This window comes from Aulonocara sp. 'chitande type north' Nkhata Bay, linkage group LG6 (assembly GCF_057382095.1).
Source record: "Aulonocara sp. 'chitande type north' Nkhata Bay isolate Kocher_YH1m ecotype deep benthic linkage group LG6, A_spYH_male_GT1.1, whole genome shotgun sequence".
Taxonomy (NCBI): Eukaryota; Metazoa; Chordata; class Actinopteri; order Cichliformes; family Cichlidae; genus Aulonocara; species Aulonocara sp. 'chitande type north' Nkhata Bay.
In genome coordinates this window covers 24,006,280-24,069,588 of record NC_141349.1, presented here as the reverse complement: position 1 = coordinate 24,069,588, position 63,309 = coordinate 24,006,280, and the positions used below count along the sequence as shown (strand labels likewise).

Sequence of the window (63,309 nt, the reverse complement as noted above, 5' to 3'; positions counted from 1 at the left end):
TTTTGTTGCAGGATAGAAAAAAGCCTGGATAGATTTTCTTCTTATTATTGGTGTTTCTGGTTTGGAATTATCGAAAAATTGTCATTCTGTGCATTGATCCAAATCAGTCGCTTTTCACTTGATCTAAGAAGATAGGTTTTACTGATACGATGATATGATGACTGATATGATTTACACACATTATTTTTTGTGTTTTTCACTTATACTCACCATGAATAAAAAGGTGCTTACTGTAAAGAAACTGCAGTGCTCCCAGTATTGACTGCAGTATTGAATGCAAGAAATAATTACTTGCCTCTTGATCTTGATTCAAAACCTAAAGTGAATGGTTTATAATCATTAAGGGCAAGGCAAGGCAAGGCAAGTTTATTTGTATAGCACAATTCAACAACAAGGTGATTCAAAGTGCTTTACAGAGACATTAGAAACAAGAACAAATAAAAAGCATGATTTAAAATTGAATAAAACAAGCAAATAAACTAACTAACTAATTAACAAACAAACAAACAACAGTATATAAAATCAAAACAGATAAAATCAGAACAGTAGATAAAATCAGTAGTTAAATGTAAGTTTTGACATTTAAGCTTAAAGTGTGGATTTGGTGCTTTATTCAAATGCAGCTGAGAACAGGTGAGTCTTCAACCTGGATTTAAATAAACTGAGTGTTTCAGCTGATCTGAGGCTTTCTGGGAGTTTGTTCCAGATATAAGGAGCATAAAAGCTGAATGCAGCTTCTCCGTGTCTGGTTCTGACTCTGGGAACTGATAAAAGACCGGATCCAGATGACCTGAGGGATCTGGATGGTTCATACTGGGTCAGGAGGTCATTGATGTATTTTGGTCCTAAACCATTCAGAGCTTTATAGGCCAGCATCAGAACTTTAAAGTCTATCCTCTGACGGACAGGCAGCCAGTGTAAGGACCTCAGAGCTGGACTGATGTGGTCCACTTTTTTGGTCTTAGTGAGGACTCGAGCAGCAGAGTTCTGAATGAGCTGTAGTTGTCTGACTGATTTTTTAGGTAGACCTGTAAAGATGCTGTTACAGTAATCAAGCCTACTAAAGATGAATGCATGGACTAGTTTTTCCAGGTCCTGTTGAGACATCAGATCTTTTATCCTTGATATATTCTTGAGGTGATAGTAAGCTGACTTTGTTATTGTCTTAATGTGTTTTTCTAAGTTTAGGTCTGCATCCATCACTACACCCAAATTTCTCGCCTGGTTTGTGGTTTTTAGATGTATAGATTGAAGTTCTCTGGTGACCTGTAATCGTTTTTCTTTGGCGCCAAAGACTATTACCTCAGTTTTGTTTTTGTTTAGCTGGAGAAAATTGTGGCACAACCAGTCATTGATTTCCTCAATGCATTTACCAAGAGCCTGTACAGGGCCTCGGTCTCCTGGTGACATTGTGATATATATTTGTGTGTCATCTGCATAGCTGTGATAGTTTATTTTGTTGTTGTTTATAATCTGTGCCAGTGGGAGCATGTAGATGTTAAACAGAAGGGGTCCCAAGATGGAACCTTGGGGAACTCCACATGTGATACTTGTCTGCTCAGATGTGAAGTTACCTATTGATACAAAGTATTTCCTGTTTTCTACGTATGTTTTGAACCAGTTTAGTACAGTTCCTGAAAGACCTGTCCAGTTCTCCAGTCGTTTGAGTAATATGTTGTGGTCAACTGTATCAAATGCTGCACTGAGATCCAGTAAAACTAGGACTGACATTTTTCCACTGTCTGTATTCAGACATATGTCATTAAACACTTTGGTCAGAGCGGTTTCAGTGCTGTGGTTCTGTCTAAAACCTGACTGGAAGGCATCGTAGCAATTATTCTGTTTTAAGAAGTAACTGAGCTGTTGGGAAACTGCTTTTTCAATGATCTTACTTAAAAACGGGAGATTTGAGATCGGCCTGTAGTTGTTCATTTGTGTCTTGTCAAGATAAGATTAAACTTGTATTGCTCCTCTCTGATGTGGACACTGACTCAGGCACAGTATATACGTGTGTGTGTGTGTGTCTTCCAGAGTATGTGATGAACAACAGTGATTTAACCATTAAGCTGAGCTATACTGCCTCCTCAGCAGCTTGCCCTGAAAGCTCAACTCAGGTATTTCCAGTTGATCCCATTTCGTATGCAAACAAAGAAGAGTACCCTACAATACCACTGTAGAAATGAACACAGAGTAGGACTATTAAAAAACATACAGAGAGCAAAAGATCATAACCATCATTGACATATCACACTTAACTACCTTATTATTTATTTGAACTTATTCATATATGTAGTTTTATGCAGGAGCTTTACATAATTGCTATGAACCAAAAGCCCTGCTTTCAGACTGCTCTCTCAGTTTCAGAGCATTTTTTCCACTCTTGGCTATGTGTGATGTCAGTGAGAGGCAATGCCTTATATGGTTGCCTAAAATAAACACTTCAAAAATAAACCTTACAAGGTAAGGCTGCGAATCATGCAATATGGAGATGAGCACAATGTCCCCTTCAAAATTAATCCCATTTGAGTTTCCAACTTGGAAAAAGATGTAACTTTAGATCCTGGAGGTGTGATTTCATTCAAGCCACTGAAAGACTGTAAAATAAAGCAAACCCTGCAAATCATTCATTTACAGTAATAAAGAGAAGTCCTTCCTTAGTCTAAGAAATTTACAGGATTTTGCAACTTGCTCAACTGATAGGTTAAAAGACCTCCACATAACCTAAAATGGTTATAAAATTGAGATATAACCAATATAACCCTGGTGGGTGATTATAATTTGCACAATAACAATAGCTCATCACAAAAAAAATGTTACAGAGTATTACTTATCCAAGAAACCTGATTTCCAAACATCAAAAGTGCTTCCTGCAATTTGAGGCTTTTCCCGTCAGCTCTCAGTCATCCTGTCTCCCCACACACAGGCAGTCCACTTTTTATTGTTGGACCTTCTCCAACCGCAGACTCTAGTGTAAGGAAGTGGACCACAGAGATGGTATCTCGCCGCATTTCTATGGTCAGCACATAAAAGCACGGAGAGTGTGTGAAAATGAACATTTGATATTTACCCAGTGACTTTCCTGTCTGGAGCTGCTGACAGGCCCTGTGCCAACACATACACACACACACGCACACTATTACCCATCGTAAGTTACTCCGGCCTGTGTACACTGAGCTGCATTGAATAAAATATGGACAATTATTCTCAGAGCACAACCAGTGAAACTAACTTTTACAGATCAATAGTTTCAAATTTCAGCTCCATTTATTCTACACACTCCTCTCTACATGTTTATTTGTTTTATGTTCTGCATGTATGCATGTGTGCATAATGTGGGTGTGATGTGACTCATGAAACATTCACCTGTTTCTCTCCTACATAATGCAGTACTGCATTGTGTGTGTCACTCTTGACAGCTGTTGGCTCTCTCTCATGTCCTGGATAAACACTTTATGGCACATGTTGTGTCCTTTTATTGTTTATGACATTATCCAAAAGTAGCTGTGCTGCTTAAAATGTGGAGAAATAATGAACTGGTGAATGAATGAATGCGGTGTGTTTTTTACCACACTTACAAGGGAGGATTAAAGCTACTGGGGGGACAAAAAACAATTTGGTTCAGGCTTTTTTTTTTTTTTTCATAACTCTGAGAAAAGTCGTAGCTCGCCGTGGTCGTAGCTTACCGAGAAAAAATAATTCTGCAGCACAATTCTGAATTTAATGTCAGAATTCTGAGAAAAAAAAACAAATTCTCAAAAAATCCTCGAGCATAATCTCCCCTTTAAAAACATGAACCCTCTCGATCGATCGATCGATAGATAACCATTTCCATGAAAGGGTGAACATAGTCTGCATCAATACTTAGGTAGGCGGTACGTGTCAAAGTAAAGGACCAAAGGTTCCCTTGCAGACCATTGCCCAAGGCATCACACTGCCTCTGCTGACTAGCCTTCTTCCCATAGTGCATCCTGGTACCAAGTGTTCCCCAGGTAAATTATGTTACGATGAACGTCATTCATCAGACCAGGTCACCTTCCATTGATCCGTGGTCCAGTTTTGATACTGACAAGCCCATTGTTGGTGCTTTTAGTGGTAGACACGAGTCAGCATGGGCACCCTGATCAATGTACATATATGTGTGTGTGTGTGTGTGTGTGTGTGTGTGTGTGTGTGTGTGTGTATTTTGTAATAAATGGGTAATGAATCTCTTTTTTTTTTTGCTTTTTAATTTAGTTTTCTTTCTAGATCCTTACAACCTTGACTAAATTAACAGGAAGACCAACTCCAGTGTGTTGCGTGTTCCCTAGTGTCCATGTACTGAGCTGAAGTCATACAGTAATTTAAAAGGAGTTTTGCTCTGAATAATGATGAGGAAAAATGCAGAACAGGACATATTTTGCAGAAAAGATTGCTCAACAACTGGGTGTTTCACTTGACTTGCGCTAACGTCACACAATCTTCAGCAACACATTTCTTTTCCTAAATTTAAGAACAGAAATGGGGAAGATATGGTATGTTCTTTCAGTTTGAAACTGCCCTTGTCCAGTTTTTTCAGAATTTTTTAAAACTTTTTTTTGGTTTTGTGTTTTTTTAATCTAAGGAAAAGGTCAAAAAACCTGATGCATGATGGGGAGTCACACCAAAGTAATTTCGATATAGAGCCATTTCTTTGTCGCAGGACAGAAAATATATTCAGACTTTTATTTCATATATTTGAGGTTGATTCAATATATTCCAGGTTTATTCAATATATTCGGGCTTTTCCCGAACCTTATCCTATGGTCTGTTTTCCAGAATTCTGTGAGTGTGCTAGAAAAGCTAAGATGATGTCAGAACTGTAAAAACAAATATGCAAACAAACAAAACAAAACCCCACCACAACTTCTTTAGTCCTGACAATGTTTCTGTTCTCTGTTTCAGTTCTTATGCTACCCTTTTGTTTTTAGTGGCCCCAATCCTCCTGCACACATACAAGCCTCAGCAGTATCGTTCTTTTCCCAAATATGAGAACAGAAATAGAGAACAGAAACGCTCTCAAAAAGAAACAAGAGCTTTTCTGCGCAGATTCTTGTCCTGCAACACTTGTGATGATGACAAAATTGGTCAATATAGTTTTTATTTCAGCAAATCATACATAGACTGTAAAAAAATGCATCTGTATCATAACCTTTAAACACTATCAGAGCTGTGATGACAGTGTGTGATTGGTTGAGAGTGTCTACAGTGTCTGAGGTCATCAAAATGATTTGCACGTTGTTACACTCATGAAACGGCACACTTTAAGACCGAAATGCTTTCCAGGTTCATAAAGTGAATTGAAATTCCATGTTAGAGCGAATGAGGAGAGCAAAAAACAAAAGTTAGAGATGGAGAAAAAAAAAAACAGTTACATGGCACTTTTAATGTGTTAACATGGAATTTCAACAGATATTTGATCCAAAATGAAGCCAAATGGCAGACTAATCAATAAAAATTAACATAGGAGCTTAGGTGATCCCGGGTCTGCATAGACAGTCACGTGACTTATCGACAATACACATCTGGGATCAGATTCAGTTTTCAACCCTGACACACAATAAGTAGTTTAGAGCAGATCAGATACAAATTAAGCTTTTGAAACAAAGTAAAAGCAAACACTGTAAGATGAACATTGTCTTCTCATATAAAGCTGTCTAAACCAAAGCTTCCTCTAGCCAGTGTATAATATATAAAACATTTTCAAAACCAGCAGAATCTAAGTGTTTTTACGCCTTAACTGCTAAGCATCTCTGTGCTTATCTACATTCTAGCTATCCTATGTAACAAATCAGAAAATCTGAAGTATGGCCTAAGTAACACCATCATAAGAGAGACCCAAAACACATGCCAGACCAAAGTCCAAGTAGTATACAGGCTTAACAGTGAAGCCGCTCTTATGCAGTGTAACGGTGCGTTTAAGTCAGTCCAGAAAGCATGCTTCCCCGACTTCGACCACCACTACAAGGCACACCTTTCCCCTTTAACCTTCGCCCAACATATCATGTCATCAGACCTGCATGGATCTACGTTGTTACTGCTGTGCAGGAGACTTGTTCTGTTACTCTGTGTGCTAACACGTTAAGTCAGAGACTCGTATCTGAAAATGCAAAAACATCAACTGCACGCTGTCTTTTAAAGAATTTTTCAGCAGTTTTCTTTGTGCTCATCAACCCATTAAAGGTCAATAAACATGTTTTAATTACATGGATTTGTGGCTGAACCACTTTACAACTTTTTTTGAATTCCTCAAAGGTTTGGCCTCGGGTTCAATAAAAACAACATCACGCAGTATTGGACATGCTAAGACAAATCTGCTTCATCTTCTGTATTCATCCTAAAGTGGATCAGAAACCAGATAACAGTAATACCCCACCAACACCACCACCGGCCACATAGTAATTTGTCTTTCCTTGTTGCTGAGCATTTGATTTGTGTCTCATTGAAAACAGCTAGCACGTCGCTTCTGATTGTTATCCAACTGGCATTTTTTGTTGGTTTTATTTTTTGCCTTAATTCTCCTAATGAAGCATGTCTAACTCTTATCTTGTTTTTCCACACAGTTACAGTCACAGTTACAAATCAAGATCAAAAGAAACCTAAAGAGTGCAATATTCTCCTATCTACATCATCAACATCCCACCTATACAACAGGAACATTTGATAAGGATTAAAGAGGTGGGTGCAGGGGAGAAGATGGAGGAATGAAGAATGGGGGGGGGGGGGGGGGGGGGGGAATCTCTTTAACATTGTGCCTTTGGCATCAACACACTCGGGCATCGGAGTGGTGCACAAAGACAGGACACAGACTGGAGGACACGGACTGTCCAATGAAGGGAAAGGTCTTTGCACATGTGACCAAATCCAACGCAGTGGATTGGTTATCGATTAGTCCTTATAATATTCTCTGGTTGGCTGACACACAAGTGAACAAGTGCCATGAACCACTCATATTTTATACTTAAACAGGAACAGAAATCATAAACTTTTTTCCAGGAATACTGATTTTTTTTCTAACTTATGAACAAACAATACACAGAGAATAGTCCATAGGCTGTTATTACGATTAAGTATCTGCCCGGGGAGTCACCTAGAAACGTGCAGTTTGACCAAACAAACAGTTTTCTCTTTTTTTTTTTCTTTTTTTTCTTGTTTTTTAAATTTATGACAGGTATTCGTCGTCGTCATCATCATCCTCATCTTCAATGTCCTCATCATCCATACCGGTCTGGTCATTGAGGACAAACGAGTCTTCATCGTCATCAGTGAACAGCGAGTCTCCACTGCCAAGGTCTCCGGAAGATTCCAAAATCACACCTGGAAACAGGAAGGAAACCCAGTTTTGTATCTAATAAAGTCTGATACTTTTATAGGAAAAATGTAATCTATACAGTCATGAAAATGAAAGCTTTCCTAGGACTCTACGCACCCCTGAGAAAAACAAAGTACATCCAGTGATTCAGCAGCTTGTAGAACTACCTTTAGCAACAGTAACTTAAAGTAAATGCTTTCTGTATGACTTTGTCTCTCACATCTTTGTGGAAGAATTTTATACCACTATTCTTTGCAATGCTGCATCAGTTCTTAAGCATTTTTTGAGTGAACATCTGCCTATGTTTACTTCCAAGAAACTACGCCTCTTTAAGATCCTCTTTTTATACCCAATTGTGTGACTGACATGTTCACAATTAATCTGATTAGCTGCAGACAGAGCTGCCCTGTGCTCGAGTTGTCTGGCTTCAAAAAGCTATTACTGTGAGAGCAAAAACACTCATTAACCAATGTGTGACCTCACTATGGCTACTTCTGTTTGTTATTTACAGTCACATAGTGAATGTATTCCACTGACTCTGATAGAAATTTGGTTCAGTGGACTATCTTTGCCTGCACCATAATATTATGGACCAGAACCTCTCTCCCTGTGTGATGCAGCCACACATTTGGAGTCAAAGCCAAAGATATCACCATGACTGCCCAAAACAGATTTCATTTGGCCTTACACTTAAAGCAATAATAATAATAATAATAATAATAATAATAATAATAATAATAATAGTGTGGAGATAAGCTTAGGTGAGAAAAATCGAGCTGCGGGACAAACAGCATGAGGATTTTGTTGCCTTTGAAAGAGCTGCACTCGCTAGGTTTCCCCTCTTTTCAGTTGCTGTGCTAAGCTAAACTACCTAGCTGGTGGATGTAGCTAAATACTATGGCAGTGGCAACGATCTTCTTATCCAGCCTCCAGCAAATTGATGAACAGAAACAGATGACAGGCTTCATGAGCTTACATTGATATCTGTGATTTATTTCCTCTCCCTTAATTTTTCCCATCATGCTGTGTGTCTCTCATTTTCTTAAACACACACACTTGACACGCTTGGATGTCTTGCCTACCGCAGTCTGCAGGGCCATGAGTGCGTGAGCCAGCCACCTCGTTGCCATAGCGATCCACACACCAGCACTGGCCGCTGCTGCTGTGACACTGGTGGGTCCGATAGTAACCTTCCTCATCACAAGATGGCAAATACTGACCTACAGGAGCGAGCCAAAACACACACCATGAGTTCAGGCCGCACAGCGTTTGTGCGCGTATTTGTGATTCTGCGTGCGTCTCACCGAGTAACTTCTTGCCTGCTTGCTTTTTGTTGATAATGGACAGCTCTGCTTTGCATGGGGAATCTGAAAGAGACCGACAAGGGACACACTGTTGACAGACTGCAGAAGTCTGCTTTTCTGGGAATGCGTAAATCTTCCTTCCTTTGTCTGCTTTTGTGCTTTCATATCGATGCTTGTTTGTGTACCTCCTGTGACTCGTGGGTAAATAGTCTCCCTTTATTACCCCAAAACAAGTTTTCATCCCTGGTTTCATACAAATGTGTTTTTCATGCATTTTTTTTGTATGACACTGTTTTGCATTTTATTGTGCTGTACAGACTACAATAATATCCAGTGCTGAGAAAAAAAGGCTGCTGCGACTGAATACAAGGTCTCTCTTATTATTATATCTGTAGAAGTTTGAGACTGAAAACTTAGATCTTGTTTTCAAACCTTTGCACAATTTCAGTTGATTATGGCTTGCTAAAGTGACAGAAGAGACTGAATAGCAAAGTAAAACTGCTACATTAAAGCGATAAAGACGCAGCAGGACAGACATCACAAATCAGTCCATCAGGCAGGTTCATAAGCAAACGGCTAGGTTAAATAATATAAACCACTTTATTTAGGTGGTAAAATTTAAAATGCATTTCAAAGGTTGCTAATAATTTGTCTCTGTAAAGAAAAAGTGAGCATGAACACCAAATTGAATCTTTACCATGTTTGCAATAGCGGACAGCTGAGGTCATCATTTTACTAATTTAATGTAAATGTCTTTTCCAAATAAAGCTCGGCAAACTAATATGACTGGGTCCTTGTGTTTCTTCCACTAAGATCTCAGCACATTATTCAGTGCAAACAGTGTTACAGTAAAGAAAACAGGTGTGTCCTTACCTGTGTACCTCTGGAAGCCTGTGCACCACTCAGAGCTGGTTATAAATTTGTCTGCGTTTATATCGCAAGATTTGAAGAAAGCATCTGAGCAGGGCTCATTCCTGTCCAGATAGAGGCTCCTGATCTCTGATTGGTCCAGCTGTAGGTCAAAGTTAGTGTCCAGCCGGGAGAACATCCAACCCAGGGGGTCCTTACAAATAGCTGATGTCCCAACTTCAAACTCTGTGGGTGGGGGGAGATCAAAAAGAGTGGGTGGCTATATTAAGAGTTTTTGTTTATGACTGAGTGTGTCACTAAAGCCAGCCTACTCACTGTTCTTCTCTGGCTTCTGGATCTTGACCCTCTTGTGGTTGCCATTCTCATGCAGCACTCTGAACCAGTCTCTCAGGCGGCTCACCACCTCCTTCAGCTCCGACTCGCTGCACACTGCAGAATAGTGACACTAAAGATTAATGACAGGAAAGTGACACTTTAATGTCCTCCTGCCTCCTCATGGACACCAGGAGTTAAGAGTCAGCTATGGCACAGAAACTCTAAGCAATTTGCTATCGCAACGACCCTTCACCAGGGCAGGAGTTTTATAATAAAGATGGGGCTGAACACCGTGGCAAACCCCACCCAGGCTTGCAGCGTGTGCATTCAAGTGTGCAAAACTGTGTACCTTTCTTCTCTGCGGAGCTCTGTTCAAGCTGAGAGGGACAAGGACACATGCCAGGGCACTTCACAGTAATCTTCTTTCCCGTGATGCATGCTTGGTAGTCTAACTTACACTGATTGAGAGCAACAGAGACAGAAGGGACGAGGCAGAAGAGGAAGCAGAATCAGGATGCATGTCTCATCAGGGGGAAATGAAAAAAGTGCGACTTATGGGTGAGAGGTGATTAGATTATGTGTTTGTGTGTGCAGGCACCTTGGTGGAGTAGGTGTGGCCATCACTTCCACATACGGGCGAGGGGTGAACCACGGGGCACGGTGTGCACTTTGACCCTGGACTCTGGTACAGATTGGCATCTTTAAAGCTGGAGAGAAGATTGAAAAGACTTGTTGTTTTTCACAATCACTGAATATCTGAGTGTTAAAACATGTCAAATGAAGTCCCATTTAACAATGATGCCTTCATCACAGTGCCTCGTCGGGCCCACCCTCCCAGTTTCCTTTAAATCTAAATCTTTTCTAAGCATTTTGGATCTGTGCTGGATTGTCTTGTTCAAAAAAATGAGACGAGGATTTAGGATTTGTGTGTGATTATTTTCTGATTTGCTTGCACACTGTAGTGGGAATTGTGTTGTTGCTAAGAATGGGAAATGGGGTCAGTATGATGTTACTGTCCTCTGCCCAGTCTGCAGTGTCCTAGACAGAAAAACACACACACGTACAAAGCCCATTCATATCACTTGGCAGGACTTTGGGTCCATTGTAAGAAAGCACCAGTGCTGCGGGTAATTGGACCAAACTGTAATGTCACACAACAGTCGCAAGAGAGACTGGAAAACCAGTAAACCAGCTGGAAGAGAAGGAGAACAGCAGCCCCTCTGGTGCTGCTACTTATTATGCCCCATACATTAAAAGAACAAAAAAAAAATGCAAAACACAAAACTCTGCTTTTATTTTTTTCCAAAATTCTCTCTCATTCATGTTCCACTTCATAACAGAAACATCTGAAAAGAAAAATAAGGGGCAGCTGGACACACAGGCTTGTTAAAATATCAAGCGTGTGTGTGTGTGTGCACTCTTACCTAACTCGCCTCTGGCTGACACAAGTGGCAGTCTTAAAATCCTCAGCCACACACACCTTGTGGCGACTGCATTTGATTTTCAGACAAGGGTCTTTGGCTGGATCAAGGCCTAAAAATACAGAAGAGACATACACAAACATGCTTTTTAACATGTGTATGCAACATTTATAGCCTCTCTATTTACAGTTTCCAATAATTCGTAATACTACGAGCAACGGTTAGCTTTTCCTTTTTGTTGTTTCAAAATCTAGATCAATGGTTCATAGTTAAACGAAGTGCTTCTTTTCACTTTCACATCTCAGTGACGTGAAAAGTTGTTTAAAGCTGAAGTGCATTTGCGTGTGTTTATTTGAGTCGGTATTTATTCACAGAGTACACTGGCCACGTGTCTCCCACACTAAACTCAGAGCCATAATGCCGTTAAGTATCCTTGCAGCTAAAAACAGATGGAAATGGTTTTAGAAGCTACTTCTGATCTTACATCAGCATCCGTTGAGTGTCATTTATATGTGTGCTCTTGTGGAGATCCTCAAACTGATTTACTGTCAGATCACACAGGCAGAGAGGCATATGGCACTAAAGGTGGGGGCTGATTTTGGATCTGAATCTGAAGCAGACGGTATGATCCCTGCCAGTAAAGACAAGCTAGCTGCTTCTGACCCTGTGTCAGCTTTCAGCGAGTCACCTATGAGCAAAACCTAAGGCCCTTAGCTGTTCCCAGAACAGTCTGTGAATGACCTTTGCTCTAAAGAACCTTACTGTAATCCCTGAGCAGCTTTGGAAGATTATCCTGCCTCCACCCACCAACACACTATCTAATGCTATTGTTTGCCTGACATGTCTGTGTGTGTGGATGCGTTTGAGGATACAGCGATAAGTGAGAGTTCATGTCCTGACGTGCCTCGATGTGTGTAAGAGCTTAGCACTGTCAGTAATACAATGGGACATTAGAAGATAAAAGAACAGGAAATCATCCTGTTTTTTTCAGCTGGGTGCTGAGGTTAAAATAATTGGGGATGGCTTACAAGTAAAACCTTCAAAATCTCGTTTTATAAGAAAGAGCCACCATGATGATATTTATACACTGGATATGAGCATGGCTTGTATCAACCTGCACAACAAGCTGGTGGATGCCAAACAGAGTGACAACTTCTATAAGAACAGGAAACTGTTGAAAGTGTATTAATCTTTTTTTTTTCCTGCTTTGACCAGTTCATATTACACTACGTCTGCAGATCGATGCATACATCAAGGGTCCGACTTACTAATGCACTTTAAAAAGAAGGTGCAGTGACACGATCGTGTGTGTTAGACGTGCGAACTTTTTGCGACTGTCTGTGTTGCATATGTATTTCTAGAAGTTCTTTTCTCAAGGTGCAAAAATATAGGAAGATATTTTAAATCAAGTACAAAACCTGATTTACTAACTTTTGTGACACACAATTTACTGCTAATTGCATCAACATTTAATGTGGAATGTTTTTATTCTTATGTTATTTTTTGCACTTCATATCGAAGTGAACTGAATGTGCCTGTGTTTAGGAAACAGCACAACTTTTGTATTTGGGATTGCACTCACGTGTTATTTTGATCACATTTAGCAAATCTGACCATATGTCTGCAGACTGACGAAGATGCTAAATGTTCATCAAATGAGTCTCTACAAGCTTAACCTGCCTGACATTACCTCCTATATTTCTTAATCACAAAGAACACATGGGCCAAGTTGTAAATATATAGCTATGACTATTCCGTGCTCTTATTTTGATTATTTTAGGACTAACACAGCCACTTCAGTTCTGACTCTTTCTCAATCACACCCACCTTGATCAAGGGGCTTGGATGGAGTCCATGTTCCAGGCTCCTGAAACATATCATGAAAATACTGCTCAGATCACATATTAAGCAAATATTTCACTACACATGATCACCGTACACAGACTACAGATTAAAGAGTCATACAAACCTCAACTTCCTTTATGAGAAAGCATTACGGAAACAGAGAGGCAGGAATTAATTCTGATTAGGTTTAGCACTTGGAGACACACACACACAAGCATACAGTGTCATCCGGTATCATTGAGCATGCTTTGATTTTGTCACGATAATATCGATGTTATGAAAGTAGCTCTCCGTGGATAAAAGATGTCCTTGTCTCACTGTGTGTCAGTGCATGTGCTTTATACTTCTTCATATCACTGAAAAGAGAAATTTGTTTCATGCAACACATGCTTCTACACGACAGTGCAATAGTGGTGCAGCTGGTGAAGCTTTGCACCATTTAAGTTGTGTAAAATTGCTGTTAGTAACTGGATATGATTGAAATAAAAAGGATGATTAACAAATAAGCTAAATTGTGGTATCATAAGAGCACCTCTATAAAAATTTGCAAACTAAGAGATCTTTTTTATGTTCTCTGCATAAGGAGAAGCCTTACAGAGATAAAAATATATAACCCGAAAATATACGTTTTTTGTGATTCATTTTTATATTTAACATCCTACAAAATGCTCTGCTCTATTAAAATCTTCCTCGGTGTAGTTGAATGAGTCGGTTCATTGCCTGTGAAAATGTTCCCACAGTCTAAAAAAGGAATTCGCAGAGGTGAGCAATTTGCCAGCTTTTAATAGAAGGCCAAGATGGAGACACACCCAGCGGGCGCTGGCTTATGATGCAAGTGTAAAAGGAGCTTAAGAACTTGTGAGCTCTGTGTTGTTTTGCTGAGGTCAAAGATCTCACTGTCTGGTCTCTCCCTCTGTCTCTGGGCATCCATTCAAACCCAACACCGCACCGCGGTCTCTCGGATTCTGTCACAATGGTAACCCGTTGTTGTCGTCTCACCTGCCTGCTTTCTGTTGTGTTTATCGTCCACGTTCAGTCACACTCACACACATTACTGGAGATTACATCCGTTACAAGGAATAAACCAAAAATCCAAAAGATTAATGTTTTTTCTCATATGTGTGTACTAGCATTGAACCTTTTAGTCATACATGATGTTTGCATACAGTAATCAAAAAACACAACTCATTTATAAAACTGTCATATTTAGAGTTTCCAGTGCAATCATTACAAACTACAAACTTTCCAGAAAGAACAAAAGCAACAAATGAAACTAAATTTACTGTTAGCAGTTAGAGCTAATTTCAGAGTTTTAATGACAAAATACAATTATGACAAGGGATTTGTGTTTTAAACATAATGGCAATGCAGCTGAAAACACAGAGACAATTTCAAATCCAATTATTCACCCAAGTCCTTTTTTCGAATGACTCTAAAGTCTAAAAAGCAACCACTGACCTCCATGCCACAGATCAGAAAGATAGTTTAAAGATCTTATAAGAACGACTCATTTCAGCACAACTACAATGCACAAAGACCAAAAACTCTCCTTGTGAATTTAGTGATAAATTGTAGTTGGAAATTCATAAATCATGCACTGATGGTTCAGTTCTGTGGAGTTCCTTAGGCTCTTCTTCTTCTCTAAATATGGGATGAGGAATGATTAGGAAGTCGTTCATGTTCTATTTATGACTGGAGTCATTTAAAGCAGAACCACAACACAAGAATGACAAAACCACCTGTGAATACATCAGAAACTGTCCCAGGACCTATGAGAGCGCCTCATACATCAATGGGCTCAACTTGACTTCCAAAGTAGGAAAAACCTCTGCCCCCCAAAACCCCCCATAATGTCAAATTTTTAACTTGGAAAACAGAAGTTGCTTCTGGAAAAAACCCTGACCCTGTGCTGTTGTGGCCACAGCTGGACAAACAGAAAAAACCCATCCCACAGATTTCAAAAGCTGAAGTCTAAAAGCACAAAGTGAAAAACTCCCACAGTACTGATGGAGATGCCTTCCTTAATGATGACCTTCCTCTGCGTACTCAAATGCAAAACAGTGAAGCCGTGCTTGCTTTGTGCAGTACTCTTCAGCATGTGACTGTGATTGGAGGCCACTTTTCTGAAATGGGTTTGCTAAGTGTCTCTCTAGAAGAAGTTACAGCATGACGTTTGCAGTATTAGACATTATGAATGTGAACTAGCTCGCGCATCAGTCTGCTGCACATTAATACATGAATGAAAACGAAAATAACAAGCCATGTGTCTTTACTTCTATTACTCATAATTTCACTTAGAATACATAAATAAGTTTAGGTATGAGTGTATGGCTTCAAAGAAACATTTTTTTTAGTGGCCTCTGATTTCTATGGACACAGTTTCCTCTCGTTCTCCCTTGTACAGAGCAGATTAATTGTGCTGCTGTGATATATTTTGGCCATACATCACTTTGTACATGGAGAAATGCGATGTGGTGCAGTGGTTTGGACGGGCGAGAGATGAATTGTGAAAAAGCAATGACAGCGGAAGGCCAGAGTAACTACAGTTATGAAGCAGTTATTGCTTGGGCCACAGTGAGAAACTACACAACAGCAAAGACAAATGTGCTCCACCAAACACACGTTAAAAACTTAAATGAAGATGAAAGGAAGTTTAAAAAGAAGAAGAAGAAGAAGACAGCCAAGTTGAGCTTTACAGCTCTGGCATGGCAGGACGTTTGGGAATATGAGTGTACTTTTACAAATATGAAGTACTGCAGTGTGCTATTCCAAATTATCTACTTTGGATGTGCTTGACAAGTTTGCACTGTTTTTCTAACATCTTACTCCAGTTCACTTGTATAGATTCACTTAAGATTATCTTAAGTTTTGTTTAAGATTTTTAGCAATCATAGCACACAGTACTGCAGACGGCTTGTATCTGTTGTTACAAACCTGGGTTTTAAGATGGACAGTGATTTTAAATTAGATAGTCAAATTAGGGGTACTGTCAAGTCCAGTTTTTATCATCTAAGGCGCTTGGCAAAGATAAGACCTATTTTATCCAGGCCGCATCTTGAAACGGTAATCCATGCTTTTATTTCATGTCGTTTAAATTACTGTAATGCACTATATTGTGGAGTTAGTCAGCATCTTCTCTCTCGTCTGCAGCTGGTCCAAAATTCTGCTGCACGACTTTTAACCAGAACTCGTAAAAGAGAGCACATAACTCCCGTCCTGGCTTCACTCCATTGGCTGCCTGTATATCTTAGAGTTCATTTTAAAATTCTCATGTTTGTGTTTAAATGTTTAAATGGTCTTGCCCCAACTTACCTCTCTGAGCTTCTGCATCCTTACTCACCCCCCAGGTCTCTCAGGTCAGCTGACAAGCTGCTCCTGGAGGTACCCAGGTCCAAGAGAAAGCTCAGAGGGGACAGGGCCTTCTCTATTGCTGCTCCTAATCTGTGGAACAATCTTTCCCAGCACATTAGAGAGGCCCCTTCACTGTCCACTTTTAAAACACGTCTTAAAACTCATTTTTACCCTTTGGCTTATGACACAGTCTGACCCTGATTTTATTGTTTTAATCTAATGTGCTGATTTTATTGTTTTAAATGTGTGTGTTTTTTTATATATATATGTTTTACTTATCTTATATTATTATTACTATTTTTCTCATTTTTTTAACATGCTCAATGTATCATGTTTGGCATGTCAAGTGTACAGCACTTTGTGTTCAGCTGGTGGCTGATCTGAAAGCGCTATATAAATAAATTGCTTGCTTGCTTGCTTGTATTTGGACCAATGAAAGAACTGCTCACAGCGACAGAGTTGCTGACCTGCAGTATATGACTAAATGTTGTATCTTGACTTAAACCAATTATACTAAATGTATGAAGGCAAAGCAAATGCTTCTATTTTACTTTTTTTTGTAGTCTATAAGTGACAATGATGTAGAATTATTTACACTGTTGAACTGAAGCTGTTTACCCCAACATCCCCATTATGAAAAAACACGACTTCAACTGTCAAGAGTGTCTCCCTGTGTCTCGCTTCCTTGCCTGCTGTGTGGAGGAATAGGGTCAACTCTTGCTCTTTCTTAGCTCTAATTAATTTCTCCATCTTGTCCTTTATTGTTAATCCTTCTGACCTTCACTACAGACTCTTTGGTACTCTTCACATCGTGTGTCTCTAGCTTCAAATAATAATAAAAAACGCTGTGGTAAAGGTGAGCATCTGCTTCTCTTGCTTAGAGTTACACACACAATCTGAGGTCTTCCTTAGCATTAGGAAAACACACAGAGCAGAGATGAAGCCATATAGTGAGGTATTTGTTTCTGTTCAGGATGTGCCCCTTCCAGCAGTGCAAACTGTGGAGACTGAATAATGAGAACATTGCATTATAGGGCCAGGCCCTCTGGACCAGTCAAGACAACAAAAGTGCTTGCGGTCTGATTCCTTAATGGAATCAACAGACACACGCACACAAGCACGGACTCACACACACGCACACATGAGCGCACGTCCATGCACAGACAGCTCTGCAAACAAACATACTTATCACCACAGCCCTGACTGCAGTGTCAGAATCTGTCAGCACTACAAAACATCAAATAACTGGAAGAATGCACTTCAGTGCACATGCAACCCGCCACCCACTTTCCTAAAAAACACAGAAAACCTAAAATTCAACAATAGACCTAAAGGTCTCCTGAGTGTGCTCGAAAATGGCAACTTTTCAATTTATCTCTCCATTTGTTTCCACCTCTATTCTTTGCTCTCCCTCATGGTTCTAACAGCCTTTTTTTCCTCATGTGCACCAAATCATGCAAACACAACAGTGTGTGGCTAATACCCTAATTTGCTGCTGTGGGTATCGATTTGATGCGGTTTTATCCGGATGCCTGTAGAAACATTTCCTAGTGACTATCTTGCTTCCGACAACCGCTTTTCTCACCTTTACTTCACATTTTCCCAGATCTGATTTCGGTGCTTCTAATTGCATCCTAATGACCTCCTTTCCTGTCCTTGTTACCTTCCTTCTGATGTCTAACAGGAGAAATATGTACATCTTTTTCACTGTGCCAGCTCTGCTCGTCTTGCTCAAGCTTGTCGCATGCATGCACTCGCAAACACATACAAATCTACACTGAGGTGCTTTGAAGCGGAAAACGCCTGAAGCTCTGTACCTTTCCTACATCATTCACACTCCACAACACAAACAGTGTAGGACTCTCTCTCTCACACACACACACACACACACACACACACACACACACACACACACACACACACACACACAGAGAGAGAAAACACAGAGACAGGAGCGACTACAAAAAGGTATAATCTGCTCTTATGAGAGTGGCCTACACAGGATGTTATTTTCCTCCTATAATATACCGCACAATAAATTGGCGTGAATGTCATCACGCATCACTCATCGTGTTTTTCCTCCAATTGTTAACAGTCTCTTCGCTCTGTGCCAGTGCTGCAAGCAGGCCAAGGTCCAGCAAGAGAAGCAGAATATCTAAAAACTGAGATGGCACCAGTGCTGAATAAGACAGCCCCAGGCCTCCACAGCTACCCTAACAGGACTTAACAGTTAACCAGTGGCCAAAATCCCATATAGTGCACTTAGCATGAAACCCACTTATGGCTCTTGCTGAAAGATGTAAAAACAATAAAAAAAATTTAAAAAAAATACAGGCCTGACATATAAAATGAAAATCACAGGAAAAAAAAGTTGTGCACAGAATCCCAGTGCACTGGTGGAAGAACTGTGTATGTTTCACTATTTAAAAAAAATCCTTTTTAGCTTTTAATTTGTTTTAAACTATTTTCAACTTTGTTCCATTTGTTTTTATTGCTATTAACTTCAGCCACCTCTTATCACCTTTCATTTTTATGGAAATTGGTGCAGAGATTTACTGAAATAGGTAAACTTACAAGTGAAAAGGAAAAATAATTTGTACAATTCTAACGTGCTTGAAAGTCATTGTGTGGTATGACCAGCTTTATTTTTCAAGATGATCCCACACAGATGGATCAACTGCAGGGCCAGATGTATCTCTCATAACTTTTAGATACTGTTCATCTGCTGTAGATTCTTTTTAAGGCTTGCCACGTCTTCATTTGTCTTCCACAGTTTCCTCAAATTTATTTAAGTACACACTGCACACCTGTTGTGACACACCAAGTTGTCGGCTAGTGTCTCTTTGGAATTCACCTTGTTGGTGCAAAAATACAATTTTATATCTGTCAAATTAAGTTATCTTTGGCATTTTTCATAAATTCAACTAAAGAAACAGGAGCAAATTCTCTGTTTTTACGACAGGCTGCTACTAACAAAGTGCTTAAACATACAATTGAAAATCGGTTCTTTGCTAAGTCGTTTGCTTTGTAGATACAACTGGCTCAAACCTCGAGTTAGGTGCTTTTTTGTATAATTGATTGACTCATAGGTCAGTGTTAACAAACAAACTAACAAATAAAATATAAACATTTTACAGTTACAGGGACTAGGTTGAAAATGAGTGAAAAAGCAGCCAATGTCCAATGAAAAACTTTGAAAGACCAGAAAGACTGAAGAACTATTAGTCAAGACCATTAAAAAAACCAAAACCAAGAAAGCCTGGATCCTTGGTAGCACAATGTAAAGAAACGCGGGGTGGCTTTTGCGTAACTGCAGATGCACACAAGGATTTGTAACACTCACAACATTTAAAGTTAGAGAAAATGTTTAAGATAACCTAGCCTGCTATTTGGTCATTTGACAAAGTCTTATGGGAATATTTTTTCATTTGTGGTCCTTTGTGAATCTTTGACAGCTATGGAACAGTTAAAAGACAACTTCATGCATTGCAATCACATGACTTTAATTAAATAGTCTTTGAATCCCTGCAGGGGAAACCCCAACTTTAAAAAAAGCTGATGTAACCACTTCCTGTATAGAAACATTATGTAGGCCATGTCTCCAAAACAAAGTTCATATGTATTCACAAGTTGTGCTCGATGTCTTGTGACAGTCGGTTGCAGCTTTCCTGTGCTGCTTGCTGGCCCCTCGAGCTCTAACCTCTGTACAGCGAGTGCACACAGTATGTGACAGCAGCGTGACGCTGCTGAAGTGATTGTGTTCCTTAATGCATGACTATATCAGTCAAATTGCCATCACCTCTAACTATAGTGCATCATCATTAGCACAGAAACAGAATCGGAAATTAGACTCCAGAAGCACTGCACAGGTGTTAATGATCTACAAACACAGCAAGGCTAACAACACATGTGTTTCATCTAGTTCCAGATAGGTGCACTGAATATGATTTTATTTCTTTTTTTAAAAACTTCGATTTTAATGGACCTATATTTGGATTGTTGGATTTCAACCACAGTGTTGAAATGCATACAAAATATCCGAAAGGAAAGATGAATAGATTGAACATAGCTGCTTTATAAAATGCACAGATACATTACTGCGTGCAACAGTGCAAAAAAGAAAAAAAACAAACAACAAAACCACACAGACAGACAATTTGGGACACAACCTTAAAACGGGAAATGAAAGGCACACATGTATATACAGAGCATTCAGTACTTTTGCACTCCACCTCTAACTCTAATGCCTGCTGAGCCTCAAGGTTAAATCACACAGATGTGAATGCACACGAAGCTTTCAGCTCACCGACAATCATTCTACATGCTTTCATGTTTCCTTTCCACTCTCATTACTCTGCCGCTTCTTCTCACCTGTCTATCTGTCCATCTATCTATCAATTCTTATGCATTAACACAGTAACAAAGCTCTGCTAACTTTCTTTTTACCGCCTTCTTGTAGCTCAGGATGTCAGATCATCCTAAATAGCACACGGTGCGCAGTTAATCACATTTCCTCTCTTCTTGGTTCTGACACTCTATTTGGATAATCCAAATCCTGTTCAATAGTTGGACCTGAATGTATCACATGGCTCCACCTGAGCTGATGGGATCTCACACAAGTGTGACTGGCAGAGAAAGTGAGACAAATAAGTACAAGTTACATAGAAAGCCGTGTATAAAAAACAGCACTTTCTCTTAGCTTTAAAAAATAAATAAATAAATACATTTCACTTGCGCTTTTGTTGCTCTGCCTCTCTGTCGGATATCAAACACGTCAAGGACCTTCAGGTAACAATTCCCAGTGCATTTGTTCAGCAGTGTGGTAAAACCACTCAGAGCTGGAGTACATTTTTTCTATCATGTTAAATCTGTTTGTTTTTCAGTCACTGAGGTACAGTACATAAAGACTGTTATGTGCAGACATGCTTATTTTCATATATCCCATCTTGTGAGTGAGAACAAGTTCAAGCCTGCACAAATCAGTCCTGGTGTGGAGCCATTTAATCTGTGCCTAGAGGGAAGACGTGTTTTTTTTTAGCAAATACACATCACCTAAACTCTATTGGACTATTTCCAGTTTTTTATCTGTATAATACAGATGTTATGCCTTTAATTACAAGCTAAAAAATCTTTAAGTATTGCTCAAGGTAAAAAAAAAAAGTATTTCCATTACTGTAAAGAATGACAGTTGTTTATGGGACATATGCATGCAGCCTGGCAGCAGCACATGGTCAGAGGCTACTGGTATGTGCCATGACAATCAGTGGCGGCATTAACTTCACTAAGTAGCCCTAAATACCCACGTCAGGTTAATCGTGGCTGACAGCACCTTCTTGAAGTCAGCTAGTTAAGAAGCTGTTAAAAGAGGAGACCAAAAGGCGCACAACACATCGCGTTATATTCCTTTAATATTCCCACAGGGACCCACGGTGTGTGGGTTTAAAGTGGACTCGCTCTACATTGTTCATCTAGGCCTTGCTGCTGCTGACTCTCTCCTCATACCTGCTTATTATAATTAGGCCCCTTTTTGGGGGGACTCTGTGGTGCCTCACAGACTGCTCTGCGCCTTTGTGATTCGCACAGGCCTCGGCTATCTCTGCTAAGCAGGGACTGCTATCGCGGAAACACACTCACAGGCAAGGATCATCCCAGCATCGCTATTAGTGTATTTACTGTCTCAGCGGAGCGGCTGATGAACGTGTGACAAACGGCACAACGGGCCCCGTGACGCGGCGCTTGGACACAACGACAAAACGAGGAGCGCGTGATCACAAACCAATGAGGGTGGCTAGAGGGAGAGAAAAGAGGGGGGCTGGAGCGGGGCGTAAATGAGATAATGTGGAGTTGGGGTGGTGGGGGCGATAATAATATAAGCCTGAAATGTTACTTACATCTCTGAATTTATCCCATTTCCCCGTGAGCCACTTATCATCCAGAAAATTGCCGCTCTCGGAGCGAGCGGAGACGTGTCCAAAGGCGACGGCGCACACACACAGCAAGGCGACGCTCAGCATCTGCGGACACACAACAGCACACACAGATAGAGAGAGGACATTGGGTCCGGCTGTAGGACACCGCAATCGCGCTGAAACAAAAGCAGTTCAATCTGCGTCGCATCTGCGACGAACGCTGAGCGTCAGCTCGGTAAATATCAACACGGAGCTTTCTGGTGGTTTTTTCCTACCTTGTCGCATCAGCTGCTCTCCAGACTGTATGTGCTCGCTGCCGTTCCTGCCTCTCCTCCCTCACCGTCTCTCCGCACCGGCTGTCTGTGCGCAGCAGAAAACGGGAACGCGCTCGGATGCGTGCACGAGCTCTGTGTCTTTTTCTGTTTTTTTGTATCCGCGCGTAGCAGACGCTCCTGATTGTTGGATGTGGTGCTGCTATCAGCTAAAGCGATTTCCAGTGATTACCGCTTACGAAAACTGTAGCGCTGGTCTTCAGTATTTACAGTTTTGTGCAAGAATCTATTGTAATTCGCACTCCAACAATAAATTACTGTCAGTATCTATGATGTACATTTTCTTGTATACTTTTTCAATTAAATACACAAAAGGAGGTAAAAACAAACACATTTAAAAAAAGATCTCTTGGGAAGAGCAGTTCATGTGCAGTTCTGATTTGGACTGTTCCAGCAGTCAAATAAGGCCTACCGCAAACTTCGCTTTGCATGTTTTTAAAGGGTAATGATGGCTTTTAAAAATGTAGATTATAATATTCATATTCAGTTGTTCCCACAAAGAGTTTTAAAAATGAAATCCCAAACATGTCTTTAAAAAACCCTAATTTAATAAAGTAAAACTGTATTTTTCAGAAAATGTCATGTATGAGCGTAAACTCTATCTGGTGCTGTATATTAATGGGATTAATATTAGGCTAATAGCACGAGATAAAAGGAGAATTTAACAACAATCTTTTTTCTTCTTTTTTTTTAAAGTAATATATGTGAAATTTTAGTAAAATTGTGACTGTGTTTTTTTGGTTGTAAAAAGAAATAAATTTTCTTTTAAAAAAATATGCAAAAATCATGTTTATTAGGCACAATTTTTTCATGTTATTTTACATTAGACAAGTTAACTCACAGACTAATTTAGGTAATTATATTGATATTCCATGTATTTAAAATAATGGGAACATTCTGTAAATTTTTTAAAATTAAAATCCTGTTAAAATACAGATTTCATTTACAGTGTGCGTTAAGTAATCTAATCATAAAGGAAGGTTGCAGAGACATTTTATATTTTGTAAAAAGGATAATAAAAGTAATTATTCGAATTAAAATATGATCAAAAATGAATTCAAAGAAAAAGAGAAAAGTGTTTTCTCCCAAATAAATCAGTCTCATCAGTGCTGTTTGCCCAGGAGTGATGTGTGAGAGAGTTTCACTCCAAGGTCAGCTGAAAGGTCAGAAATTCCCCCAAATGAACCACTCTGCATAATCTGTGGGTATGGGTGGAGCCACTCTCTGTTAGGTTAACCCCAATTTTGAACATGCAAAGTCCAAGATCTTCCTCACAGTGGCTCTCTGTGTGGGGCAGTACTTTTGGTTTTCAAAGAACATCTCAGGACCACATTGTGGCTTTATTGTTATGGTTTACAGCTATATGATGGCTCATACCTTGCCTCCATAGTGTAGTGGTTAACACATTAGCTTGACAAGAGAAAGGTTGCTGGTTCACTTCCAGGGATTGTGTGAGGAGGGGCATCCTGCTGTGGTGAACCTTTGTGACACGGGAGCAGCTGAAAGTAGCCTGATGGGTGGCACATTTAAAGGGACAAAAGGAACCAGCAACAAACTATACAGTTGTTGAGTTAACTATCCTCTGCAGGATGGCTCTTTGAGAAATGCTCCATGTGACTGAAATGACTGAAGCAATATTGTTTATAATAATATATACATTATTTAACTGACAGTTATTCCAGTGTTACCTTTGGCTCATCGCCAGTCCATCATAATGGCATCACAGAGAGACGGGCAACCAAACACTCATATATCTACAAAAGTAGCCAATTTAGAAAACCCAATCAACCTATTTATCTAAACCACAGGACACACACACACACACACACTCAAACGTCACGCTGAGAGGCTTCAGCTGACCAGCAGCTTCAAACCCTTCTTGAGGTGAGAAAACCCCGTTAACCACTCCAACACCATGCCCTCCCACATTCTGGAAGATGAAACACAGTTTTTCAAAAGTGATATTCTTAATTTTTCAAAAATTAAGAATATCACTTCATTTTCTTCCTCCATATACCGTCCAGTGACACAGTGAGGATGTGTTTATCCAGATATTACCTTTAATTTGTCAACCTGACGCAAAAGATGATGATTTAAAAAGAAAAAGAGCAAAAGCCTTGTAACCACTTATGGATGACCAAGTTAAAGCCGATTATTACCAGTCTGAGAGGAGAGAGTCCTGGTGGTCAGGTGGGTCATGGCATTATAATGCACAGTTGCTGTAGAAACCAACCTTGACCTCAGCTTCACATCTACAGGAGAGTGTGTGTGGGCATGTGAAAAGGATGACAGAGTACCGACATCTGAAAGTCAAATTAGAACTATGAGGCATGCATGACTGCATCGGGAAGACACACAAGAGTGCACCATGCGGCCGTGCACAACTTGGAAGATAAATGGTCAACCGCATAAGTACAACTAGATGTAGACAACCCAAAGAAAATGTTTGAAGTGCACTCTGTGTTTGTTCCAACAGGAAGTTTGCAACATGTAAACAGGAAGCCGATAGTAGAAAAAACCATGGTGGTTGTAGGAGCAGGAAGTGTTGGTCTACTCTGAACTGTTGATCAACAAAAAGTGATTTAATCTTGGTTATGACATTTTATTTTATTTTATTTGTATTTTTCATGGCTTGCCATTCCTTTGTGCTTTATGAAATTTGTGCAATAGGAAGCTGCAAAAGAGGTGTGTGTGTGTGTGTGTTTCAAAGGCCAGGAGGTTCATACATTATTCAGTCTCAGACATTAAAGATGTAGATGTGGTCAGAGACATATGCAGGAGAGACACAGGGAACACTCGCACACAGACAAGCATAGCAATGCACGCAAATATGTTGCTGCCTAATTGAAACTCTGCAAACATTTTTCACTGCTCTGCAGTTTGATTCCTCTTTTTATCCACAGAGTAAAATTAATAAAGATCTCACATTGTTGCCTCAGTCTTTGCGCAGGCAGTGAGAGAAACACGCGAGAGGAGAGACGGAGAAAAGGATGGGCTGGAAAATAGGACAAAAACAACATAATGTGTGAGTGTGCGGGGCTCTGTGTGCATTTGGATGGGAGGGGCATGAAATGTGTCTCAAGGAGCAGAGATTTCACAGCTCAGTGACTCTGTCACTGTGCACCTGCTCGCTGAGGCGGTGGGAGGGAGAAAATGAGAAGGAAAAAAAGTGGCAAGGTGAGGAGGTTTGAGGTAAAAGAGAGTTGAATTTTATTGAGAGAGCCAGGCTAAGCACATCATGGAGTTTAGTGTATACGGTATTATTATTATTTTTTTTAAAAGTGCACAGAGGCATGCTCTGAAGTACCATGATACTGGTCTTTTATTGAAGAACACCTACATACCCACTCCCCCCCCAAAAATATATTATTAATACTGTATTTTATATATATATATATAATTTATTTGAAAGACTGGGAACAAAGGGCATTACTATAGCCTCGACTCTCTTGAATATTGTGGAAAACCTTCCCAAATCTACCTGGAGGGATTTTCCCACTTTCAGCCACCAGAGGGTTGAACCATGAAGCCTAGCTCTGAGGTAGAATCCCAAGTCATCCTCAAACCACTGACAGCGCTCTAAATGCTCCACTTTTTTCTGGTATTTTGCAAGCTTCCTACTGTCACACTGTGTTGTATATAAAAAGCAATTGTAACCATTTCTAATAAAATAATGCTCACATTTAATTTATTAGTAACAATATCAGTAGATCATTAGTTCTCTTAACTGGTCAAAGTCATGGAAAACATCCCCAAACTAGAAATGCACAGAGGTTAATCTGTGTGTGCAGTTGCACACATAAGTAGCATCTTTTGCGTGCTACACCAATGCAACTTTATATACTCTATTTTTATATGTGTCACACAATACTTTTAGTAAAGCTGTATATTACAATGATTTACGAGTCCTTTATGCCAAATAGCGCATTAGGAAAAGTAAAAGGACTCTGCACAGTGGTACAGTGGTTAGCCCTATTGCCTCACAGCAAGAGGGTCATGAATTGAAATCCACCAGCCAACTAGGGCCTTTCTGTGTGGAGTTTGCCTGTTCTCTCCACGCTTGTGTGGGTTCTTTCCCACTCCCCTTTGACTTATGTGTCAGTGTGAGTCCGGAGAGATGTCTGTGACAGACTGAATACTTGTCCAGGGTGCACCCTGCCTCTCATCCTATGGCAGCTGGTACAGGATCCAGTTGAAGTGACTTAAATTTGGAGCCAGCAAAATAAAAAATAAAGTCTAGGCAAGAATGTAACATATAACTGTGTTATGAGGTATCTAATGAGATGACATGTTAGTGAACCTTAGATACCAAATGCAAAGTTTTTTTTGCTTATTACTGGGTTTCACCTTCTCAGTTTCGGTCCTCCATTGTTACATTATTTGCTCCATAAAATCAATTTGTTTACAATGATTGACAGGACTGGATGCTGCAGACAGACCAGTACTAAAATAGAATATATTGAGAATGGCAGCATGCTCGTATACATTGTTCATCATTAATGATGCATGTGCACTAACGCACACCAATTCTGAATTTTGAACTCTGTGGTCACAACAATCCAGTAGTTCCCTTTATTTTTAATGCTAAAGTTCATGATTTTAAAATGCATGGTAAGATACAGTGGTAAGTGCTTCTGAGCCCAAGAATTGACACTACAGCACAAAACTGCTTTAGCTTTATTATTGCAGTGTGGGTTAAAGTCATTAATAACAGCATTATTGCACTATTACAAACAAAGATTTCTCTGGATTCTCTGAATCTTTAACATTTGATGTTTTTGCACAAGTTTAACTTAAAAATACAACATAAATATTTAAAACAATAATGTTGTTATTTACATTTTACGCAGCATCTCATCTTTTTTGAATGACGATTGAAAAGAATGAAAGCATTATGATTGAAATAATACAATGATATAAAAATAACACTCTCCCTCGGTCTTCTTCCACCATGACAGGACAGGAAAATAAAAAGGTCGTGAGTGAGACTCAGGTGTGCTGAAATCTTTAATTGGATTCCACACAATCTCCTTTCTTGCTTCAGTGTAATAAAACAAATGGGTTTTTAGTTCTGCGACACTCTTATGCCATTTATTCAGAAAGGAAACAGTGATGTCGTGTTTATGAGCAGAGTTTAGAACTGGATCCAAATGAATGTGCATAACTTTGTCTTCGCAAGTATATACAGTGAATTTAAACTGGAACTGTATATGTACGTGTCTCTGTGTGTGTGTGTCTCTGTGTGTGTGTGTGTGTGTGTGTGTGTGTGTGTGTGTGTGTGTGTGTGTGTGTGTGTGTGTGTGTGTGTGTGTGTTCATGTATTGAGAGAGAAAGATATAGGGACAACTCTCAGATGTGGGGTGAGGAAAAAGCTATCTTGGAAACCATGTTTTGAGCATAGCAGTGACTTTAAGGTCAATGTTTTAGCCCCAGGATAACAAACTAATAGCATAATAATGACAGAGAGGGAACTGCAAACAGGAGATAAGGTGGACGAAAACAAAATGCTGATCGCTGAGAAGGCTGATTGCAGAGCTACTGTGCTAGCATTAGAAAGAGGAAGAGAGAAAACTGAGGAGGAGACAGAAAGAACAACGTTAGGGATATTAACCCTCCTGCCTTCTTGGGACCTTTTTGTGCCACTGCTATGTGTTAAATGGCTGCCATTTCCACTGTGTTCAGTGGAATATAACCAAACTTGCCACAGGATAGTTTTTACCTGTCAATGTTAATATTCCAGTGTGAATTCCTTAAATCAGCCTAAAATGGCTGAGCAGCAGAAATCCCCACACCCATCACCCTGGGGACCATTTTCTGCCCATTGACTTCCATTATAAACGCTATTTTTCAACCCCAAATTATCATCATATGATTTTATTTTTTCTTCTTTTCTTGGATGTCAATGAAGACTCAGGGCCTTGAAGTTTTAATTTTTAAATTGCAAAAAAAATGCAAAAAAAATAATGGCAGGTCAAAATGTATGTTGGTGCCAATCTTTGGTCCATCTAAAGGCCTACTTATAATGACAATCACATATTACTTCAACTGGTTTTTTGTGGAAATATTTAGTTTCGTTTTTTGGTTTTTGGGGCTTATAACACAGGGCGCTCATGTAATAACACTGGGATTTGAAGGGTTAAAACAACGAAAATATAATTAAAACTTTACATGAATATTTCAGGGAGAAGTAGTTTTACAAGGTTGGCTAATTTAAAGTGGAATAAAATATGGATATATGGTCTTTTTATGGCGTGGCTGAGAATGGTCCCTAGGGTGATGGGTGTGAGTTTTTTAAAGGATGGCAGGAGGGTTAAAAAAAATTATGGGTGCTTGTCTGCTTTATTTCTGTGACTCACATTAAAATGATTGAATGACTATCTGACAAGGTAATCGTTTAACATCCATGACTTACAAAGGACAAAATTCAGCATCTATCACTTTGTCGCTTATATTCAGTCGTATGGGACATGAATGACATAATGAAACACACTTTTTTGACTATCCAAATGAATCAAGTGAATCCACCTGCAGTGTTTCCATATACTATTGCATCCCTGTCCCACTATCGGTCCACTCAGTTTTCAAGTTGGGAGATTTGACAGGAGATCGCTGATCTAAAAATGACATAAGTCACAGTAAACTTGGATGTATAAAAAAATTGCATTTTTTATAAATACAAAGACCTGTGCGTAGCACACAGTGAATGCCTTGTAAGGTTATTATTTAGTTAAACTGAGCCATCACATGTACAATTATATACGACAGTTTGTATAAAATATTTACATAGATGTTGCATTAACAGTACCCTAGGCAATGTTTTTGCAAAATTTCGTCAAGATTGATGCACTTGTCTAGGAGGAAGAACTCTTCCTCTAGGAGGAAGATACAAACAGAAGCTACAGTCATTATAGTATGAACATGCAAACATGCCTGAAACTATAGATACATAAAAGACAAAAACAGAGTTCCTACAAAGCTCTTTTTTGGATCCTGACTGCTGTTTGTTTTATTTTCTGTCAGGATGATCCCGTGCTGTAATAATGTAGCAATCCAGGCTCTGGGGAGGCCATTCCATGACTGATAGTGTTTTATTTTGTGTTTTTCTAGCAGAAAAAAAAAAGTGGACGATGTTACCAGTTGGTTGCTTTCTCAATGGTATTGCATGGTGGTTAAAATCTGATGCTGCTTGTCTGCATTTATATTTCCATTCATTTTTACATGATTCCCAACCGCTCCAATTCATGGCAGAGACTCCACCATGTTTCACAGATGGCTGTAAACACTTACTGTTGTATCTCTCTCCTGTACCTCCTTTACCTTCCACTTCTTCTTTTGTCCTCCAGGTTCTTCAAATTTACTTGAACACCACACTGCGCATCATGGTGAGATATGCCAGGTTGTCAGTTAACTTGGAAAGCTTGGAAATCATTGTGTTGTTGCAAAAGTACCATTTTATACCTGTTAAACTGTCAAATTAAAGAAATTGGAACAAATTATGTAACCTAAGGCAGAGAACTGGTTTTGAATTCGTTCTCTGCTAAACAAGAACAATCCCCCCTCCCAAAGCAACCTTTCTTCTAAAAATAGACTGGACTGAAAATGATTTGATTTTTTTTTTTTTTAAATGGCCAATGTGCAAAGGAAAACTCTCAGAACTATTGCGCAATACCACTTGGTCTTAATCATGGGATAAGAAAGTCTGGTTCCTTGGAAGCAAAATGTAAAGAAAAGACAGGTATATGTGTATGTATTCCTACTTAGCGTGAGAAATAAGCTTTAAAATGTAAAGGAGAAAGGTTGCTGACAGAAAGGCTGATTCATTTATCACTTAGTGGCCAACTTACAGAGATTAATACAGGCTTTTTGGTCATGGTGTTTGTTCTCCCCCTTGTGGTGATCATTACATATTACATGACATCAAAAAAAGAGGTGTAAGCCAACTAATCACCTGGAATCAGCTAATCAGTTACTGAAATATACTTCGAGCAGAACATAGTGACGGTCTTCATAAGAACAGCCTTTCTGGTCATAATTCTTTTCATTCTTCAAAATATATATGATTGTATTACAGCAGAATCCTGCAAAACATTTAAATTTGACCCATTTGTAACCAATGAACTGGCTGCACCTCTAGTACAATGCAATTCATTGGTTACCCTGCAACAAAAACAACTGTTACCCAGTTTTAATATGCAGCTCTGCTCACATTTAAAAGAGTCTTGTTGAAACGACTTAGAAACATTAGCAGGTTTCTAATGTTTCTAATGTTTTGCCAGCCACCATTTTCATACCTTACAATTTTCATACTTTACAATGAGCTGCACTCAAATGCGACATCATTACTTTTAGCTTTGAAAATTGTCACAAAGATTCTGTTGTACCCGATTAAATTATTCCTTGGTTTATTCAGCTTCTTACAAAGCCAGCCTGTCTAATGAAATGAGTAACTGGTCAACATCCCATCCATCCATCTGGGCACCCATAGCTTTGCCGGTCTGACCTGGAGCCACAACACCGTCGCCCTAGTAAAGAAGGCCCAGCAGTGGATGCACTTCCTCCATGTCCTGAGAAGAAATAACCTGGACCAGAAGCTACTGCTGGCCTTCTACCACTCCTCAGTGGAGAGCGCACTCTGCCTGGGTGTTTGGTACGCAGGGGCCACAACTGTGAACGGGGAAGGCTGTGCAGAGGGTAATTAACGCTGCCCAGAAAAATAATTGGCTGCCCTCTGCCACTCCTAGAGGCCATCGCCTGATCCTCTTGTCTCAGGAAAACCTGGGCCATCACAAATGACCACCTGTTTGACCTGCTGCCCTCTGGGTCAGTTAGGTCCCACACCTCCAGACTCACAAACAGCTTCCTCCCGTGGGCCCATTTGGACTGTTAATAAACACTATCCCCCTACACCCCACTGATGACCACCCACCTCACTAATCTGAACTGAGTATCATGGACTGAGTAACGCTCATCACTCAGGCCACTCACACACGGACTCTGTTCAGACCAAGTCCTTTCTTTGCAGTACTTCCAACCACTTTGCAATTTGTTCTCTAATGTGTTCCTTTCTCTTATTTTTGCACGTTTCACTTGTTTGCTCTTTATTCCTGCTGTCTACTACTTATATTTTATTCCAGCACAGTTGGTGTGGTGCACCCACAATTTCGTTGTACATGTACTATGACAATAAAGCTGATTCTATCCATTTTAATTACAGGAATTGAAATGGGAACTTTCTTTAAAAGGTCATCAGTGCCCTTGTTTCAAAAACACACCTTTATTTTAAACATGTTAGCACAGGCAGCTTCACACTAAATTGTAATACTATTGTTTCTCCACTAGGGGATAGCACAGGACATGAAGCACAGTGCCCCATTTAAAATTTTTTATTTTGGTCCAGTTTACAAGACAAACACAAATGAATCAAACATTTCAGCATTCGTTGTCCTCCAACTACCCCCCAGTCATTTTTCTGATGAGGACTGCTCCCCGACCATATCAGTTTTATATTCCCTGAATACACAAAGAAGCGCAAACTAAAATTCCACACAAGCACTTATTTGTCAGATTTGCTAATCTCCGGTACATGCACACATGTGCAGTGTGATTTTTATTACCCCATTCCCTCTGTGTCTACACTTCTTTTACTGATCTCTCTAGCTCTCTTCTATTTTTCTTGTTTCCTTGCCCATTCTCCTTCCCAGCACACACAGCAGCTTCTGTTACAATATAAAAGTCTTTGCAGGCTTTCTGTTCTCAAACACAGATGAAGATGCACACCACGAATGCCGCCACTCTCAATGGGAGACCTCGCCAGCGAGCTGTAGATTGAGTGTCCCAGGGTGATTAACTATTGATATGGGGCTCAGGTAACGTACCTGATATCTGGGGGGTGGGGGAGAAAGACAATAGCATCGGAAGAGTGAGGGGGGTGGAAAAGAGAGAGTGAAACAGAGAGAAATAGTGTCCAGGGGTAGAGTAGGATAGAGACATATAATGATGGGAGAGTGAAGGCTGAAGGCCAGCTCACAGACAAATAACAAGTACATGGTTGCATACGCTGTAAATCCACATACAGGCCCCCCTTTGGATTGGCGGACTGAGTGGATGCTCAGGCCCAGCAGCCAGTAGCTGAATTGCATATTGTGATGACTCAGGGCATAGCTGAGGAAATGGGATGGAGAGGGCACTGAATGTAGGGGGGGGGGGGGGGTGTCTTTGTGTGGAGGGCAGGCTATAAACAAATGGATCACTGTGAGTTAGAGAAGAACCATCCATTTGTCTTTAGCAACACACATTATGGTCCTGCTCTCCAGTATCCCTCAACCCCACCATCCAAATTACGTTGCATTCCCACCTATATTTCTGTGCTTGCTGTGTAAACAGACCTGCTTCTTTGTGTAACACCAGTTACAACTTACACCGTCAGCATTTATTGCAATCACCCCCCTTTAAATTCTTTATTCCTACCTCTTTGCTGTCTGATAAGAATCTCTCCCTTATTCATACCTTTTTGTAGGTGGGGAGTTAAGCAAGCCCACTTTCCCAAAAGCAATAACAGCAAAGCAGCTAATATCGGGTATAGTGTGCATATAGTGCTGTATTCCTGTAAATAGATGATCTGGGAAAATATATATTTTATTCACACTGTCATCAGCTGATATCGTTTGATTATCCATTATAATTCTTCTTACTGTTAAAACAAACTTACAAAGCGGTGGAACAGACGGCGTATTGAAGTTGTTCACACCCAACATTTAGAAGCGTTTATGAGTTTCGGTGGGCCGAGTGTTGAACACCGGCACCATCAGGAACTAATTAGAAGCACACCCACATAAAAGGTGAGAGAAATAAAGAAATCTTTTGTAAAGGGTGCCTTATGAAGTGATACTACGAGACCTCATAATATCCGGTCATTACACAAGTCCAAACTTACTGATTGTGGCTACAAATAACAGTAAATAAAAGTGAATATAATTTAATTTTCTGCTTGATTTAATCGATTTGAATTTAAAAGACTTAACATGGCGCCTCCTTTTCTACCTTACCTTCGATCGCTACGCTCATTTAAAAAAAAACCCCAAAAAACAATACAAAAACCCAAAACGATTGTGTCAACACAAACTGAGTCACCTAGTATGTAGGCTTACCTGTATGGGCTGTTATACTCCACCGCTCCGTCGTGTTTTTTCCCTTCTTTCTGCCACTCCCTTCACTTCCATCCTGCAACACAGATAGCCCCGCCTTTCGGCCACTCCTGTGTGGGACTGTGAGTTTAATGCTCCCTCCGCTCCTTCTCGGTTGCCGGGGGACGTGTTTTACTGACTACCTTTTGCGTTGTTTCTACACGACGCGTAAAATTCTCTTCAGGAAAATCGAGACTGCTGCAGTTTCACCTTTAATTTCTCCCGAACTACACTGAAGTCCCCAGGTAAGGCCAACCCAGGCGAACTTTTAGTCAACAGGTGCTTTTACCTGGTTCGCCCATAAAACTTGGCAGTTTTATTTTTTCATACAGGTGGCTGATATTGATGAAGATGACAGGTTACAGGCTACTTTCTTACCTTTTCTTTTAAAGCTCAGCCGGCTGTCCCCATCCCCCTCGAGGTGCAGGTGTAGTCAGGTTGCTATCTTATGCTGTGTTCACGTCCCTTGCGAAATATCCACGCCGAAAATGTCTTTCTTTAGCCGAGAATCATTGTTTCGCATTTTTTCCTTAAATTTAAAAGCTGATCCATTTTGCAGAGTTGGATATATATATGTGTGTGCGTGTGCGTGCGCAGCTTTATTCATACATTTTTCCTCATAAAAATATAATTTTTGGTCCCTGGATTTTTGCCCTTCTTGACTTGAAGGAGTAACCTTTTCACCAATGACTTAAGCTATGATCGATATATATATAGAGAGAGCTATAAAACATATAAAGACCTGTAGAAATAGGCAAACACGACCACTACTACGTGTTTTTTTTTTGTTTTTTTGGGTTTTTTTTAGTTAGCTTACTTATCACACATGATATCAAATCTGTTGGCCGGACTTTTACGTTCCATTACAGATGTTTAGAGTTTACAGTTTAATATCACGTGTCCAGTGGACTGTCTTATATGACCTTAAGCTAAGGTATTTCAATACCAGGCGTAAAGACGGCGATTCTCTGTGACTTTTTTTTTTTCCTTGTGGGAGGGTCAACATCAGAGCACCTGTTAAGCCAGTCCTGTTCCTCCGACGCAAAGTGATCACCTGACATTTTTCTTTTTCTTGACTGCTCAGTCTCTGTCAGGCCAGAGGTAGTTATGTCACTCGTGCGTGTGTGACAGTCACTGCTAAACAGACCAAAGTAAGTCCAACTTGAATTTCGATTGGGATGAATTTCGTCCTCAGAAATTCTTTGCGGTATTGATTTAACAGTCAGACTGTTGGTTTGTGTTATGACGTGTGCCTTTGCTCAAATCTTACCCTTATTATAAGGGATAAAAGGATATCCCTCCTAGACTGTGACAGCCTGCCTTACTTAACAAACTGTGTTCCCACTTACTTAGGGCCAATCCTATTTTGTTTCCCCATTGATAATATTTTTAAGCAAATAGGGGAATTTAATACCATCACTATCACATTCATCACTTCTTTCTTATTTCTGGTTCACCTCGGTTGCTGGAACACATTGGCTTTATCCCAGTCTCCTTTTTATTTTATCCTTCTTTATTTCCTGACACAATGTTTATCTCTTGAAAAAGACAGACCATGTCTGACCACATTGATTGGTGCTTCCTTATCTGTAGTTCACATTAATGAGATACCATCACTGTAAACTCATTCGCTCTGTCTTTGTTTATTTGCTGACATAATGTTTTAAAAGACGGAGCCTGTCTGACCTGTTCTCGTGTAGCAGTGCCATAATCATGATGAAAGGGAGGGAGCAGTAAGGGTAGTCGCGTGTTCAGAATCAAGGTAAAGGTGAGGGGAAAATACCTTATACTGGACAAAAAGCTGTGATTTTTCCCTTTGTCAGTGGAGAACACGTTGTCCCTGAGCAGATCTAAAGGCTCTTGACCTTTACTTATTTGTGAAGTGCTCTTGCATCACCTTCCATCTTAGAGTTAACAGTACAAAGTATTGTTTCCAGATATCACAGAATTTCAACTAACCTTTTATATACTCGACCTGTTATAACTTTTCACACATATGTGCACTTGCATTTTTTTTGCTGATGACACTTGTATGCAGCCACTAGGCCCAGATACGTGTTGCTATGTCAAATTTCATTATGAGGGTTTAACCTCGGGCATGATTTAAAAGAAAAGGATTGCATCACACCTTTCAGCAGGTTACGAAGCCGTCTTCCGCCAGTAGTCACCAGCTAGCCGAGCAATAGGACTTCAAAGCTACCATCATCTGGATGTCTGAACCCATTTAATCTTTTAGATTGTTTTTTCTTTGATTTTTCTAAAATTCAAGCGTTATTACCTCAGGCTAGCCAGTCTTGCCCTTCAAGGTCCTCAGCTGGGTTCTTTTTTTTTTTTTTTGCAGCAAATAAACCTAAGACCAGTTTATCTTGCTTCACTTGAGAGATATGAGCCAAAAATAAATAGCTAAAGGCTGACTTGTGTTTGACTTAATATCAGCTCTTGGACGTCACTTCTCCGCTCTCACCAGGGTGAATTGAACTAATGAGCCCCCACTGTGGAAACAGCAAGGGGCCTCCTGCTGTGTTACATCCCGAAAACGTTAGTCTGCATTAGAGAGTGTTAATCACGGTATATTTACCACATTGTGGCACTGATTGGATAAAAGTGCTTCCTGCCAAAACTATACTTGGTTTGATTTTTAGTAATGCATAAGAGATTATGTGTGCAGAAAATGCTACAAAACAGGGAACCTGAATGGAAGACTAATTTTAAGATAATCACATAGTTAAAGTTCCCCCCCTCAAAAACTATTAAATACTTTCTTTCTCAGTTACTTTTGTGTTGATTTTGAATAAAAAAAATACAAATTATTGTGCAGAAGAGTTGTTATGCTTAGTTTTTTTTTGTTTTAAGAAATATTTTGTATGTCTGAGCTGTCAGATATTGATCATGCATCATATTCAACGACTGAAACCATTTTTTTCCTGTTAAATAACTGTAATTTAGCATCTTCATCAAAACAAAAAACGGAGTCTCTATCTTTTTGATTAAAGAGGTGGTGCGTTGTGGAAGATTAACTGTTGCAGATACATTAAATTTAGATTTTTCTTTAAATGACCAATACTGTTAATTTAGAGCAGCTGTGGCATAAGCCTTACATTGGGTGGTGGACTAATAAACTTGTTAAACACTGTACAAAGTTTATCTCGTTAAGCTTAATAGTTTATTAATCATTGTTAATTATCATGTAAATCTAAAGGAAATCAGTATCCTGCATGGGCAGACTAAGACGTTAATTGTAGATTTGGAAAATGCAGCCATTACTGCCTACATCACATTTGTCTGATTACCTTTGTATATTTTAACAGCGGCTTAGCTCGTAAGATGAATCGCACAATATCAAAAGTATCAACATTACACTGATTTATCTCCCAGCATTCCCCTGCTGACTATTATCTTACAAACTACAATAGCTGTCTTCCCAAGGTTTGCTCTAATCTTCCCCATCTCATTTTGTTTCCATCCATATAATCCCATAATATTATATCCTTCAATTCTCTGAATCCAGATCACTTCCTCAGCTGTCCCTGCACACACGGTAACCAGACTCCATTGTTGGTAACCTAAGTCATGACGCATCTTAGTCCTCAGTAGACATTGGCTGGTTTCTATAGTTACCATCAACAGTCTGTGCTGAGAAGTGTCTGTAACAACATGCTGAGGCTATTTTAATGCAAAATGGTGACATCCTTTAGTCCTCTTCATACCTTGCCTTGAAGAGAGAAACTCCATATTGTGATTAAACAAGTGTCTTCCTATTATGATTGAATGCTATAAGGCGAGCAGAATCAACAGGTGCAATTGTAATACAATCGGGAGATATTACTTGTGCCATGACAAAACAAAATGTAGGAGATGTATTGTGGGGCAGAGAGGATATCATAAATGGCTCACCCTTGAAAGGCTTCCAGACCAACATACAACTTTCTATATTCATCTATAGGTATTTAAATAGCACCCATACATTTCCGTTGGATGTCATCACCACACAGTAGCAAACTGTAGCAACTTATGGGTTAGGCACTGTAGATAAATGTAACCCGCGTAGTGGACGACCCTCCATAAAAAGGCTTTCACTGTTAATCATTAATCCAAATGAGAGGGGCCGAGAGAGAGAGCAAGAGAATGGGTGTAGGCATATAGGGCACAGGCTATGAAATGGAGGCTCAATAATAGTTCTTTGTGTTTGTATTTGTGAATAGGGCGGCTGGAGGTTCAGAATGACGTTGGTGCTACCCACACCATGTCAGCGACAGTTGCGCACAGGGTGATTAGAAATGGAGCGGTGGAATCGAAGTACGTCAGAAGAAAGAAGAAGTTGATAAGGAAATGTAATGTTTTGATGCCAGAAAAATGAAACGGCACAAAAGCTGAGACCTTGTAATTTCTTCATATGGATTTGTATGTATGAGAGAACTGAAAGAAAATTTATACAGCAGAATTCATTTCCAGGCTTGAAGTTCAATGAACAGGAAATAAGAGTTTCAACTCTCTGAATCATGCTCTGCTGATAGAGATAAAGGTTTATCTCAACTAAATAAACTCGTCTAATTAATAATTTTCCATCAGCCTCCTCCTTGAAGGTGCAAAGCACACAGACAAGTAACTCCTAGTAAACAAAGTTTTATGATGCATTGCTTTTGGATAAACGGTGATCTGTATCTGTATTATAATATTGCATTGGAATGTCTGTACTGTGTATTTTGCAGCTGTAATCCTAATATTGCTCTTTTTATTATTATTATTGTTTCAGCCATGCTACTACCCTCATCACTCCTACTCCTCCTGGGCCTCCTCACATGGAGTCCCAGTACGACAAGAGCCGCTAAAGTGATTGTGGTCCCACCCATCATGTTTGAATCGCACCTCTACATCTTCAAAACGCTGGCAACAGCTCTACACAAGGAGGGCCACGAGACCCATTTTCTAGTTTCAGAGGGTCGTGAGGTCCCGCCCTCTCCTCACTACCATTTACAGCGCTATCAAGGGATCTTTAACAGCACCACAGCTGACAATTTTCTCCAATCCAAAGTCACCAACATCTTCTCAGGCCGCCTGACATTTCTCGAACTGTTTGACATTCTTGACCACTACTCTCAGAACTGCGATGCTGTCGTTGGCAATACTGAAGTAATGAATCGGCTGAAAGAGGCCAAGTTTGACCTGCTGCTAGTGGACCCCAATGAAATGTGCGGTTTTGTGATTGCTCATATCCTGGGTGTGCAATATGCTGTTTTCAGCACCGGCCTGTGGTACCCTGCAGAGGTTGGAGCCCCGGCCCCGTTATCATACGTACCGGAATTCAACTCGCTGCTGACCGACCGCATGTCCTTGATGCAGAGGATTGCAAACACAGCTGTTTACCTCGTACAGCGCTTTGGAGTCCATTACATCGCACTGCCCAAGTATGACCGGATTATGAAGAAACACGGAGTAAAGCCTCAAGTGGCCATGGCTGACTTGGTGCAGGGAAGCCGGCTGTGGATGCTGTGCACTGACATGGCTCTGGAATTCCCCAGACCCACCCTTCCACATGTGGTGTACATAGGTGGCATCCTCACCAAGCCTCCCAGCCCACTGCCACAGGTCAGTACCAAAAGGGACACAAAGCTGACGAGCTTATTATGAGGGTTGTTCTATTTTGTCATGTCCAAGAGAACTTGTGCAGTCTCCTTTTGGCTAATGCAGCATTTAAACAGCTCGCACAGCAAGGTATTTTGATACATTGATACAAATGTGACCATAGTCTTGAATCAGTCCTTATCCTTCATATGAAACACTGCTGACAGTATCATAAGAAAGCAGCAAATGTTAAAAATCCAACAATTATTGCATTCAAATTTTCAGGTGTGCCACCTCACGCCTTTACGTGTCCTATTCTCTTGTACTCAGGCCCAATGCTAAACTTGTATTTGAGATAGGCTTATTCATTTCAAGATCTGAACAATGGAGCCTACATTTCATGAATGCATCTGCATCTAGTGCTCACAGAGGCCTCTATAGGAGCCTGAGCATAAAATGAGCGCTCTTATGCACTGGTGACAGAAGCACTGTAGTACAGCTGGCTCATGGGAACACATAGTTGAAACAGGTCATTATGCAAATATGTGTCTTTATTGGTCAGAATGGGAAGCTGCATTGTTTTTCTAAGTATTATACTAATATTAGTATAATTAGATTAATACAGTAAATTTTGTTATGGGTGTGGTCTGTGTTTGAGAACCCTGAAGAGTTATGAGAGGTATTATAAAGGCATGAGAAAGGACATACTCCTTATTTTTTTCCATTCTTTAGCCTAAATCCATTCTGCAAACTGTTTCTCTTTTGTCACTGAATTATTCAGAGTTAATCAAAGACGCAGCCCTTTTTCAGAAAAGGCCTTAATCTGTTAAACTGTAGTATCATTAAGTAGAAAATAATGGCTAATCCATGTTTCTTATAGCCAGTCATAAGATAAAAATGAAATCGTCACACGAGAATTTGGAGCCAATAAAATGTTGGCTTTTTTTTTTTTTTCCAAAATAGTTGCCGAGTAATTAACCACTTGTTGAAAAACAACCCTTTGGGAACTTGCAAAAGCTTGGCTGCAACGTTCCTCTTGAATTTTAATCAAATTCACACATCTCTAGTTAATGAATTGTTTTTCTGCACTTTTATCTCTTGAAACGACTTCGTCTTTATGTCCTCACAGTTTGCTGTTATTCACACTAGCTAGTTTCCATTATCTATTGTTTTTTATCACTTGTGATATTTTCTAATCACAATGTGCTACAAAGTGACCCTTTCTAGAAAAGTCTGGTGTGATGATTGGTTTAGGTTCAATGTACACGGCAGATTTTGAGCAAAAGGGGGAAGGGTGTTGAGGAGAGGCGGGTAGTGATGGGGGGGTTAGTCCAGCGTTTGGACATTGCGAGCGCGGGCTGTCGGTATCTGCTGCGGAGGGTTTTAGGAATGCCACACCAGCCAATAGGGAGTATTGTGCAGTGTTGTGTGGAGGGTTATAATGGAAGTGGAGGGAGAACGAGGTCATTGTTCTAACCCTAACTCTGGGGACACTGAGACTCTTTTATGGGGTCACTAAGGCCGTGTTGTAGGGACAGTAGGGGGTATGCTGCTGGGACACAGAGCCCAGTGTGCCCGTGAAGCTGCTCTGTGCCAGGGCAGCCTTAGCTCCTGCAGCTGGACCGTTAGCCTCCCTCTCTCCCTACTTGTCCGGCAATCCTGTCTCTCCAACATGGCTGCTCCCTGATCGGTCCCCAACCACTGTTAGTCAGTCCATCCTCACTTTTACAAAAATATATTTTACTATTGGACAAACTAATGGTTTCTTAAGTGCACATCAGGACACGCCCCAGGGTTGGGTTAATATCCAACTGCCTGTTGTCCTTTCAACAACCTGTAAGAGCAAATATATTTTTAGAGATGTGTAAATGCCTGTAAATTAATAAAAAGCTGGGCATAACATATGATGCTAAAGTACACAGACTTGTTGACATTTAAGGTCTTCTTGTATGACTTTTCCTTATAATATTGCTAAGAATCTCAATAACTGTCAACTCTCAGCTCTAGCTCAACACAACCTAAAAGGAGACTTCACATCTTTTTAAAATTAATTACCTACCAACTGAAATTCTCAGACAACTAAATTAGCAAAATAAAATGACAACAATCACAGACAAAAAAACAACTGCAAACAGCCAACATAGATTAGTCCAGTCATCCAACCCTAGCAAACCCAAACTCAAATGACTGTTTGTCATGATTTCTTCTTTCAAGTGCCTGTTGAGAAGCACTGTAGTCCAAGTAATGGCAGGCTGTTACTAAAAAAAGAAAAACACCCCCCAAAAAACAGCACCACATGGCAGAGTGTTCCATGTTGCAGGTTTGCTCATGGACGACTCCTCGTTTTTTACAGGAAGAGTGCTTTAAAAGCGTATGGTATTGGATTTATATGTAGATTTGTGGTTATAATTTGCTTAGTGTAGTTTGTAGGAACCCATGAGTTCTGTTATTTCAGTTGTTGTGCTGATAGTTTTACATCTTTTATTTGAATAGAGCGAGCATTTAAGGTATTGGATGGTCTCTAATTAGGATAGCTAGAATCTTAGGTTCAACACATCAATAGTACTCAAAAGTTGTTGTTTTTTTTGCTTTGTTTTTTTGTAAAAAGGCTTTACTTGGAAAATGATACCATAAAAGGTAATGTTTTAACCTTGTTGTAACTCATAGAGATAATACTATACCTTGCCAGCCTCAAACTTGCAAAGACTGTTAAACATTCAATTAGTAATTATAACTTGGAGCACAGAAATACCCAACTTGGCTTTAAATAATACAGAAGTGCTCAAAAATAAACATTCATGGGTTAATGACGTCTGCTCCAGTCCACCATTATGGATAACTATACTCAAATTTATTGTTACCCTGGTGATTTCACTCTCCTACATGGCCAACTGTAGGCACCAGGGTTGCTTCCAGTAAAGGCAATTCAAATGAAGGGATCTCTTGAAAGGGATCTGTGACATTGCTTCTTGATAGAGGCCTCTGCTGAGTTTTCTTCGAGCAACAAGAAGTCCTGTTTTTCTTAGAAACTTTAAATATATCAAACCTTAGAATTTCAAACTAAAATGTAAGCCTGCTTTAGCATCTACTTGCCAACCAGTTGGATAATCCACTTTTGTTTTTTTCTCCCACTGACCCGTGGTTGTCAGGTGGTAACTGATTCTGTCTCTTTGGAGCTTTAGCAGTTATCATTTTCACCGTGACAGGCAGCAACCCTCCTGACCATTTAGGAATATACATAAGATAAGATAAGATAAGATAACTCTTTATTGTCATTGCACAGTCATACATAGTACAGTAGTACAATGAAATTGGAAAAACTGTCCTACGTCGGCACTACATGTAACACAACACGACACGATATGACACATCACAACGTAACAAACAACACAACACAGTATATTAACTTAGTATAAAAAAGAAGAATAAGTGTATGTGTATTGCACACTGTTATTATTGCACATTAATTATTATTGCACCTTGTTATAAATATAAATATTATTGTTATCGTTTTAAACATTGTTACCTCCCCCTAAAAAGTCCAGGGAGGTATCCAGTCAGGTCAGCTATTTACATTGATCAGGGCTATTGCCCTGTTGTAAAAGCTGTCCTTGAGTCTATTTGTTCGGGACCTCAGCAGCCTGAACCTCCTGCCAGACGGCAGCAGCTTAAACACCCGGTGTCCTGGGTGTGTGCAGTCCCGTAGGATGCTGCGTGCCCTCTTGAGACAGCGAGTGCTGTACAGGTCCTTCAGGGAGGGAAGAGGATGTCCAATGATTTTTTGGGCCATGTTGATGACCCTCTGGAGTGCCTTTCTGTGTGCTGTGGTGCAGCTGGAGAACCACACACCGATGCAATATGTCAGCACACTTTCAATGGAGCAGCGGTAGAAGACGGTCAGCAGCTCCTTCTTCAGGTCCATTTTTCTGAGGATTCTCAGAAAGTGGAGACGCTGTTGGGCCTTCTTTAAGACCGCAGAGGTGTTAGAGCTCCATTGGAGGTCTGTGTCTATGTGCACACCCAGAAACTTGAAACTGGAGACCCTTTCCACGCACTCCCCGTTGATGCTGACAGGCTGCAGCTCGGACTTCCTCCTTCTGAAGTCAACTACCAGTTCTTTTGTTTTGGTGGTATTGAGGTCCAGGTTGTTGTCTGCACACCAATCTGACAGCCTCTGAACTTCAGCTCTGTATGCAGTCTCATCTCCCCCTGAGATGAGCCCCACCACAGTGGTATCATCTGCAAACTTGATGACTGTGTTGTCTGGGTGGGAACTAACACAGTCATGTGTGTACAGAGTGTACAGTAGGGGACTCAGTACACAGCCTTGTGGAGAGCCGGTGTTGAGGCTGAGGGCTGAGGAAAGATGAGGCCCCACTCTAACTCTCTGTACACGGTCTGAGAGGAAGTCTCTGATCCAGCGGCAGGTGGTGGAAGGAAGTCCAATTTCCAGCAGTTTATCTATTAGTCTGTCCGGGAGTATCGTATTGAAAGCAGAGCTAAAGTCAACAAAGAGCAGCCTGGCGTAACGGCCCTGCACTTCCAGGTGAGAGATGGTGGTGTGGAGCGTTGTAGCAATGGCATCTTCAGTTGATCTGTTAGCTCTGTATGCAAACTGGAGCGGGTCGAGTGTGGGTGGCAGGCAGGACATGATGTGACGTCGGACCAGTTTCTCAAAGCACTTCATTATAACAGGTGTTAGAGCAACTGGTCGGTAGTCGTTGAGGCTGCTAATGTTAGTACGCTTTGGCAGTGGGACAATTGTGGCTGACTTTAGGCACGGCGGGATGCAGGACTGGGACAGTGAAGTGTTGAAGATCTTAGTGAAGACCCCAGCCAGCTGGTCTGCACACTCTTTTAGGACCTTTGCGGTTACCCCATCTGGTCCGGTGGCCTTCCTGGGGTTCACTGCCCTCAGTGTGCGCCTCACCTCATATTCCTGCACTATGAGGCTTGGGCTGCTGCTGTCCGATGTTTTTGCTGCTGCTGCCTCTGGTCCCTTCACCTCAAAGCGTGCAAAGAAGTGGTTCAGCTCCTCTGCAAGCTCCGCGTTACCCTCAGTCAACGTGGTATTGCCAGGTTTGTAGTTGGTTAAGTGCTGAACTCCCTGCCATACCTGTCGTGAGTTGTTGGTGGTGAAGTGGTCTTCGATCCTTCTCTTGTACGCTGCCTTGGCCTCTCTGATGCCTCTTTTCAACTGAGATCTGGCTGCACTGTACTGCATACCATCACCGGATCTAAAAGCGGCGTCACGTTGCTTCAGCATTTGTTCCTTGCAATTGGTGATTGCCTGTGGTTGCTAACTGGCCTTTACGTATATTACCATCTATGTGAGTTTATATTTTGAATAGGTGAAAATGTGTTATTTAGCGTCAGTTTTTCTGGGCTTGGTTGCTGATGATCAGGAATGACTAATGTTTTTTGATTGCACCTATATCAACAGCTCATACACAGAAAAATCTGACAGTAGTACAAAGTTGATACTAAATGGTTGAGGTTGTAGAGTATTACGTTTTTTGTTAATTAACATATAATTTCATTCTAAAAATCAAAGGATCTGAGCTTAGATGCATCTCTACAGAGTTTTCAGGCTGGAATATGTTATTGGGTTTTAGAGCCTCTGTACTTATCAGCCTTCAGACATGATTACCGGTTGTTCTAACATTATTAAAAAAGTAGTTTAGTGTACTGCGTTTTCATATTAAAGTTAGATTGTAGCATTTATTCAGTCTTATACTGTCATCCTACATTTATATGCAAACCTGTCAAAATGGATGTGCACAATAAACTCTGCTATGTCAGTACAATAAATGCTATCGTCACATAGGCGTGACTGCAAACCTTCGCAGATAACTAAAACAGTGTTTAGAGTTTATGTGACTTAGTCATGCTTTATTGACGCTGATGTCATGTATTTGTTCTTAAGGCTCTAAAAGAAAATCCTGAGTTAAATTGTAAATTGAAGCACTTTCAAATATGAAATACATGTTTTTTTTTCTTTCTTTTTTTTAAAGCTGTACTTTATCCCTCCCTGGTCTTTTTTTCTCATGTTCCTACAGGGTTTTGAAGACTGGGTGAAAGACACAGAAGAGCACGGCTTTGTAGTTGTGTCATTTGGAGCTGGCGTAAAGTACCTTTCCAGTGACATTGCTCACAAACTAGCAGGTGCCCTTGCCAGACTGCCCCAACGTGTTATCTGGAGGTAAAGAATCTACTTTCAATTTAAAAGATGTGAATAGAACTTTCTAAAACCTAAAATTAACAACAGTCTTCCACTAGGCATTTTTTTTTCTTTTCTGTTTCTTTTTTTGGTTGTTTGTTGTGTTTTATGGAGAAACCTGCAGTGGTGGTAAAACGTGTATGCGCTCTTCCTGATTTTCTGTGTTTCTGTATGTTTGTCTCACTTAAATGCTTCAGATCATCAACCAAATTTAAATATTAGACAAAGATAACGCAAGTTAACGTAGTTTCTAAATAAAGGTGTTATGATATAAATTAACTGCTGTGTATCACATGTTCGGAAAGCCACACCTGTTCTCGATAATCTCGAAATGATTTAAATAAAACCTGCCTGATAAAGTGGAGTAGACCAAAACATTCTCAAAGGTTAATTCAGGAACAAATGGGAAACAAAGTAATTGGGATCTCTCAGTCTGGAAAAGGTTATGAAGCCATTTCTAAAGCTGTGGGACTCCAGCAAACCACAGTGAGAGTCATTATCCACAAATGGTGGAAACATGGAACAATGGTGAACCTTCTCAGGCCGACCAAAATTACAAGAACGGAGCAACGACTCATCTAAGAGGTCACAAAAGACCCCAGAACAACATCCAAAGAACTTTAGGCCTCATTTGCCTCTGTTAAGGTCAGTGGCCATTACTCCACCATAAGAAAGAGACATAACATTTTTTACTAGAGGTCATCTGGTAGATCAAATAAAATTGCGCCATGAATGCTGAAACTTGTTCGTGCCACAGTAAAACTTGATCAGTTGACAGTGACTTTATAGTTTAAGGATGGAAGTACCTTTGCAATTTTTTTTCCTTTCTAAATTTAGCCACAAGTAATTCAGCCCGAGTACTGCTCTGATAAACACACTTTTGCATATGTGAATGAGGTGCAGACAATATATGACCATGTGACACGACAGGAGCTACTTCACTTTTAGCCGCAGAACTGCATTTGCAGCATATTCAGTTCTGTTTACTGCTTTCAGGATTAGAGGTAGTAGTTTAATGTTACATTAAAACAACTTTCCCACGTGTGGGACTAATAAAGGTTATCTTATCTTATCTTATCTTATTAAAACCATCCATCAACCTTTTAATCATTAACAGGTATATTTGAAAAGCTTGCCATTCATTTACCACATTGACCCACATTTCTATGGATATTTTAACTAAATATGGGATAAAGGATAACTATTTGGTTTAAGGAAATTTTATCACATAATAATACTTTTTTTTGTGTAATGTGAATCCAGGAGCAAAGTACTGATTTGCAGTAGATACACTTAACATTACACTGATGGGTATATAATGCAGAACAGGCACCTGCATGTAGAGGGTTGGCAGCTAGTTTGTAGAGGCCTGACTACACAGTTTCCAGTGATGTCATGCAAGTGAACTGTTAACCTTCCATTATGTTTTCCTCTGTGTAAATGCAGGTATGTCACTGCATGCTGTCTTTATTAGGTTTTAGGTCAGAGATTTAGGTTTTCTTGTCATGTTTTTTGTGTTCGGACTGCAAGTACAGATATTTCAGTGATCAGTCTTCATTTTATTGTAACACTTAAGTCTTAAAAAGAGATAATACCACATTGTGCCATTCCTTTTCTCTCGAGTTGGCCTTTGTATACTATCATCACACGTTTAGATCCCACACGTGGTGAAAAAGAAAAGGCAAGAAGTGCAAGGATAAATTTCAGAGTCACTAATAAATAAATAAATAATTTAAAAAAAAGACCTCTGTGCTGACTTTACTGATTATCTTATTGGGATTGTTTTCTTTTCTTTTGGAAAATACAGATTAAACAGATCGCTAAAGCTCAAGGCGAAATAGGACTCCTTTGTTCTTGCCGTGTGCCAGTTTATTCGTGTTAGCTTACTGACCTTCTGTGTCTTAGTAAAATGAGGCCATCGTACATATGCGTGACGTCTTTTATTTAGTTTTGGTGAGAGAGGTGGTAAAGAGGAACAAGTGAACTTACCCATGCAATGTTAAACTGCAAGAATTGACTGTTGTAAAAACTGGGTGGAGGGACCTCAGATGATTCCATTGTGGTTGCAATATTACCTTGATGACTATTTAAAAAAAAAAAAAAAAATGCGGGTTGTGTTTATGTGTGCAACATTTTATGATACGGATTCATCTCTTTTGTTGCGTATAGTATAATGAAACACATTCCCTATTTTCACTTCCCTAATTTTTCATGGTATGATAATCAGGCTTTTTATACAGGAATCTCATCACAGTAGAGAACAAACAAGATCCTCTTTTAAAGGGCAACAGTTATGCGATATTGTATGTTAATGCAGTTTTTAGTTTCCCTTCTAAACTAAGAGGTTAAAAAGGAAGAAGGCTGATGACGGTATCAGGGAGCCAGCCAAATGAATTGTGTCATTGATAATTGGCTCCATGAATGTAGGCTTTGATGGGCAGGACGGTGAATTGGTGCTTTGTTAAAGACAGATGAAAGAGTTTGGGCTGGGGAGGGAAGCAGACAGAGATGGACAGATGGGAGTCATAATGTAGCATGCATATGCTGAATTTGCGGAAATGCCTCCCCACACAAAAAACACACGAGTATTTAGTCAGTGGCATGATCTGCATATTTTTGAGTCGAGTGCATTATTTTCTTTATTGCCGACCAAGAAGAGAATTGAAAATGGTATTTAAGTAATGAATTTTAAATTCAAAATAAAATGCAATGGAATTGTTTTATTTTTGATATATTTAAAATGAACCAAGAAATTCTAAGTATTATTTTTTTTCTGTCTTGGAGGTCAGGGTGCCCCAGAAATAAACATGAGACCTAAGATGATTAAGTTAATGAGTTTTGCTTCAATTTTTAGTTTGTAAACACTACCTTTAAAATGTGCTGTGTACATATAAAGTGGTGGCAAAATTCAGGTAGGCTTGCTCGGTAAACTTTGCATGTCTTGTGGCTCTAGGAAAATGTCAGCTTATTGGAAAGACTTTTGTTATTTAAGTAAACATACTGTTCCAAGCAGTAAGTCACGTGGCACAACCGCAAGGAATTCCACCCGATCAATGATGGTGATGTTCTTTGAAGCTCTATAGGTACTTGCAATGCTTATGTAATTTTGTAACAAAAAATTTATGTATCACTGTTCTATGTCTCGGGCGCTGTAGACAGTCAAAGGGATTCTTGCCAGAAATGTCAGTCAGAAAAAATATGTACCGTAATTGTCGGGCTATAAGCCGCTACTTTTTCCACAAGCTTTGAACCCTGCGGCTTTTAGTCAGGTGCGGCTTTTCTATGGATTGTCCATGATTTTTGTCATATCGTAAGACGATTTGTTTTGTTTGTTCCGCTGTTGTACGGCACTACGTTGCCTGGCGGAAGGGCATGTGATCAGACACACAGTATCGGGGTTCAAGAGTGGTGTGTTGGTCACGTGTCCATCCGCCAGACAACATAGTGCCGTACAAGTAGCGCGAAAAACAATGCGAAAAGCAAGTTATGCTCAACTCCACCGGTGGAATCTGACAGCGTGGAAAAGTGTGAAAACATCCATGATCACCAACGGATTTCGAAGGGCTGAATGCTGCATGATGGAGAGGAGGACACCGCCACGGCCCTTCTGAGGGTGTTCGACTCTGACACTGACAACGAGGATTTCTTTGGTTTTGAAAGTGACAACGAAGGAAAGAAGCTGAGAGTGGATGACGAAGCCATCCTGAGCCTGTTTGTATCCGACCCTGGAGAAGAGGACTTTGGTGGTTTTAGTGGGCAGGAAGATGGTGGTGAATGACTGACTTTTCTTCTTGTTAAAGCCGTGTCGCTGCCCCTGAGCCTAAAAGGTAGTCCGAATCTATTTTTCTGGTGTGCTGTAGGTTATTGTTATGTACTACATTTGTTACTCATTTATGAAGCACAGTACATGTTTCCTACTTGTAATTACCGCTACTTGTACATATACCTAAAAGGTTATGCAAATATGTACCCATAACTTGTTTTTCAAAATATTAATAAAAGATGTGTGTCTCCAAACAGCCATCTCTTTCCTGACAATTCCCTTTGTGCATATTCTCTTACATATGATAAGTCAACATTGAAACACCTGCGGCCTTTAGTCAGGTGCGGCTAATGTATGTACAAAACAGGATTTTCCCCTGATTTTAGCTTGTGCGGCTAATATTCGGGTGCGCTTTGTAGTCCGGGAAATACGGTAATTAATTTTAATGTTTTGCTTCCACCACTTAACATTTTCAATGTCAAAGACATAAAAAAAAAGTATATAAAAAATTTTCTATTGACGCTTACATGCAGACATACACAGGCATTTAGAAGAACTTAAACACCTGTGAGTACAAAAGCACTTTTGCTTTTCAGCTTTTGTTGATGCAAATCAAGTTCATTTGTCTAGGTGCTTTCAACCTCAAGGTAATTCTAAATGCTTTGCATAAAACAATAGATCAAGAGTAAGTACAACTGTACGTTGTGTTGTTTTTTTTTAGTTTTTTTAACATTTACTTTTTAAGTTGCACAATGTGCAGAACAAAAAAGCCCAGTTAACATCCCTGTCACAACTGCAGATTTGGGGGGCACTGATTTAAAACCACTGCGAGCTGGTGTAATCCATATAGCTAGTTTTTGTCATTGAATTAAGAAATATTGTTTTGCACATGTAAACATTGATTAAGTTTATGTAATGGCTTAAAGTCCCCTGGAGATATGGTTTGCAGATTTGTGTTTAAGTTGCATAATTACAGTAAGAAATTTTTTACAAACTTGTTTCTTTTTAATTTTCCTTTTATTTATTAATTTTTGGTTCCCATGATTTAAGTTTGAAGTAGCATGCTGTGGATCGTAATGTCATTTTTGTCTGTACTGAAGTGCTACTGCCAGTTGACACAACTTCTCCCTGTTACTTAGATTCAAACCAGTTCAGTACTGTGCCAGAAAGACACACCCACATTTCCAGTCAGTCTAGAAGTATGTTAAAAATTTTCTGAAGTGTGTGTGTTTTTTTTTTTCCCCCCTGATATACGATAACCAAAGGCATTTATAAAACTCATAATAAGCGTATCTACATTTAGATTTTTTACCATGATGTAAGCAACTGCATCGGCAACACTTGAAATTTTAGATCGAACATTATCAACAAAGTAGTTGATTGAGGCCCAAAGAAGCACGAGTGTGAAAGAGAAGTTCAGAATAAATAAATCACTGGTGTATTTCATGTCGTTTTGGCATCACCATTTGGTTAAGCAATATGTCTCCCCTGATCAGTTGGCGATATCACAGAGAGCCAGAAACCACTTGACAAGTGTTTTAGTGACCAGTAATTTACTTCTACACTTTGCACACAGAAACTTGCATAGAGGTAAACGATGTAGATTTATTACCTGAGAGTCAGTCCTAGAGTTTTTTCGTGATATTAAAGGTGTGTGTTTGTATTCTGTTCTCCATTTTTCAATACAAACATGGACCATAGCTAACAGATAAGCATAATACAAAATACTGAGGAAATACAGGGTATAGAGGGGTGCTGGGCTCAGCTGTGGCTCACAGATCAGACAATTTAACAATTTGAGTGAGTTTCTGTTCATTACAGATATGATACCAAGGAAAAGGACAAAAGACATTCAAAAGAAGCATGATAAAATCATCAGTGGGTTTTATCAATGTGGAGATGACAGAGCTTCCTCAAACATGATAGCCTCTTTTTGTGCACACAGCTTCACAGTTTGCTTCAAAGTTCAGTTTAGAGTCAGTGACTGTTGCGAGATATTTTTGAGAACAAATACATTCCACTATCTGACCCTTAGACAATGTGACCTCTTGTGTATGCCTACTTCTGTCTTAGATATGGTTAACTGACGATAGGACTCGCACCATTTAACAAAATTAACAAAGACTGGGCCGTTTCATTATCCAGGGGAAGTTACACATTAAGCCAAAGAGTAAAAGATTATCAGTAAAAGAATGTAAACCAAGACGAAGTAAACAAAAAGGTTTTTGAGGCTGGACAAAAAGGGGTGGGAAAAAACAGAAATAAGATAATGTTACCATGTGCTGCTAAAGGTGTTGGCAGGTGGATTGTAACAACTAAATTTGTTAATATAGGTCAGTGTAGATTCACTGTTGCCGTAGTATCGGTCTCATTTTTCAAAAGATACGATTTTCTATATTTTGTGCATGATTCATTTTGTGTATACGTTTTCTTACAGTTTCGAAATGACCTTGTCTGGCTGGCATTTACTATTATCCTCATTTACATATATCACAGCTCTTAGCAGCTAAAAAAATGCATTGACCAGACTGTCTCTTTAGTTTGTCGGTTATATCGTTTTTTAAAGTTAGTCACTGTGATTTGTCTGGCAGACTAATCCTCGCAATAATGTGAGGGATGAACACAACTCGCATAATCTTTATGGATAACTTCTGATCTCTTAGGACTAAACATCCAAATCTTTGTGTTAAAACACTACATTGTTTAAAAAAAAAAAGAATTTGACTGAGCACATTATTGTGGAAATTCACACTAATCACTAAGTGTTCATTAGCAATCAAGGTGAAAACCTGTGCAGTGAGTGTCGTTGTACACTCAGTAGTCCCCTTTTGTTCTTTTATATTTTCATAATTTTAATTATTTTCCCCCCCCCAGTGTCTTAGAAGTGTTAAGAAATTATACATTGTAGCAGAAAGAATCGCAATTAGTAGATGTGGCACTAGACTGCTTGAGCTACACAACCGACACTGTTTGCCACTGCACCACAGTGCGGAGTTAGTCACTGTGGTTGGAAACAGACTATTTCTGGCCCCACGCTCTACCAACCGTGCTCTATATTACTGACCTCATTTAGCATTTGAAAACTGCAATCAAGAGACAGTGTGACATGCAAACACTTGTGTAGTATGAAGAAACTTGGACTTTCTTACTTGATTTTTACTGGTAAAGTCTGGGTAGCACTTTAAAATAATGTCACACTTTATCAAGGTGTTAGCAAGTGCGTTATTCAATCTAATAAATTGTTACTTTGCTTAAAGCACCTCAAGATTTTTTTTTTTTCTCAATTGGCTTAAATTTAAGATTTTCTTCTCAAAACTAAAATAAATTGCTTCAATGTTTGTCCTCTGCATTGTTTCCTCCTCCTCAGATTCTCTGGCGTGCCACCCAGTAACCTTGGCAACAACACCAAGCTTGTTGATTGGATGCCTCAGAATGACTTATTAGGTAAGGACATGAGATCATTAAAAAAACGTAGCATCCAGTTCTTTTATCAACATATTTTGTTTGCGACTCAGATCGAGGTGATTCTAGTTAACTAAAACTGCAAATCAAAATACATGTAGTTAAAAAATCATTGTTCATGTTCATCGAGAAATAAATTAAAAATATATAGACCATGTAATTTTGATCTTGTCTTTGCAAGATTAGTCAAATTTAACAAATATGAGCAGACCTCAGTGCATTTCCTAGAAACGGTAACACTAACATGTATGTGAGTTAACCGTTTCCACAAAGTGTCGTTTGTGTTATAATACCCGTTCAGACCTTCTTAAATTCTAATCTGATGAAGAGCCCCCATTACAATAATTCACAATATCAAATATAAAACATTAAAATTACAGAAATGAGTCTGAAAGATGTAAACTCACACTGAAAACTAAATGAAACTAAACTCAAAGAAAATAAAAACAAGATTTTAAAAAACTGTAGGAACTCTTCTGTTATTATATTTACCTTGAAAAAAGTAAGAACGTTAATTTTTTGTACTACTGCTTGATGACAAGTTTTTACACATCCCTCAGGAGTTGTTGGTTTCACCCTGTGGGTGTGGCTCACTAGGTTTTGTGTAGTATGGATCCCTTCTTCACATACTTATTAACCTCACTAGAAAGAATACACACAGGTTCATTGTGCCTGACAGGGATGAGGAATATGCCACATTCAAAGTCTGACAGCAAGGACTTGATTATGCGACGATGTAATGCCATTTTACCTGCAGGACACACACTAGGACAGTAAGCATTATAAAATTAAAAATAACAATGTATGTTTTTCTGTGGTGTTATGGTTACCCACTGCTCTAAGCCATGGTCATAAAATGTTTTCCTTTTTTTTTTTTTTTTTTTCTGGTTTTCTTTTTGAATGATGCCTGATGTGCTGCTGTTTCACTTTCTCTAAACTGTTTCTAACCTTAGCAAAACAGCCCCGTCAAAAACTTTATGCATAACATACAAAAAACCACCTGTTGTTTCTTGTCATCTAGGTCACGCTAACACAAGAGCGTTCCTGAGCCATGGGGGCTTGAATAGCATCTATGAGGCCATGTATCATGGTGTGCCGGTGGTGGGTGTACCTCTTTTTGGTGACCATTATGATACTATGACGCGCGTAGCAGCCAAAGGAATGGGAATCATGTTGCACTGGAAATACATGACAGAGGAAGACCTCTTTACAGCCCTGAGCAGCGTCATCACAGACACCAGGTTAGTTTGTCTTGTACTGCTTTGTGTATTATTGCTTTTATCAGTGAGATCTGATAAAAGGCTTTTAGGTTTTAGCTTACCTAAAACCGAAAAAAACAAGTCAGAGATAACGGGTATTATGAAGTAGGCTGGGCTCTATGCTTGAGACTCCATTCATATAAAAAGGCGTTTTTCACAGATCATGTGACTGCTGTTCTGCACAAAATGATCCCTCTGAGTGAATGTTATCTGATGGTGCCGATGTTGATTAAAAAAACCTGACAAAAATCTTTAATTAACATTAAAAAAATAACAGTAAAATGCAATTGTTGCGATTTAAGACGAGATTAATGCTGCAGAAAACGGTTAATCTGGTGATTTAACACACTGTGGTAAAATAAACATTTTAATTCAGTTTAATTACTGTCAACAGCGCTCTGTGCTGCTGTTTATTTTTAAGATGACAGCCACACATTAGAGCTCTGAAACTTTTAATTGGATACGTTTAAACATGAAATGTTACTGCCTAATATCGGAGGCGTGGAAATCACTTTAGTTAGTTGCCAGTTAACTTTATTGATTGAACAGATATTCTTGGTGTGTATTTTAGTGGCTGCAATTCAAAAATAGCTACAATACAAAAACATTTATATATTTTCTGCACATGTACATTCTGGCATTGCTACCTACAGTTCATTTAGTGTTTTTCATAAAGTATGTTTTAACAACCTGCACACGCATTCTCCCTGCAGAGAGTTTACATTGCTCTTAAAACATGCAATAAAAGAGAGAATTGGTGATTCTTTCGGTGAACCTAACCTCCTGACTAGGTTATGTGTTCAACAGTAGTTACTATGGTGATTTAGCAAGATAAAGAAAGCCACACAGGGAACTCTGACTTCGAGCTTTTCTTAGCGTCGTAGCACACCCCCTGGTGACCTTTCATGATATCAGGTCATTGTGATTTAGGGTGTCTATAATATTTCATATTTTAAGCTATATGTTGATTTGGTTGTGACTGCAGTGTTTGTTCAACAAATCTCCTTCCTCATTTTTTATGCCATCTCACTTTTCCTCTACCTACCAACCTAGGTACCGCCAGCAAGCCCGTTATCTCTCCAATATTCACAAAGATCAACCAGGCCACCCTGTGAGCAGGGCTGTTTACTGGATCGGCTATATTCTCCGTCACAACGGTGCGAGCCACCTGCGCTCAGCTGTATATGAGGTGTCCCTCTACCAGTATTTCCTGCTGGATGTGGTCATTACTGTAGGGGCTGCCATGGCTCTTGCGGTCTTTGCCCTACGCCGGTTGGCACGATTGCTGAGGGGCAGGTCCAGGGACCACAGCAGAGGCGATAACGTCAGAGATGATGGCAGCATGGCCAATGGACATTGCCATAATGAGAACATGGCCAATGGGAAACACAAACGCAACGGCTCCTTGAAAAATGAAAAGAAGATCAATTGATGCTTCGAAAGGTTAGGAGGGATGAGGAAGAAGTTGCCCTACAGACTCAGCTCTAGCTTTTGGTTCACTGGTTTTATGAAAGTTTGGAAAGAAGGCTGTTCTTAGGTCTGCGTCTAGTGGCAACTGCTACTCAGAACAAGCAAGAGGCTGTGGAAAGGATACACAATGCGTCGTGTGAGGACAGAGCAAGACATCGGGTGCTCAAAATCTGTGTGTGTGTGTGAATATGGGTGAATGTGTGTGTGTGTGTAATGAGGTATATTTAACAAAAACTTTAACAACCACAACAGCAGGTGCAGCAATACATCATTAAATTTGTGAATTCTTTGAGGATGAAACACAGGAAAGACATATTTGGGGACATTATTTCTACCCGTGCGTCTTCTTTCCTGCCTGTTCTCTGTCTTCCTGCCTTCCTTACCAGTGGAAGGATGATGAAGAGGGGGAATCTTGAGCGCCAACCCTCTCATCCTCGAAAAATCAAAACAAAACAAATTAAGATGGCTTTTGAAAGATTTAGCATTAAATGTTTTTAACTGCAGAAGTGTTTGGTGAACTGTAAATAGAGGGTAAAACTATTTATTACTGTACAAATGCATTTTAATGATCAGACTTTTTAACGCGTCTTATTTTTAATTTATTTCATATCTCGGTCGGTGTGACAGCACCATGTACACTCCGAATCCTTAGCCCACATCTGCACTCCAACCTTGTCCTTCATACTCGTGAAACAGACAAACAAAGAAACAGCTGATGGCAGCAGTCAGCGTGAGTATGGCCCAGTCTGCGTGTTCTTTAATTGCATTATCCACAGAATGTACTGTTGTCTTCAGGCTGGCCAGTTTGTTCATGCACTGTTTTCCCTTTTCACAAGGTGGTGCCAACTTGTGACTGCACTTAGCTGTGCGGTCTTTGCATTATCTCTTGACTGACTTTTGTTGTGGTAGAGAGCGACTCTGCCGAACTCTATGTGGCTTGTCCTTGTGAAAAGGTGATCATGTTTTTTTTTTTCTTTTTTTTTTTTTTTTCTGCAGTAACGATATTACAATATTATGAACAGGCAAAGCAAGATCAGAAAGCTACTTAAGCTCATGTAGTGAGGGGAGGAGTCTGGGCATTACTTACACTCATGATTAGTTGCATCATCAGCCCCATATTTTAATTCTTCAGCCCTCATCTCTCTCTCCTATTTTTTGATGTCATTTCCAGTGCTACACTTCACTTTGTACATCATTCAACTATGATTCAGCTGTTAATGATTTGTTAATAAATGTTTTAATTCTAATGTGTTACAGATGTTTTTAAATTATTCTGTTCAGGTAGATTTCCACTCAGCGCTTCACTTCTGTAAATCTTTTAGAAATGCTGTTGAGGTTTATGTGCAAACTTACCTTCTGTAATTATATTAATTCTGAGTGTGAGTTATTCACATTCTGTACACAGTTACACAGATTTATGGGTACGCAGTGTGCTTGAATACGTGTGTGTGGTTGTTCTGGACTAGGATGGGTGCATGAATGAAGCACAACAGATGTGGTTCACGTGTGGTGTTTGAACAGTGGCACTCACAATATCAAAATATCAATATCAGTTCAAGTGGAGGCTTTGTTTTAATTCAGGGGTCCGAACAAAAACGCTGCATTAACTGTCGAAGTACAACAGTTTAAGCCTGTTTTCTCGGGCTCAAATATAATTGGTAAATAAAATAGTCATTCTTTTAATAAAGGGTTAAAAATTACTTGCACTCAGTAACTACTGATGCCTAGAACCCATGGACATGTCTAAGGTTTTTTTCAGTTATTGTCTTCAGTCTTTAGGTTTGCTTTGGAAGTGAAATGCAGCTTAATCAGGTTGAGATCAGAGGGCCGCTTCAGTGATTGCACAATATTCCAGGTCATTAACTTCAAAAACTGGGTTCATTTCACAACATGCTTTCGGTCATTGTCCGTCTGAACAGTTACCCAGTCAGCTTTGCTGCATTTGGCTAAATATGAGCAGAAAGTATCGATCTGTTGACTTTAGACTGTCCCATCATCAGTAAATGCTAGTGACCCAGAGCCACTTGAAACCACTCAAGCCCATTCATTATATTGGCCTTACCGTGTTATGTTATTGATTGTGAGTTGTCCCAAATATCGTGTATCTTTTTTTTCTTTCCATCATTCTGGACATGGTCCGCTCTAAGTTTCAACCTGTTGAAGAGTGCAATTCCAGAAGTGGTCTGACTTTTCTAATAGCTTTTATGAAGTTTGGTTGGTTTCTTCTGGTTTTGGTGTTTTTATTGTATAAAGGATCCTGGGATCATACACCTGTTGCCTTCATTTAGCATCCAGGCTTATTTTCCTCTTCACCAAAACCCTGGTTTTTCTTTGTGTATCTAATGAATTTGCTTTGTTTTGGGACCTTGAATGAGGTCTGTTTCAGTTTTATTGAGATTCCTTTTGACCTCATTTCACAGCTATGATTTCCAAATGCAAATTCCATGCTTGAAATCTATTTTACCTGCTAAATTTATGGGAAGAGGAACAACAACAAAAAAAAAAAAACTCACCCGGTCTTTTCAATTATATCTAAGATCTTGAAAATAAGAAACTGCATTGGAAAAAAAGGTTTTAATTCTTTAGTTGTTCATGCAGTATTTTTGTTTAACCCTTTGATGATTCAATAACTGCACTTGAGCTGAATCTTGAAGAGTCAAGTCAAAACTATCCAAAACTCTGGCCATGACTGTATATGACCTAACTGTTGTCACTATTTCTACTCTTAATTTTTGCCACTGTGCCTGCTAATTGTAAATACAGGTAACAGAGAGGTATTTAAAAGGGAAAAAAGGATTGACATAGTTCAAACTATAGAAATAAACCCCTCATTTACAATGAATAATGATGTGTCAAAGTGATAACTGTCCCTGTGGGGAAATTCTCTTTTGCTGAGTTCAAAGTACAAGGCCAGTCGAAGATCATCTTTAGAGTCTGCAGGGTTTCATTATCCTTCTAATTTGTATTTTAGAAGGTGCTCGTAGGCATAGGAGAAGAAAAAAAAAATCACGAACGTGGGATCTTTAGTTGATTTATCAAACTACCAAGCTACACATACTGTGCTTCTTCTTGTTCTTCTACCTTTTTTTAATGGATGGAATCATAGCAGAGGGACTGTTTACCAACAACAACAACCTTAATGTAATGGCAACGGAACATTTAACCTAGTCAACGTTGTTAAGAACAAAATGTTCACAAATACTTTAAAATATTTCAGAGAAGTTTTATGACCTTCCTTTCTCTGTGAGCTATAACATCACTTGCACAGCCCAACCCAGCCCATGGTGGGTATGGCTGATGGGCCTGCTAGTGCTACGCAAGCTATGAACAGGATCTGAAGAGAAATGTTTGTAAAGATGGTTGTTTTTTTTGTTTTTTTATTTTTTTTAGTTTTTCAGTATTAATAATGTTGTACCCTACATACTTAAATGTCCCAACTTTATGTTTCAGTAAATATAAAGTCGAGTGTATCTGTTCTCGTGATGTCTATATTTTACCTGCTTGAATAACTGATCATTGCTCTGTTTTCTGTAGTGTACTAGCTTGTTCCCTTTGTCCACATCTTTGTCTTTCTCTTTAATTCCTTGTGTATTCTGCCGTCTTTTGCGCCATCCTTACCTGTCCTCACTTCACTGTAGTTGGTTCGACATTATTTTACTTTCATTTTAAATCTAGGCAAAAAAAAAAAAAAAGTCTTCACTTGTTCTGTCATGTGTGTCCATGTTGTAAATAGATTGTAAACAAAATGCTAATGCTGAATAAAAAAAAGCATATTTTGTTTGCAGAGATGACTGAAACTTTTTTCCCGCGCTTCCTACAGTGTCGCATATAATTTCTCGCCAAACTAAAATATACAAGAATAAGAAAAACAAAATCATATCGTTATAAACTGTTACATGCCCTCGATGCCACTGTGCAGCAGTATTGAACAGAGGAGCGCATGCGATTCATGTTTTTGAGCCCAGACAAGGCTGATGCTGATTGCAGCAGTTGATGCAGCCAGTCTCAGTGTGATAGGGGATGTATAGGCTTTCTGTCTGGAATTGTTACCAAGCAGCAAGAGGCTTTTGTAGGTATCAAATGGTCGAATCATCTAAAGTAGCCAACTGCACATGCACGCACACACACGTGGATAGATGGGGTTATCTAATGCTGTATGCTTGTGCTGAGTGAGAGTGGGGGTAACAAAACACCCAGCTTGGTACTCTGCTTCGCTTACTTAATTATTCACTCTGCCTGCTGGGGCCTGCAGACCAACCAACCCCCACTTCTCCCCCCGCATGCACCCCCCCCCCCCCCCCTTTCCACGCACACAGACACAGTGACTCACAGTTTTTTTTAAAAAAAGCATCTGCAGGTATGTTTAATTTACATTCTTCAAGTTGTTTTGTTGTCGCTGGTGGCCCTGTGTGGGCGCTCTTCTGTTAACTGAGACGTATGGGGGGGTGCTGATCAGAAATCTGATGTTGCAGAAAAACACAGTGGGCATCATTCATGACACCCTCCAGTCATTCTTAGCCACATTTCCCTCTTTATACCTTGCTAGTGCCTATTATCTTGCCTCCAAGGGCAATCATCAGGAGCTACTGAACACTTTGTGATGGACTAAGTGGGCTTACCATATTGAGTGCAAAGTCCTCCCTCTCTGCACAATATCTGTGTGATGGATTTGTCAATAGTATGAGAACAGGGTGTGCTGTGATCTTACGTCCACTGACATCTTAAGTCTTTACCTGAGATGCACCTGAAAGAAGATGTTGGACTTCTCCTGTGTGCATTAGTCTGTTAAGGGTGTCTTTTTGGAAACTGTTGACTTAGCTTGTACGAGCATAAATGAAAGATGGCCTTCTGTCACTGTATGTTCATCTTCTTCACAGCCTATTCTGAGAGCTCTCCCTATGGATCTGCCCAAGAAGCAATTAGTATTTCTTTGTAAATGATTTAACAGGATTGAAAGACTTTTCCACTACCAACAGCTAAACTGACCTTGACATAATAAAAAGTAGGTAATTAAGATGAATTATTTCATTGAAAATAGTTAAGCTGGAGACCTTTGCACATCAGAAATGAGGTTCATTTTATCCCTTTAATGGCCGACACCACAGATGGAGCACGTGGAAGACAGTGATGTCATACTCTCCCTCCATGTTGACTTTCTGGACAGTGCAGTGTTAAGTTATCAGCTGAGGACAGAAAGCTTGCTAGCACTATGTTGGTGCACTGCACAGACACACATACCAGCTAATTAGCGTTAAGTGATAAATTACTAATGTTTCACTTACCAGTAATGGAAACCACACTTCTTGGAAAGGCTGTTTTTGCAGTTAACTGCAAGATAGCCATCTTATTTATTCATATGAAAGTATGAAAACCTAAAGCTTCAAAAGGCACCAAACATGAATGCGAGATCTAATTCAATGATTTCAATAAGAGAGGTGGGATAGACTCCTGGGAAAGGATTTTGCAAAGGGCAAACTCAAATATTTTTGAGTCTACCTGTCATTTAAGGCTATTTTCAAATTTTTACATACCCAGTTTTATCTCTAATTGGCACAACCACGTCCATGGACACTGTAAAGAAACTGGGGCTGTTAGGGCTGCAACAATAACTTTAACTCACTTCTCTCCAGTATTAATCTTCTGCACATACTGTATATATTTTATTCTGTACGTATAATATTTGGTTATTGTGTTTGCTTTCATTATCCTATTTTACAACAGAAAAGTGTGCACTCTTCATCAAGTGATACTGATAAAATTAGATGTTGCAGACAGGACAACTACCAACAATTATTGCTATAGAAACAGCATTCATATTTTGGCCCATTTCGGCCCAAGCCTATCCAGGCATGCTGTTACCTCTGTGACCCCCCCACCTCTCTTTCATTGAGTGACAATTACCACTGTTGTCTCACAGTAAAACAGTCCGAATCCACGGTTCGATTCCACCATCACTCAAGAGTACTGTGGGAGGAAGTTGCTGCCTTTGCAGCTTTGCTAGCAAAGGTTTGGAGGTCCTTTCTCTGTTTAGTTATGTAATGGCAATTCAACCTGTAGACCCACAAAACGGTCTATATTCATCTTTCAAAAACACAGCACACATCTCTCATAAACAGCAGTACCAAAACATTTACAATGAAGACTCATCTACTTGCACACATGTACATATGTAAGTTTTTAAAAAATAGCAGTTGCCTTCAAAACAAAAGCAAAATTATGTTTTCCTACAAAATGTGATTTTGCATAAAAAGCAGATGGTCATTATCTGATTGGAAGTGTTTGGTGGATGAAATGGGACCATACAATGCCCAGCTGAAGCTACACTTGTGATGGCAAATCTCTACTGCAGCTTCAAACTAGCAAGCAAGCTAACAGAGAATAGCACAGCAATCCATGGATCTCTTTGCCATGAGACAACTTTATAACCATTTATATTTTTCTTTTGAAAGAAGAATAATTTGAAGTAATTTGAAGTGTCAGTTTGATGTTTGGGTCCACATACCAGAAAAGATAAATGGGTAGCTGCTGCTAAAAAGAGACGTGGCTACAGCAGATAATGTTTTTTTCAACCAAATCTTAAAAGCACTGAGCTTCAGTGTATTTGTACATTTTTATGTGCAGGCAGAAGATTAGTCTGCGTGGTAGAGACAAAACTGAATGACTGGGTTCGATAGCTACTGAGTTGTTATGTTAAGACTTGTAGGACTTATGGAACTATATGCAATTACTTTGGTTTTACATAAGCATGTATTTAATTTTACTAAATGTTCCATATTGTCAGTATTTATACTGGTTTTTGGGCTCTTGCTATTATCTTCATTTTATAGTGTGGTCCTCAGTGAAACTAACTTTAAAAGTTGGTCCTTAACCAGCTGCAGCGACGTGGTCATTCATAGAAGGCTTTAAGGTTTTCTTCACCCTGAGTTTGAATGAGCTAAATCATAAAATCATACAGATTTAGGAAAATTATTCCCAGACGCAAGAACCACAAAACTGATGCAACACAACAGCTACTAACAGTTAATGCAATCCTCTTGCTAAAGGCCCATAGCTACCAAGAAAGCTGTCAGTGATTGATTCATCTCCTCTTAAAACAAAATGTATTTGGCTCACTTTAGCATACATCCAATAAGTCAATACTTTTCTCAAGCTCTCTTTTATACTCTTTTTTTGATTAATCTTCTTTGTCATTTTTTATTCCAGAGAGAGGTAGACAAGCTGGATTAGTCTGGTGTTTCGTGTATTTAAAGGTGAAAGTCAATACATCCAAGGACTTTGTCTGCTAGATTAAAAAATAAAAAAGATCAATGTAACTAGCATAATGAGAATTTGAGTGTTAAAAAAAGGAGAGAATTAAAGAAGATAATATCCTGCAGGTTACCCTCACGTCCAGCAGAGGGTAGTAGTATATCATAACTAACTACTGTAGTTGGCTTGTGCTTCTCTTTTCCTCTCTGCCTGTCAGTCTTTTTGTTTTGCTGCTCCTCTGCTTTGTCCAACAGCTGAGCAACCTGTTGACAGAAGTTTTCAGCTTTGGGTTTCTGATCTTGCAATAGCTGCTGCGTGCATCTGTAATTTATTTATTGATTTTTGCCGGTTGACATTGAAACACTGGTTCAGTTTATATATATAGACAGCTTCTAGTTCTTTTGAATGTCCCCCTTTGAAAATATCTGGACCTAAACTCTGCATGACAGATCTGGCCACCAGTAGGTT

At 39.6% G+C, this 63,309-nt stretch overlaps 2 protein-coding genes across 2 annotated transcripts; one reads left to right on the top strand and one right to left on the bottom strand.

Moving 5' to 3' along the window:
- Positions 1-5,099: 5,099 nt before the first annotated feature.
- Positions 5,100-22,746, bottom strand: spock3 (SPARC (osteonectin), cwcv and kazal like domains proteoglycan 3). The gene is made up of 11 exons (XM_086295714.1): positions 22,618-22,746; positions 22,325-22,447; positions 13,065-13,104; positions 11,241-11,349; positions 10,415-10,523; positions 10,166-10,274; positions 9,817-9,930; positions 9,505-9,726; positions 8,632-8,694; positions 8,410-8,547; positions 5,100-7,332 (listed from the first exon to the last, which is right to left on the bottom strand). The coding sequence occupies exons 2-11, from the start codon at positions 22,445-22,447 to the stop codon at positions 7,178-7,180; spliced, it is 1,182 nt and encodes a 393-aa protein (XP_086151840.1). The 5' UTR covers positions 22,618-22,746; the 3' UTR covers positions 5,100-7,177.
- Positions 22,747-33,925: 11,179 nt separating this feature from the next.
- ugt8 (UDP glycosyltransferase 8) lies at positions 33,926-59,339 on the top strand. Its single transcript, XM_086295713.1, has 6 exons — positions 33,926-34,102; positions 38,611-39,443; positions 45,479-45,621; positions 52,770-52,846; positions 53,886-54,105; positions 55,177-59,339. The coding sequence occupies exons 2-6, from the start codon at positions 38,613-38,615 to the stop codon at positions 55,553-55,555; spliced, it is 1,650 nt and encodes a 549-aa protein (XP_086151839.1). The 5' UTR covers positions 33,926-34,102; positions 38,611-38,612; the 3' UTR covers positions 55,556-59,339.
- Positions 59,340-63,309: the final 3,970 nt, after the last annotated feature.

Bases quoted from the DNA above. Each gene is read 5' to 3' on its own strand.
- spock3 (XM_086295714.1), bottom strand. From the start codon at position 22,447: ATGCTGAGCGTCGCCTTGCTGTGTGTGTGCGCCGTCGCCTTTGGACAC. The intron at 13,105-22,324 runs GTAAGTAACATT...GATATGTTTCAG, and splicing joins AATGGGATAAATTCAGAGAT to GAGCCTGGAACATGGACTCC. The intron at 10,524-11,240 runs GTAAGAGTGCAC...TCTTCTCTCCAG, and splicing joins GTCAGCCAGAGGCGAGTTAG to CTTTAAAGATGCCAATCTGT.
- ugt8 (XM_086295713.1), top strand. From the start codon at position 38,613: ATGCTACTACCCTCATCACTCCTACTCCTCCTGGGCCTCCTCACATGG. The intron at 45,622-52,769 runs GTAAAGAATCTA...CCTCCTCCTCAG, and splicing joins CCCCAACGTGTTATCTGGAG to ATTCTCTGGCGTGCCACCCA. The intron at 54,106-55,176 runs GTTAGTTTGTCT...CTACCAACCTAG, and splicing joins AGCGTCATCACAGACACCAG to GTACCGCCAGCAAGCCCGTT.